This window comes from Rhinopithecus roxellana, chromosome 4, assembly GCF_007565055.1.
Source record: "Rhinopithecus roxellana isolate Shanxi Qingling chromosome 4, ASM756505v1, whole genome shotgun sequence".
Taxonomy (NCBI): Eukaryota; Metazoa; Chordata; class Mammalia; order Primates; family Cercopithecidae; genus Rhinopithecus; species Rhinopithecus roxellana.
In genome coordinates this window covers 30619042-30690603 of record NC_044552.1, presented here as the reverse complement: position 1 = coordinate 30690603, position 71562 = coordinate 30619042, and the positions used below count along the sequence as shown (strand labels likewise).

The window sequence follows — 71562 nt, the reverse complement described above, 5'->3', positions numbered from 1 at the left end:
AGATGTGGTTGGGCCATCCTACTGCTCTGTCTGCAGGCCACTGACCACCTTCACTCTAGGCCAGAATCCTCAGGCCCACTTGGGCAAGAGCGAGTAACAGGGCAGAGAGCAAGCAGCCTTGGTCCCCTGCCCGGCCCACTCCAGCCCCTCTGGCCTAATGCATCTCTAACCCCCTGGACAGCAGACCTGCTCGGCTCCTGTAGACGGCATGGCCCTGTGTCCCCCAGCCTGACCCTGTCTGTGCCTCCCTGCGTGGTGCCAGCTGCCAGGTCTTTCTGCTTAGCTGGACTCTGGCCTGACCCTCCTGACCAGCCCTTTCCAGAGGCTGGAAATACCCCCACGTGACACTCACTGGCACATGGTGTTTGGCTGAGTATTCATTGCAGCAACTGCAATCTCAAGAAAGGCGCCTGCAGCCTTCAGGACTGTCTGGAGTTTATTTGGCTGCGATGATCGAGGCTTGCCCTCTCAGCAGCAGGTGAACACTGCATAAGACCAACAGAGAACCACAAGCGAGATAGGGTGCCCAGCCCCAGTTTACCAGGCCACCTGCAAAGGCAACACAGACTTTGGTGTCCTGAGACACCTGTTAAATCCTGCCTACGGGAATTGTAATCCCAGTTGCATGATCTTAAACACATCCCTCTGATTGTAAAACAGAGATGATGATGATATTTTTTTTTTTCTGAGACGGAGTTTCATTCTTGTTGCCCAGGCTGGAGTACAATCGGCTCGCTGCAGACTCCACCTCCTGGGTTCAAGCGATTCTCCTGCCTCAGCCTCCTGAGTAGCTGGGATTACAGGCGTGTGCCACCACACCCAGCTATTTTTTTATTTTTAGTAGAGAAGGGGTTTCTCCATGTTGGTCAGGCTGGTTTCGAACTCCCAACCTCAGGTGATCCATCCGCCTCGGCCTCCCAAAGTGCTAGGATTACAAGCGTGAGCCACCGCACCCGGCCGATAATGATCTTTTTTATCCAGTTACTCCATCGGGAGCACATAGGCTAATGTATGTGAAAATGCTTTATGAGCTGAAAGTGCTTAAATGGTATTTCCTGTGAAAATTCATCATGGTGCTTTGAAAAGTTGTTTTATTTATTTATTTTAAATATTTATTTATTTATTTTGAGATAGAGTTTTGCTCTTGTTGCCCAGACTGGAGTGCAATGGCGTGATCTCGGCTCACCGCAACCTCCGCCTCCCAGGTTCAAGCAATTCTCCCAAGTAGCTGGGATTACAGGCACCTGCCACCTCTCCTGGCTAATTTTTTGTATTTTTAGTAGAGACAGGATTTCACCATGTTGGCCAGGCTGGTCTTGAACTCCTAACCTCAGGAGGTTCGCCTGCCTTGGCCTCCCAAAGTGCTGGGATTACAGGCTTGAGCTGCCTTGCGGGCCTATTTATTTACTTTAAATCAACTAGTTTGATTTTTTTTTTTTTTTTTTTTTTGAGGCGGAGTCTCGCTCTGTCGCCTGGACTGGAGTGCAGTGGCCGGATCTCAGCTCACTGCAAGCTCCACCTCCCGGGTTTACGCCATTCTCCTGCCTCAGCCTCCCGAGTAGCCGGGACTACAGACGCCCGCCACCTCGCCCGGCTAGTTTTTGTATTTTTTAGTAGAGACGGGGTTTCACCGTGTTAGCCAGGATGGTCTCGATCTCCTGACCTCGTGATCCGCCCGTCTCGGCCTCCCAAAGTGCTGGGATTACAGGCTTGAGCCACCGCGCCCGGCCGACTAGTTTGATTTAAAGTGTTTGATACCCACTAACTGCATGTGCCCAGCATTGTGCTTAATTCTTCCAGCAAGTCAAGAAATACAAGATGAGTATGGCTTGTTGCCAAGGAACTTATGCTCAATTGGAGGAAATGGAGCACTCATGTTGAAAGCCCATTTCCTTTCTGTCAATGAGAGGGAGCACTCAGACTCTTGTAAATCAGTTTCTATCACTGGGCCTAGTTTCCTCAGCTGGGAAAAGGAAATGGCGATGCCTGCCTATAATCCCAGTATCTGGGGAGGCCGAGGCAAGAGGATTGTTTGAGCCCAGAAGTTTGAGATCAGCCTGGCCCACGTGGTGAAACCCTGTCTCTACAAAAAAATACAAAAATTTACTGGGTGTGGCCACGTGCGCCTGTGGTCCCAGCTACTCGAGAGGCCAAGGTGGGAGGGTCACTTGAGCCTGGGAGGTCGAGGCTGCCCTTGTCACTAGGCCCTGGTGTGTGAGCCGGACAGGGTGCGGGTAGCCAAGACGGTCCCCTGTCAATGCAGACAACAGCAGGAGAGAATCAGAGCTGTGCAAATGGTCCTGGCTGAGCCCGAAGGAGCGCAGGACTCGGGAAGTGTTGCTTCCCCCAGTAGCAGGGCCTAGGGGCACCTGCCTGGGCTAAGTCTTCTCCACAGGGAGCAGGAGGCTCTGCAAGCCAGCCGCCCTGTCTCTCCTCCTCCTCCGGGCCTGCCACCCTCTCCACACACAGCAGGGTCTGTGGGGGTGGAGGCTTTTTCCAGACATGTATTTAAGTGAGGAGAGAAAACAAGGCGAGTCGCCTGGGATTTGCCAAGTCAGTAGGCAGGAACACAACCCAGGAGGCCAGAAATAAGACGCTGGTGAGGGTCACCCTGCTGTCCGTAGCTGGGGACGGTTTATAGCCCGTGCGGAACGCGTTATAATCACACTTTTGTTTGAGGATGGCCCTTGATCCCCGGGTGTTGCTCTCCTGGTTGGAAGGTAGCAGAGCCCTGATTGTGGGCAGTGAGTAATGGTGACTCAGGGAAATTCACAAGGACACAGGGAACACCCCCAAAGTCATCCAGGGACATGCCCTGGTTCCCCCTGCCGGTCAGGGAGCCAGAAGTTCTGGTCCCCTTTGTGAATGAGGAATTTCTAAAGTTTTCTCTGGAACTTTGGCAGAATTCTACAGGACCTTTCAGGGGAAGCATTAAGCTTTGAGAATTTTTGGGGGGGATATTACTAAAAAATTTAAGGCTTTGTATCTATTTATGAATTAGCTTCTTTTCTCTCTTTAAAAATTTTAATCTATTTATTTTTATTTATTTGTTTGTTTATTTATTTTGAGACCAGGTCATGAGACTGGCTAATTTTTTTATTTTTGGTGGAGACACGGTTTCACCATGTTGCCCAGGCTGGTCTCGAACTCCTGGCCTCAAGTGATCAACCCACCTTGGCTTCCCAAAGTGCTGGGATTATAGGCCTGAGCCACCACACCCGGCTTTCTTTTCTTTTTTAGCTCCTAATTATATTTGTCTCTTATTCTTATTGGGCATTTGTTACCTTGTATGACAAACGATTCTCCAGAAAACAAATTATGACAATAATAATAACAGCTAACATTTATTCACCCCTTATGACATGCCAGTACTGGTCTCTCCTTGTATTTTTGTGTTTCATCAAATCTACAGTTCCATCAATCATTAGACGTAGTGTTATTTGTGTACCACTAAACGATGCAGCCGATTAATCCTTGACATGCCATTGATTTTCAGACTCACGCTGATTTCAGAAATGCTAAAATGGAGATCAATTTTAATCATCTTAGAATCCATGAAATGCAGTAATTAAATCTCAGTTACCATCCTTGCCTTACGGATGGGTAAACTGAGGGACAGAGAAGTTGAGTAAATCTGTCCCAATGTTACCCAGCAAGTATGTAGTGGAGATGACAGCTGAACCCAGAGTTGGGCTCCAAAGCCTGTGCTCATAACCACTGCACTACATTGTGCCTAAGGAAGTCATATCACCGGCAAGACAGGAGGAAGGACACAAAATAACAGAGGGAAAGCTGGACCCACCCTCCACTCCCTTCTCACTATCTCCAGGGCCAGTGGTCACCAGGTCCTGTTGATGTCTCTTCCAAAAGCTTCTCCCAGATCGTGCTCCTCCTCTTGCTCCCAGCAGCTGACTCACTGGTTCTATCCTTCCTTGCGTCTGCTTGGACTATTGCAGTAGCCTCTAAGCTGCTGCCCACCTCCAGCCCCGCCCACTCCCCCAACATAGACGCTGGAGTGACAGTCATCTTTCAAATGTGAGTCTGATCTTGTTATTCTGCTTGGAAGCATCTGAGGGATCCAAATCCTAGTGCATGTTTGCTTGCACCCGTGGCAGCCTCTGTTCTAGGCAAACCCCAACATGGTCCAAAAGCCCTTGTGGAGGCCATGGTCTCACAGAGAAGCAAGACCCCACAGTGGGCAGTTATGATACAATGTGAAACACGCTTCAGTGGGGGGCATGCTGGGCCCATGGGAGGAGCCCCTGCTCTGGGACCTCAGGGACCACTTCGTAATGTCTAAGCCAAGACTGCCAGGATGCATGGGAATTTACCAGGCAAAGGACAGTGAGGATTTCCAGGCAGAAGGAAGAGCAGTGCAAAAGTCCAGAGTAAAGAGAGAGGTCGGAGCATGGAGTGTCAGCTGGGGCACGGGCCCGGCTGGGCCTGGAAGAGGACAGGCTGGGGTGGGTTGAGTGAGGCTGGCTCTTACGGTACGGGCCTCACCTTTCTCTTTCAGCCTTAGCTCCTTTCTGCTTCTCTTCCCACCAGATCCCCCTGCAGTGGGTACCTGTATCCTGAACAGTCTTCCTCCTCTTCACATGTGCTCCACAGGCACCTCACCCCTGCCCAGCAAACTCATCCACAGACCCTGCTAGAAGGTAGCCTCCCGGAGAAAACACCCCTGACCCTTGAGTTATGTCTCCGAGCTCCAAGCTGGGCAGAAGACTGAGGGGCTGGTCTCAGGTTCAACTGGGGGATTTGGGAGCATTTTGACAGAAATCAACTGAGAAAAAGCCAAAGTTCTTACAAAGGCCTATAAGACCCCACAAGTCTGCACTGCCTCCACCTCTCTGACCCCATCTTCTGCTACCTGCCTTGTTGCCAGCTTGCTTCAGCTACGCGTCTCCTGGCTGTTCCTGAAACCACCCCGACTTCCACTCCCACCTCAGGGCCTTTGTACTTGCTGTTTCCTGGTACAGCTTATTTCTCCCTCATCTACACAGTTCCCTTCTTTACCTCCACCTTCATCAGATTTTGCTCAAATACCACATTCTCAGAAAGGCCCTCCCTGAACACCCTATTTAAAGGCATGGCCCCCATCTCACACTCTTTCTGGCTTTATTTTTCTCCACAGCACTCACCAGCTTCTACAGCTTATGTGATTCACTTATTTATTTGTTTACTGTCTGACTTTCCCCACAAGAATGTGAGTTCCAAGAGGGCAGGGATTTGGGTCTGCCTGGTTCACTCTGTAGCCCCAGCACCTCACCCAGTGCCCGGCATACAGTAGGTGCTCAGTAAATATTTGTTAGTTAAATGAATGAATTCTGAGCTCTGACTGTGTGCCTGGCACGCTCTGCCCTGGACACCATGGAGGACAGGGAGCTGAGGGAACGAGGTCTCTCCCCCTCCGAGGGTGCTGGCTGAGCTGGTTCCAGCGGGCAGTGGGACAGGTCCCTGACAGCCAGGTGAGTCCGGGTGAATCACCACTAATGAGATGGGGAGGGCCACGCCAAGCGGCTTCCCACACAGGCAGCCGACAGGTCACTGCCTGTCGCCAGGAAACTCCTCAATAAGGATTGAACAGGACCCTGGGCTGGGGTGGAGGAAGTGCCCGCCTCTCCTGGAGACCCCACCCATTCCTGAGGACTGAGTCGGCTCACCTGGGCTCCCCCACCCCCCAGGCCTTGGCAAGACGCTGGTTTCTCAACCTGGCCCGAGATTTCCTTCCTAAAAGGAGTTTCGCTCGCTCAGCCCCACGCCCCTCCCGGGCAGGACCTGTTTGTCAGCCAGCCCTGTCTGGGTCCCTGAGACTACACAGGGAGGACAGCTGAATCTGGAAAAGCCTGGGATCCTCCCCGGCCCCAGCAGCCCATAGGAGGGTCGGTAGACCAGAGCTTATTCAGGGTATGGACAGACCAATGGGGCTCATTAAATCCAATAGGACAGCCTGGGGTGGCCTCCGTGACCACATTCCACCCACCCCGCCGGAGCCTGGGACCCACTAGAGTGCCCTGAGCCCAGGCCAAATGACCATCCCAGGGCAGGGCATGGCTGTCTCATCTGCACAATGGGCAAAGCCTCCTGCCCTGTGGGTGGCTGAGGGCCGGGATGAGATCATGGGTATACAGAGTGAGGAATGCAGGTGGGCAGCCAGGCCTCCACCCCGCAGCTCAGAAGATGTGGCCAATGTGGCCCATGTTTGGGGAGGAAGATGTCCAGCCCTCGGCTCACAGTGAACTTGGCCACTCCAGCACCACCTCCCTCCCTTCCTCCAGGGGGGGCACTTGAGGCCCCACCAGGCCCTCCTGCCCCAGAACCCAAATAGCTCCTTGCTGAATTGCCTCACTCCAGCCATCTCTGCATGCCTAAAGCCGCCACCTGTAGTTACTCACATCACATTCATACGTCGATAGCGTTCAACAAATGTATGTGGTCAGTCATCAGGCGTCCCAGGAGCACTCCTGGCTGCCGGGCACGGGGTGGGACCAACGACGCAAAGACAGTGGGGCAGGCCCCATCTCAAGGGGGACACAGTTTGGGGAGGGTAATCACACAAATATAACTTTCATAAAAACACCAGCAGGGTGCATGCACACACACACACACACACACACACACACACACACACACGCACGCAATCTATGACAGGCTCCCTGGGGGCTCAGAGAAAGGAGTGGTTGGCCTGGCAAGGTGAGGTGTCAGGTGGAGCCTCGTGGGAGAGCTGCAGCTTGAGCAGGGCTGTCCCTGTGCCTGGCTGACCTGCCTTTGCCATGTAATCCTCACAACAGCCCTGTGAGGCCAACAGCACAGGGTTCACCATGCCCATGTTATGGGTGACAAACTAAGGTTCGAAGAGGTGAAGTGACTTGCCCAAGGCCTCAGTGACGGTGAGTGCCAGGGGTTTATCTGGAATTCCAGTTTCCTGACCCCCATGCCGTGGTCTCTCCTGCTCCGCTGTGAGTTCCTTTCTCTCTTCATGTGTCCATTTGTACAACGAATCCAACCTGGCTACTTACTAAGTGCCAGGCAGTATCTGCAAGCTGGGGACCTTAGAGACAGTAAGGTATCACCCAGGCAGGGGAAGCCACATGCACATACCCAGACAGTGCAATCTCCCATTCAAGTCAACATTCAGCAGATGTGCGGTGGAGCACCGACCGGGAGCCACGCAGCACAGCAGGTGCTGGGGATGCAGCAGTGAACGAGACAGACAGAGCGCGGCCCTGTGGAGGCTTTCTTCTACTGGCAAGGGCAGAGAATAATCGCAGAGTGAGGGAGCACGATGCGGGATGAGGGAAGAGAGAGGGGCCCGGGCGCTCCTTCAGACGGGCTGATCAGTGAGGGCCTTCCCAGAGCAGGTCCTATTTGCTTGTAGTTGTTTTGAGATGACAGTTGAGCAGAGGAGCCCTGTGGATACCTGAGGAAATATGCCAGGCAGGAGTAATGTCAAGTGCAAAGGCCCTGAGGCAGGAATGCACTTGGAAGTGTTCTGAGGAGCACCAGGGAGCTGAGTGGGTGCAGGGGAGTGGCAGGACATTAGGTAAGGGAGGTGATGGGAGTGCGGGAGGCACAGGTCCTAAAGGCTTTGTGGGCCATAGTAAGGGCTTTGCTTTTTCCCCGCGTGAAAGAGCCACTGGACGGTTGTGAGCTCAGGACTGACCTGATGTACCCTAGGTTTTGAAAGGATCTCTCTGGCTGCTATGGAGAATAGACTACGGAGAACACACTCTATGGAGAACAGACTACGGAGAACACACTCTATGGAGAACAGACTACGGAGAACACACTCTATGGAGAACAGACTACGGAGAACACACTCTATGGAGAACAGACTACGGAGAACACACTCTATGGAGAACAGACTACGGAGAACACACTCTATGGAGAACAGACTACGGAGAACACACTCTATGGAGAACAGACTACGGAGAACACACTCTATGGAGAACAGACTCTATGGAGAACAGACTCTAAGGGGGCAAGTGACAGGGAGGCAGAGAATCCAAGAGGTGGCTACTGAGATAACCAGGTGAGAGGTGGGCCAGGGTAGTGGTGGAGTGGGGAGCTGTGGTCACATTCAGGATGTGGAGTTTTTAAAATTAATTAATTTGTTACAGGTGAAGTCTCACTCTGTTGCCCAGGCTGGAGTGCAGTGGCAGGACCGTAGCTCACTCCAGCCTTGAACTCCTGGGTTCAAGCAATCCTCCCTCAGCCTCCTGAGTAGCTGGGACCACAGGTGTGCACCACCATCCCCAACTGGGGATGTTTTGAAAGTAGCCCCATGAGGCTACTAGGACATGAGGTATGGAAGAAAGTGAGGGCTGAAGAACAATCCTGGCTCCAAGAGCAGGAGGGCAGCTCTGCCCAGGTCATGCTTGGCCTGAGGTGCCACATCTTCTACCTGGAGTGTGGCATGGGACATGGCACTCTGCAGGTTGACCAACGTGGAGTTTGGACAGTGTTGGGCCCTTCTTCCCTGCCTGGGTGCTTGGGCCTCCTCGTTTAATCTCAGATGTCATGAATTGGGCTAAACAGGGTTTCATGTGAGTTGGGCTGAGCAGGCTGTTGTCTCCCTCCCACCCTGGGTGGAACCATCAGCCAGCACATTTTTGGAAAGCGTTTTGTCCATATGCATCAGGAGTTTTAAACTTTGATGCCCTTTGACCCAGTGAATCCCTTTCAAGGAAGTTCCTCTGGGGAAGCCATCTGAAATGCAGGCAGTGCTGACGCATCAAGCCCTTCACAGGGGGTTGTTTATAATCACCAAATAAATAAATACACAGCCTGCATGTCCAACAGTAGGGAGTGTTTAAGTCAAGCAGATATAGTCTGGCACCTTGTACTGGGTTGTTGTGCTGTGCTTAAATTCACGTTTCTGAGAGTTTTAACATCAAAGAACAACACTTATGCTATGATGTCAAGTGGATACCATGGTATGCATGAGGTAGACACATAGACAAGAAAAAGAAATAGACTCATACTGATTGACTCAAGTTTGGATTACTATTTTCATTTTTCTTCTTTACAGTTTTCTGCATTGTACTAATGTTCTAAGATGGACATGCTGATTAGCTCTGGCTGACTGAAGTTTGGATTACTATTTTCATTTTCTTCTTTACAGTTTTCTGCATTGTACTAATGTTCTAAGATGGACATGCATTACCTTTCTGACTTGAAACTAATATGTAAAAAAGGGGCCAGGCATGGTGGCTCACACCTGTAATCCCAGTACTTTGGGAGGCCAAGGTGGGAGGATCGATTGAGTCCAGGAGTTCGAGACCAGCCTGGGCAACAGAGTGACACCCCTGTCTCTGCAAAAAATTAAAGAATTAGCTGGTTGCATTGGTGCACACCTGTGGTTCCAGCCACTCGGGAGGCTGAGGCGGGAGAATTGCTTGAGCCAGGGAGGTTGGGACTGCAGTGAATTATGATCGAGCCACTGCACTCCAGCCTGGGTAACAAAGTGAGATCCTGTCTCAAAAAAAAAAAAAAAAAAAAAAAAAAAGGGAGAAAATGTGCGTTCCTAGAAGCTGGAGCACAGTGTTTGCCAAGCCAGGAACTGAGAGCCAACTAACCCATCCTTTCCAGGGCTCCAGGGTCCACCTCCTCTGGGCAGGGCCGGCAGGTGCAGTCAGGATGGGGTTACGTTGATAGCTGTGGTGGGGAGAGCCAGGTCCAGAGGCCCCTCCTTCTCCCTCTCCAGCCACCCCCATCATGGGGGTGTGTCCCCCCTTGGGCCCCCTGCAGCCCTTGGAGTTTGCCCCTCTGTGTCTTCGCTGGAGGCTGATGCTTCCTGCCTTGTGTATAACCCTGTGGGTCTCTCGTGACTGCCACCAAGCATCCTGTATGCACTGGTCCTCACAGTGTAGTCCCCAGGCCCGAAGCATCAGCACCACCTGGGAACTCTTTAGAAATGCAGAGTCACAGGCCTCTCCCCAGACCTACTGAATCTGCCACTCCTCTGGAGGCGGGGCCTCTGTGTTTTCAAAAGCCCTCCAGACATAAAGTGTGAGAACTGCTGCCTTTTGGTAGGGCCCCACTGTGGCCCATGTTTTACACTAATTATTTCATTTTACAGATTGCCATGATTCCTACTTAACAGACAAGGAAACGAGCTCAGAGAGGTTAAGGAACTTGCCCGAGGTCACATAGCCAGCAGAGGCAGGGCTGGGAGTGCGAGCCCATGCCTTTACTTCGACGCTCTGCAGCTCTGCAGCTGCATGGACGCCAGTGCCTCCTGCGGTGTCTGGGTCCAGTTCCGCGCTGGGCACACAGATGGCCCTACTCACATGGGTTGGACTAGGGTTTTGGCTGCTGGGTCAGAAGACCAGGCTGATTCCCCACAAGACCCAGGCAGCCCTGACCCCCGGTAGGAGGAGGGAGCTGGGCTCCCTGTGCCTGCTGGGGCCCCTTCAGTCTTGACAGCCACCGGCGGTTTGGACCAACGAACCCGCAGAGGAGGGGCGCAGCGCCACCTGCTGGCTGGCGTCATGGGTGATGCTGGGGACAAACGCAGGGATCCACAGACACACGTCTCAGGGACACCATGGCAGGCGTGCACGTGTCTCCTCCTGCCGCACGCGGGTGCACTTGCCCACACGTGGATGTCTGAGCATGTGGGCACGTGGGGCTCTCAGCCACAAGGCCTGGTAGATAGCACTAAATTCACCCATTTACTTATTACCTCATCAAATGTTCATCCAGAGATGCCAAACCCACTGTTGCTGTTACCCGGGAGCCTACAGGCCTGGTGATGGTCAGAGCAACCACCAAGTGATGCGGACAAGGGTCCCTGGGGGATATGCTCAGTGAGGTCATGCAGGCAGCACCTGCCCATCTGGACTGGGGCTCCGTCTCACAGGGTGAGCAGGAGAGGGCTGGGAGAAGGGGGCAGAGGCTCATCACAGCAAAGCCTGGAAGAGGAGCTGGAATGGAGCACGGGGGTCCCTGGCACAGGTCTTGTGCAAGGCCATGCAGGCTGGACCCTGTCCCCACAGTGGTGGCCGGACTACGGTGCCACACCATCCTGACATGTTTATACTAAAGCTTAGTAGAAATAAGCTTAGGGACCCTTGAGGACCCAAGGGTCTCTTGGCCCCTTTGGGGCTGGCCTGGGATGTGATTTGTCCCTGTGCACTGTTCCCCTTGCCACAGCAGCTGCCCTGGGATGTATCAGGGATGGGGAGAGGCATCCCCAGTCCCAGAGAAAAACCTGTTTCTGATCTCTGAATGGACGCAGCAGATAGCAGTCACCGTTAAGTCAAGTATTCCTGCATGCCCAGCAGAAGACCTTTTTCCTTAACCTACTAGGCCATCCAAAGCAGCTCACATAGTGTGACCTATTCCCAAACACAGCTCCGTGTGCCTGTGAGGTCCCCCAGGACCCCACAGGAGACTCAGGCCTCTCTGGGGGCTGGGGGCTAGATGGATGAGCTTTGCTGGATGGTGGGCATAGCTGCGGGTCCAGAACGCAGACACAGGACGACCCTGGTTGGAGGGCTGGTGAGAGTGGGGAGGGACCCATTGGCAGAGCTGAGGGGTTGGTGGCTCCCAAACAGGAGCTGGCAGGTGGTGCTGGAAGAGGAAATGTTGGCAGCTCCCCAGTTCTGCCCTATGGGCTTAGATGGAGCCTGCGACTTTATCAATGGCCAGTCCTCACTAGCCTGGCCCCTGGCCCGGCCCCTGGCCTGTGGTTTTGCTCAGCAGTGCAGCGGTGGCGGCTTCCGAGAAGCCCCACCAAGACTTTCCTGTCAGGGCAACGCCAAGTTCCTCTTATCAAGGAAGGGGAAGTGGCGGAGTTTCTCCTAAGGCCTTTCAGTTTCTTTCTAAGAAGGTGGGTGTTCCAACCCCCAGGCCCTCAGTAGAGCCAAGTGTTAAAGGAAGAGAGATTGACCTTTGGGGGCTTTCCTCACCCCAGTTCTAATCGAAGCTCCTTTCTTGGGGCTCATAGTGGACATTCCGAAAGAGGAAATGAGACACGTGCATTCCACAGGCCCCTTCCCACGGCCCCTCCTTTCTCCCTCCTCCAAGGACACACTCCTTGATACCCGCCCCCCCTCCCCCCAACACACACACTTAGGAAGGATGGCCTGCTACCCTTGGGGGCATCCCAGGTAGAAAACTTGCTTCTTCTACCTTCAAAGCTGAACTCTTCTGAGTCCGGCTTCCTCAGGACCCTGATGAGGGACTAAAAATCTAACCCAGGGCTGGCCACGGCAGCTCACATCTATAATCCCAGCTCTTTGAGAAGCCAAGGTGGGAGGATCGCTTGAGCCCAGGAGTTCAAGACCAGCCTGGACAACAGAGTGAGACCTTGTCTCTTAAAAAAAAAAATTAAAAAATTAAAAAATTAGCTGGGCGTGGTGGTGTGTGCCTGTAGTCCTAGATACTAGGGTGTGGTGGGAGAATAGCTAGAGCCAGGCAAGTCGACACTGCAGTGAGCTGTGATCGCACCACTGCACTGCAGCCTGGGCAACAGAGCGAGACTCTGTCTCAAAACAAAACAAAAAAACAACTAACCCAAACAAAGAGCTGACAGATGACACTGGCTTAATGCAGATTCCAGTCCAGGGGATATGCCTATATTGGAGGCTCACAGCTTTCTGAGGGGCAACAAACCACGAGCGCCCAGATAATTCCAAGCACACCCTCTTCAGAAGACTTGGCTTGATGGCCAAGTGCATGTCCTGACATTCTTATAACAATAGTCACCATTGATTCTAAGCGCCTATTGTGCATCAGGTACTGGGCCAAGCATTTTACATTAATTTCCTCCTATAATCCCCACAATGGTGCCATGACAAAGATACAATCATGATCCCACAGTCAAGCAACCTGCTCGGCTCACACAGCCCATGAGCCCATTCTTCCTCGTAGGCCTCTTCTCAGAAAGGTGGGGAAGGACAAGTATCAGACCTTGACAGGAGTTGGCTGGGAAGGTCTGGTCTCCAATTTCCCACAATTGTCAAAGCCAGCTGTGCCTCTCCCAGAGGTGAAGACCCATCCATCCAGTCATGGCCATCTTGGCTGCACTAATGTGGCCATGGCTGGGGCCTTCCCCAAGTCATTAGGAACTCTTGGTGCCTTCTTTATTTTCCTCCCAGAGATGTTGTTTTAAGGTTTTTGCTTTGTTGAAGCATGTGTTATGGGGACAGTGAGGGGATTCCCCTAAACCGTGATGCTATTCTCTTCAAAAACATTTGCCTGGAGGTCCACAGCTGTGTGACTCATGCTGTTTGGTGGCAGAAAAACTCACAGCTGCAGGGGGGAGGGTTAGGGATACTTACAGGGTGGCCAGGTTTAGTAAATATAAATGCAGGATGCCCAGTTACATTTGAATTTCAGATAAACAGCAACATTTGGGACACCTTCGTGCTAAATAACTTATTTGTTATTTATCTGAAATTCAATTGTAACTGGGCATCCTGCATTTTATCTGATAACCCTAGATACTCAGCACCTGGGACAAAGCTCCAGCCTTCCCCCTGGCTTCAGCAGGGTGCTGCCAAGAGAAGGCAACACAACAACCAAACCTGGGAGAAGTCCACTGGCCTGGGGTGAAGACAGATCTGAGGGTCTCAGTGGTCTGAGGAGGGTGGAGACACTTTGCTTCCAGGTTGCCCCCTGAGCAATTGCAAAATCTCATCCTCAGCCCGGGGCTGAGTTCCACGTTCAAATTTCACAAAATGCAAGGATGCACCTGAAAGTCACCCTTCATTCTCAGGGCCTCAGTTTTCTCTTTTTTTTTTTTGAGACGGAGTCTCTCTCTGTCGCCCAGGCTGGAGTACAGTAGCATGATCTCGGATCGCTGCAAGCTCCAGCCTCCTGAGTAGCTGGGACTATAGGCACCTGCACCACACCTGGCTAATTTTTTTTTGTATTTTTAGTAGAGACGGGGTTTCACCGTGTTAGCCAGATGGTCTCCATCTCCTGACCTCGTGATCTGCCTGCCTCGGCCTCCCAAACTGCTGGGATCACAGGCGTGAACCACCGTGCCTGGTTGGGCCTCAGTTTTCTTATCTCTGTAATGGGAAGAACTTTTGGATTCTACGACGGCGAGTGACCCTCTTAGCCCTTAACTTTTCTTGCGTAGTGGAAAATCTGCTGGAAGCAAGCAAAGGTGTGAGTGAGCTAGCCAAGAAGCAAGTGTAAAGAGGAGGAGGAGGCCATCTCAGCTTGGAAATGGGCCGCCCCTCTTGCCCTACAGCACTGCACGGAGACTGGGCCATTGTACCCGGATACTGGGGGGTTTGGAGGGCTCCCCTGGGTCAGGCACACCAGTGCATGCCTGGAGTTCCTTAGAAGGGACCCCGAGCATGGCCCACAGCTGGGTCCATAACTGAGGTGCCCCAGCCATGAGCAGTGGCAAAGGCCCATGGCAACCTGAGCCACAGCAGGGAGGGGACCATCATTAGCTTCAAAAGTAGAGAAGTAAACTATTAACGGTGAAATTATTAAATGACTACCAAATGTTAACTAGACAATTGCAACTTAACACCTATGGTTTATGTAAATTACATGTAATGCATGTGGGTGCATTTGAATATATTTGACACACAGAAGCATGTGGCCTCGAGAATAAGAATGCCTGGGCCTCTAGGGCCCTTGGAAGACAGGCTGGGGATATGGAGACAGTGAATTTGCTCCAGCCCAGAAACCACAACCCTGGGTCTAATAGCAGCAGGGTGGTGGTGAGGGAATAAGCTAGAAGCTCTGGGGATAGAGATGGGGTCTGGTCTGGGAGGCAGGAAGACCCCTCTGATAGGAATGTCAGATAGATGAAAGCAGGTCCTAGAAGGTCCCTGCAGAGGTTACTGGTGAGACCAGACAGGGCCTCAGGGCCAGGCTGCAGTTCTGCACAGGGACCTGGGCCCCACCAGGAGCTGAGACCCGGGATCTCCAGGCTCGTGGTGTGGTAGGATTGCTTCTAGACCTCTGCCTGCTGGGAAGGCCGGGGTGCAAACCTGCAGCCTGCAGTGAAGGTGCCTGGGGGCTGGAGGTGCCCAAAGTCCCCATAATTGCCATCAGCTCTGTACCTCAGAGGCACCACCAGAAGATAATACCCTTTGTTTTGGACAATGGACATTTTCTCAGTCTTCTATAAAGTATACATTAGAAAGTGTCTTCAGGGCCAGGCATGGTGGCTCACACCTGTAATCCTAGCACTTTGGGAGGCCAAGGCGGGCAGATTGCCTGAGCTCAGGAATTCAAGACCAGCCTGGACAACACGGTGAAAACTTGACTCTACTAAAATACAAAAAATTAGCTGGGTGTGGAAGCGTGCGCCCTGTAGTCCCAGCTACTCAGGAGGCTGAGGCAGGAGAATTGCTTGAACCTGGGAGATGGAGGTTGCAGTGAGCCGAGATCGCGCCACTTCACTCCAGCCTGGGCAACAGAGCAAGACTCCATCTCAAAAAAAAAAAAACAAAAAACAAAAAAGAAAGTGTAGCCGGGCGCGGTGGCTCAAGCCTGTAATCCCAGGACTTTGGGCGGCCGAGGCGGGCGGATCACAAGGTCAGGAGATCGAGACCATCCTGGCTAATACGGTGAAACTCCGTCTCTACTAAAAAGTACAAAAAACTAGCCGGGCGAGGTGGCGGGCGCCTGTAGTCCCAGCTACTCGGGAGGCTGAGGCAGGAGAATGGCGTGAACCCGGGAGGAGGAGCTTGCAGTGAGCTGAGATCCGGCCACTGCACTCCAGCTTGGGCGACAGAGCGAGAGAGACTCCGTCTCAAAAAAAAAAAAGAAAAAGAAAGTGTCTTTAGGAAACATGATGTCTTCATTTACTGAGGCTGCCATAACAAAGTATCATAGACTGGGTGGCTTAAACACAGAAGTTTATTTTCTCACAGTTCCGAAAGCTGGAAGTCCAAGAGCACAGTGTCATCAGGGCTGGCTTCTGAAGCCTCCCTTTTTGGCCGGGAGCCGTCTTCTCTCTTTCTCTTCATGTGGTCTTTCCTCTGCACATGTCTCTCCTCATTTCCTCTTCTGATTGGATCAGGGCCCATCCTCATGACCTTATTTTACCTTAATTACCTCTGTAAAGAGCCTGTCTTTAAATGCAATCACATTCTGAGGTACTTGGGGTTAGGACTTCAACATAGGAGTTGTGGGGGCATACAATTCAACTTGTAACACTTATGATTTTTTTTTTTTTTTTTTTTTTTTTGAGACAGAGTCTTGCTCCCAGGCTGGAGTGCAGTGGCACCATCATAGCTCATTGCAGCCTCAAACTCCTGGGCTCAAGCCATCCTCCCACCGCAGCCTCCGGGGTAGTTGAGAGTACAGGTGCAAGCCACCACACCTGGCTGGCTTAAAAACAATGTTTTAGAGATGGGGTCTCACTATATTGCCCAGGCTGATCTCGAATTCCTGCCCTCAAGTGATCCTCCTGCCCTCAAGTGATCCTCCTACCTCAGCCTTCCAAAGTGCTGAGATTACAGGTGTGAGCCACTGCACCCAGCTGGCCCCAGCCCACTTTTGAAGTTATGATGTAAGTACAAACAGTGGGCTGGCTTTGGAAGTGCAGATTGGATACTGGTCGCAACACCATCTTATGGAAATTCTGGCACCTCCCATGCCTACTAGTTTTGATTAGAGGTAGTTTAGGGACACAGCCTGCACTCAGGATGTCCCCTCTGGACATGGCCACCACTGGTCAGCTGGACTGGGAGGGGGTCAGTGTTGTCACCGACATGGTAGGACTTTTTAGAACAGGCCCGGCAGCTCTCTCTAACCAACGAAGTATGTCTGGTCATCTTTGACTTTGAAAACTCTGTTCTCTTTAAAAACAAAGTTTCAAATTCTCTATCTGGAGCTGCTATTTATAGAATCATCTATGAGCCCTTAACAAATAAAAGATAAATTTGTGGCATTTGTGTTTTTACAAAGTAGCACATTTATTGTTGAAAAACACAGGTGAAAAAGAAGAAAACAAAATCAACAGTAATTGGACCTCCCAGAGATCAGTGTTAACATTTTGATTTCTGTATGTGTCTTCATCTCTCTCTGTGTCTTAATCTACATCTCAATCTACACTTATATAATTAAATTGACTTGAAAGATAAGATTACATGGCGGCATGTCATAACTTCTTATCAATAAGTATATCATGATCACTTCACAGGGCATGGAATCATTTTCTAAGAGGCTATTTAAGACGGTGGCCGAGTACGAGAATGGCAGAAGTTATTCAATAAATTTCCTATTGTTGAATAATGGGGTTGTTTTACCTTTTTCACAATATCAAATGAAGCTGTGATAACATCCTTTAAGCTAAATCTTTGCCATGATCATTTACTAAGGATAAATTCGTAGAAGTGAAACTTCTGAGTTAAAGACAAAGCATTATTTTAAAAGTTCAACTTTATTTACTTTTGAATAGATAATATATAGTGTATATATACACATTACAAAATATATGTGTATTATCTCTATGCATATGTACATATATACCTCTCTCTCTATATGTGTGTGTATATATATATATATAGTGTGTGTGTATATATATATGTAGAATATATATACACACACACATAGAATATATATACACACACAGACACACAGAATATATATATATATCTTCAGAGGCAGGATCTTGTTCTGTCGCCCAGACTGGAGTTCAGTGGTGCAATTGTAGCTCACTGCAATTCGAACTCCTGGGCTTCAGTGATCCCCCGCCTCAGCCTCCCAAATAGCTGGGACTATAGGCATATGCCACTATGACAGGCTGCTTTGCTTTGTTTTGTTTTAATTTTTAGTAGAAACGAGGTCTCTCTATGTTGCCCAGGCTGGAGTGCAGTGATGTGATCATAGCTCGCTGCAACCTTGAACTCCTGGGCTCCAGTGATCCTCCTGCCTCAGCCTCCCCAGCAGCTGTGACTACAGGCACACATGCCACAATATCCAGTTAATTTTTGTATTTTTTACAGAGACGAGGTCTTGCTATGTTTCCCAGGCTGGTTTCGAACTCTTGGCCTCAGGTGATCCTCCCGCTTCAGCCTCCCCAAATGCTGGGATTACAGGCGTAAGCCACTGTACCCCACTATTTTTTTTCCACAAATGGTAGTTGCTGTGGTTTGAATGTGTCCCCCAAAGTTCATGCGTTGGAAACTTAATCTCCAATGAGACAGTGTTGGGAAGTGAGGTCTAATAAGAGGTGATTAGGTCATGAGGGCAGAGCCACCATAATGCAATTATTGTGGGAGTGGGTTAGTTATTTTAAGAATGGGCTTATTATAAAAGTGAGTCTGGGGGAGGCACAGTGGCTCATGCCTGTAATCTGAGCACTTTGGGAGGCCCAGGCGGGCAGATCACAAGGTCAAGAGAGCGAGACCATCCTGGCTAACACAGTGAAACCCCACCTCTACTAAAAAATACAAAAAAATCAGCCGGGCGTGGTGGCATGTGCCTGTAATCCCAGCTACTCAGGAGGCTGAGGCAGGAGAATTGCTTGAACCTGGCAGGTGGAGGTTGCAGTGAGCTGTGATCGCACCACTGCACTCCACCCTGGGTGACAGAGCAAGACTCCGTCTGAAAAAAAAAAAAAGTGAGTCTGGCCCTCTTCTGCTCTCCTGCTGTTGCCCTCTCTTGCCCTTCCACCTTCTGCCGTGGGATGATGCAGCACAAAGGCAGTCACCAGATGCCACCATCATGCTCTTGGATTTCCCAGCCTCCAGAATTATGAGCCAAATACATGTATTTTCTTTATAAATTACCCAGCCTGTGGTATTCTGTTATAGCAACACAAAATGAACTAAGACAGCAGTATCCTTTATGCTATTCTGCACTTTGCGTTTTTCACTTAAGAAATTATCTTGTAGAGCTTTCCAGGTCGGTACTGCATAATATTTTATTATATGCATCTATCATAATATATTTAAGTAGTCCCCTATTGGCTAGACACAGTCTCTTATTGATAGTTATGTATTAGTTATATATGACTGTATAACATATTATCCAGAAGCTCAGTGGCTTAGAAATACAATAAAATGGGCCAGGCGCGGTGGCTCACACCTGTAATCCCAGCACTTTGGGAGGCTGAGGCGGGTGGATCACGAGGTCAGGAGATCGAGACCATCCTGGCTAACACGGTGAAACCCCATCTCTACTAAAATTACAAAAAATTATCCTGGCACGGTGGCAGGCGCCTGTAGTCCCAGCTACTCGGAGACTGAGGCAGGAGAATTGTGTGAACCTGGGAGGCGGAACTTGCAGTGAGCAGAGATCACACCACTGCACTCCAGCCGGGGCAACAGAGCAAGACTCCATCTCAAAAAAAAAAAAGAAATACGATATAATTATTTTCTCATACAGTTTATGCTGGTCAGAAATTTGAGAAGGATACATCTGGGCAGTGCTCACTTGGGGTCTTTAATGTGGCTGTAGTTAGATGCTAATTGAGGCTGAAGGTATCTGAAGGCTCCACTGGGACTAGAAGATCTATTTCTTTCTTTCTAAAAAAATATTTATTATTACTGTTTTTGGAGATGAGGTCTCAGTATGTTGCTCAGGCTGATCTCGAACTGGGCTCAAGCAATTCTCGCACCTCAGCCTCCTGAGTATCTGGGACCACAGGTGTGTGCCACTAGGCCTGGCTAATTTTTCATTTTTTTGTAGCAATGGGAGTCTCACCATTTTTCTCAGGCTGGTCTCAAACTCCTGGGCTCAAGCAGTCCCCTACCTCAGTCTCTCAAAGTGCTGGAATTACAGGCGTGAGCCACCATACCTGACTCAAGAAAATCTATGTCTAGAGTTACTCACTCATACAGCTGGAAAGCTGGTGCTAGCTGTAGGTAGGGGGACTCAGTTCCTCTCTATGTGGATCTCTCCACAGAGCTGCTGGAGTGTCCTCTGGAAGCTGTCCAGGAAGCTGAGGCAGAAGCTGTGAGGCCTTTTATAACCTATCCTTGGAAGCCACACCCCTTTGCTTCCACCACATTCTATTGGTTATGGCAACTACAAAGGTTTGCCCAGGTTCCAGCAGAGGGAATTGACCCTACCTCTCAAAGGAGGAAGCTAACATCACATTATATGAAGAGCATGGGAAATGGGATATATCAGTGCTTCCATCTTTAGAAAATACAATCTGCCATAGGTTATTTCCAATATTTTGCTATTACCATATGTTAGTAAGTAGATTTTAAAGACTTTCTATATGTATTGCCAAACCTCCTTTAGAAAGTTGTACTAATTTAGATTCCAACCCCTTGTGATTGAGAAAGTCAATTTCTCCATGTCCTTACTAGCACTAAGTTTATCTTTTAATTAAAAATCTCTGCCAAGTTGATATGCAAGAAATGGTATGTCATTGTTTTAAGAAAATTCTTTCTAAGAAAGCATAAGAGCTAAATTTGAGTAGCAGTATCTATATTAGTTTGCTAGTTTAGTTGCTATATTAGTTTCTGCCATAAGAAAATACCACAAACTGGGTCGCTTAAACAACAGAAATTTATTGTCTCATATTTCTGGAGGCTGCAAGTCTAAGATCAAAGTGTCACAGGTTGTTTTCTCCTGAGGCCTCTTTCCTTGACTTGCAGACGGCTGCCTTCTCACTGCTGCCTTTCCTCTGCACATGCATCCCTGATGTCTCTTCTTTTCCTTTCCTTTTCTTTTTTTTTTTTTTTTTAGATGGAGTTTCACTCTTGTTGCTCAAGCTGGAGTGCAGTGGCAGCGATCTCAGCTCACTACAACCTCCACTTCCTTGGTTCAAGCAATTCTCCTGCCTCAGCCTCCCCAGTAGCTGAGATTACAGGCGCCCGCTGCCACGCCTGGCTAATTTTTGTATTTTTAGTAGAGACAGGGTTTCACCATGTTGACCAGGCTGGTCACAAACTCCTGACCTCAGGTGATCCTTCCGCCTCAGCCTCCCAAAGTGCTGGGATTACAGGCGTGAGCCACCGCACCCAGTCTGCCTCTTCTTTTTCCTATAATGATACTAGTCATGTTGGATTAAGGCCCTCATGACCTCCTTTAATCTTAATTACCTCTTTAAAGGCCCTATCTCCATATATAATCACACTGGGGACTAGGGCATCACCATATAGATTTTGGGGGGACATAGTTCAGTCTATAGCAGCACCTTTACTGATTTGCTGAGTAATCTTGGGACAGTCACATATCTCTCTGAACCTCAGTTTTCTTATCTGTTTAATGGAGATATACAACATTTCCTCTTCCTCTTTCTCAAAGGGTTGTCATGACAAATTAGATAGAACCTGTGGAACTGAGCATGGTGGCTCATGCCTGTAATCCTAGCACTTTTCAAGGCCGAGACAGGAGGATTGCTTGAGCCCAGGAATTTGAGAACAACCTGGGCAACATGGTGCAATCTCATCTCTACAAAAAAATTTTAAAAAGTTAGCCAGGCATGGTGGCATGTTTCTGTGGTTCCAGCTACTCAGGAGACTGAGGTGGAAGGATTACTTGATCCCAGAGGGTCAAGGCTGCAGTGAGCCACGATCAGGCCACTATACTCCAGCCTGGGCTACAGAGCAAGATCCTGTCTCAAAAAAATAAAAGGAACATGTGAAAGGGTTCTGGAGAATATAATTATTAACGCATAAAATGCTTACAATTTAGGTCTCAATTCTGAGTTTGCACAACATGAGATACCCTTTGTTGACCTGAGTAGTACATTGATAGTATAGATGGATGTATCAGTTACGTAATGCTGTGTAACAAACCATCCCTAAACTTAGTAACTTAGAACAGCTGTTTATTATTTCTTGCAATTCTGTGGGTTGGCTAGATGGTTCCTCTGCTGTTTTCATTCACATAGCAACAGTCTGCTAACGGCTTGGCTGGGTTAGGTGGTCTAGACTGGCTGGGGTGCCTGGGCCTCTCTCTTCCTGTGGTCTTTCAGGCCAGGTTCCTCACGTAATTATGAAAGCACTCCAAAAGCACAAAAGCAGAAACCCAGCCTCAGAAACTGCCCAGCATCACTTTTTTTTTTTTTTTTTTTTTTGAGATGGAGTCTCACTCTGTCACCAAAGCGTACAATGGTGTGCTCATAGCTCACTGCAATCTTGGTCGCCTGGGCTCAAGTGATCCTCCCACCTCAGCCTCCAGAGTAGCTGGGACTACAGGACTATGCCTGGCTTAATTAAAAAAAAAATTTTTTTTTGGCTGGGCGTGGTGGCTCACACCTGTAATCCGGGCACTTTGGGAGGCTGAGGCGGGTGGATCACCTGAGGTCGGGAGTTCGAGACCAGCCTGACCAACATGGAGAAACCCCAATCTCTACTAAAAATACAAAATTAGCCAGGCATGGTGGTGCATGCCTGTAATCCCAGCTACTCGGGAGGCTGAGGCAGGAGAATTGCTTGAACCCAGGAGGTGGACGTTGCGGTGAGACAAGATCACACCATTGCACCCCAGCCTGGGCAAAAAGAGCGAAACTCCACAAAAAAAAAAAAAAATTTTTTTTTTTTTTTGTGGAGGCTGGGTTTTACCATTGCCCAGGCTGATCTCAAACTCTTGGCCTCAAGCGATCCCAGCTCTGCCTCCCAAAGTGCTGGGATTTCAGGCATTAGCTACCATGCCCAGCCTGCTCAGCATCACTTCGGCCACATCCTATTGGTCACAGCAAGTCACAAGGCCAACTCAGATTCAAGGGGAGGTGAAATAGATTCCACCTTGTGGTAGCGGAAGCAACAAAGTTACATTGCAAAAGAGCATGGACACAGGGAACTTGATTTTGTTTGGGGCTATTATTGTTACAATTCTCCATGGGGACCCTTTGCAAAGCCCGTATGTATCAGTCCCTATACTGAATCAGCCTACCCCACACATTCTCCCAGAGACTAGTGGACTTTGCCCTGCCCTTATTCTTTTGTGTGTGTGTGTGTGTGTGTGTGTGTGTGTGTGTGTGTGTGTGTGTGATGGAGTCTTGTTCTGTTGCCCAGGCTGGGGTGCAGTGGTGCAGTCTCGGCTCTCTGCAACCTCCTCCTCCCGGGTTCAAGCGATTCTTCTGCCTCAGCCTCCCAAGTAGCTGGGACTACAGGCGTGCACCACCACGCCCGGCTAATTTTTGTATTTTTAGTAGAGATGAGGTTTCACCATATTGGCCAGGCTGCTGTCAAACTCCTGACCTTGTGATCCACCCGCCTCAGCCTCCCAAAGTGCTATGATTACAGGCATGAGCCACCACGCCCGGCCAGACTTTGCCCTTATTCTTGGCAATGATCCAGTGTCTCCCAATTTGCATCTAAGCCCATTCTCAGCCAGTCCAGCTCCAGAACCCTGCCCACTGGCTGTGGCTCTGGTTTGGGGCTCTGTTTATACCCTCTGGCCTTGCTGATGTACCTGGGGATTTGAATTTGCATCACCCTGCTAGCCCTCCCACTCCTGACTAGCCCCTACTCTGTTTCCTGGAACTCAGCCCAGCCCAGCTCTCTCAGCTGCCTTCTGGCAGGGCCAGACCTGCTCTTCCCAAGAAGTTCATACAACACCAGTGGATTCTCTTGACCAATTTCCCAGGAAAACTGCTTAATACATCTAAAAGGGCAAAATAGTTCTTTCCACTTTGATTCACCTCAACCTAATAAGCTCCAATAATTCAGGCCTTTGAGAAATTCCACAATTTATGCTCCAAATTTCAGTCACATTTTTGTGTGTGTCTTACAGATGTTCTTTAGAACTCATGAGTTATTGCTAATATAAATCTGTGTGGTTATTATTGATAAGAGCTATAAAGGAAGAGGTAATACCAAGACGGCAGAATCTCACAGCACAGTTTATTGTGAGGGCTGCCGAAAAGTTAACATGAATCACGTTTTCCTAATTGAATTGCATTTTCTGATGTAGCAGCAGGGCTTGCTGCCTAAGGACCTTCAGAGGGCTGTAAAGCCAAGCATCATCGAAGTGTTTGGTAATGAAGGTTTCAATTTTTACGGACCAACTCTTTTGTAAGGGGCACTTTTTGGTAAATTTATTAATTTGCTAATTATTGAAATGATTCTAGCATTGTAAGTTGTATTGTTAAGTAAAAAAAAGGTACACAATTGACTAGTTACGTATCTTTTGTGTAAAAAGGTGAGAAAATTAATATAGTATAATATGATATGATATAACATAATATATAAAGTGTGTGTATCTCCTTTCTTTGGAAGTGTCTGGAAGAAACCAGTAACATTTTCTCATGGAAGAAAAAATGAGGCTGGACGCAGTGGCTCACGCCTGTGATCTCAACACTTTGGGAGGCTGAACTGGGCAGATGGGTTGAGCCCAGGAGTTTGAGACAAGCCTGGACAACATGGTGAGACTCTGTATCTACAAAAAATATAAACAATTTGCCAGGTGAGGCTGAGCTGTAGTCCCAGCTACTCAGGAGGTTGAGGTGGGAGGATCACTTGAGCCTGGGAGGTTAAGGCTGTAGTGAGCCGTGATTGTGCCACTGCACTCCAGTTTGGGTGACACAGCAAGACCCTGTCTCTCCCCAACCACTTCAAAAAATGGGTGTCTGGCAGCAGGATGGGAGGGAGATTTTCTAGTTTACCTTTTGTACTTTTTGAATTGTATACCATGTGAATGTATTGCCTATCCAAAATTAAATCACTACTGTAGGAGTGGGTACTGACTGGGAGGGGGCACAAGGGAGCCGTCCGGGGCCCTGCACATCTTCTGAGCCTTTGTCCTGGATCTTGATGGTTACGTGGGTGAACACACATGAAAAGTCATCAATCCATACACTTAAGTTCTGTGCATTTTATTTTAAATTATGCTTCACAAAAAATGATGTATTTTAATGAAATGATAAAATACAGTCAGCCCTCCATATCTGTGGGTTCCATATCCATGGATTTAACCAACCATGAATCAAAAATATTTTTTAAAATGGATGTTTGCCTCTGTACTGAATACATATAGACTTTAAAAAGAATCATTATTCTCCCAGCCTGAGGAACATGATGAAACCCCATATCTACCAAAAATACAAAAAATTAGCTGAGTGTGGTGGCAGTGTCTGTAGTCCCAGCTATTCAGGAGACTGAGGTGGGAGGATTGCTTGAGCCTGGGAGATGGAGACTGCAGTAAGCCAAGATCATGCCACAGCACTCCAACCTGGGTGAGGGTGTGAGACCCTGTCTCAAAAAAAAAAAAAAAAATCATTCTCTAAACAATATAGCCTAACAACTATTTACATACAAATATACACACACACGCACACATATATATACACACATTTTTTTTTTTTTTTTTTTTTGAGACGGAGTCTGGCTCTGTCTCCCAGGCTGGAGTGCAGTGGCCGGATCTCAGCTCACTGCAAGCTCCGCCTCCCGGGTTTACGCCATTCTCCTGCCTCAGCCTCCGAGTAGCTGGGACCACAGGCGCCCGCCACCTCGCCCGGCTAGTTTTTTGTATTTTTAGTAGAGACGGGGTTTCACCGTGTTAGCCAGGATGGTCTCGATCTCCTGACCTCGTGATCCGCCCGTCTCAGCCTCCCAAAGTGCTGGGATTACAGGCTTGAGCCACCGCGCCCGGCCACATTTTTTTTTTTTTGAAACAGAGTCTCACTCTTGTCACCCTGGCTGGAGTGCAATGGTGTGATCTCGGCTCACTGCAACCTCTGCCTCCCAGGTTCAAGTGATTCTCCTGCCTCATCCTCTTGAGTAGCTGTGATTACATGTGCCTGCCACCATACCCGGCTAATTATTATTATTATTTTTTTTGAGATGGAGTCTTGCTCTGTCACCCAGCCTGGAGTGCAGTGGCGTGATCGCAGCTCACTGCAACCTCCCCCTCTTGGGTTCAACCATCCTTCTGCCTCAGCTTCCCCAGTAGCTGGGATTACAGGAGGGCACCACCACACTGAACTTATTTTTATATTTTTGGTAGAGATAGGGTTTCGCCATGTTGGCCAGGCTGGTCTCGGACTCCTGACCTCAGGTGGTCCGCCCACCTTGGCCTCCCAAAATGCTGGGATTTACAGGCGTGAGCCACCATGCCCAGGCTATTTGCGTATTTTTTACAGTATATTAGACATTATAAGTAATCTAGAGATGATTTGAAGCAGCAGTCCCCAAACTTTTTGACACCAGGGACTGGTTTTGTGGAAGACAGTTTTTCCATGGACGGGGGCATAAAACTGTTCCACCTCAGATCATCAGGCGTTATAGTCTCAAAAAGAGTGCACAGCCGAGATCCCTCGAATGCTCAGTTTGCAGTAGGGTTTGCGCTCCTCTGAGAATCTAATGCCGCTGCTGATCTGACAGGAGGGGGAGCTCATGCGGTCATGCTAGCTTGCCAGATGCTTGCCTCCTGCTATGTGGCTCCATTCCTAACAGGTACAGGCTGGTACCGGTCCACGATCTGGGGTTTGGGGACCCTCCCGATTTAAAGTATACGGAAGGATGGGCATAGGTTACATGCAAATACGATACCATTTTATATCAGGGACTTGAGCATCCGAAGATTTTGGTATCTGCGGTGGGGAGTGGGGGTCCCAGAACCAATCTCCCATGGATAGAAAGGGATTATTGTATATTACAAATAATTATATTTATTTATTTATTTATTTATTTATTTATTTTACTTTAAGTTTCAGGATACATGTGCAGAGTGTGCAGGTTTGTTACATAGGTATGCATGTGCCATGGTGGTTTGCTGCACCCATCAACCTGTCATCTAGGTTTTAAGCCCTGTATGCATTAGCTATTCGTCCTAATGCTCTCCCTCCCCTTACCTCCACTCCCCCAAAATAATTTTAAAAATAAAGTCAGACCAGGATATATTGCCTTGCTCCACAAAAATAAATGTGTTTCTAAAAAGTTTACTCAAGCCCGTTTCTAGAAAGCGAAGCATAACTTCCAACTGGCTTCCATTGTAATGTCTAAGATGTATTCATGTACTGACTTCATTCAAGGAGTGCCAGTACTGGTGCTGGTCTGAGCACTAGGAGCCTGCTGGGGTGAACCCACCCACTCTCTGAGTCTGGCTTTGATGATGGAAAGGGAAAAGGAGAGGTGAATTGAGTCTCCTTGAAAGACTTGAGAAATTAGAGCCCAGCACCAGGCGCAGTGGCTCACACTTGTAATCCCAGCACTTTGGGAGGCCAAGGCAGGAGGATCACCTGAATTCAGGAGTTCAAGACCAGCCTGGCCAACATGGTGAGACCCCGTCTCTACAAAAATACAAACATTAGCCGGGCATGGTGGCGTGTGCCTGTAATCCCAGCTACTCGGGAGGCTGAGGCAAAGAATCACTTGAACCCAGGAGGTGGAGGTTGCAGTGAGCCAAGATTGTGCCATTGCACTCCAGCCGGGGTGACAGAGCAAAACTCCATCTCAAAAGAAAAAAAAAAAAAAAAAAAAGAGAAGGTAGAGCCCAGCAGAGAACACAGGAAGAGAAGTCAGCACTGCCTGATCGCCTCTACATCTGGGAGCTCGCTGGGCACTGTGCATGCTGGTACAACAGAAGTGACAAAGAATTCTTCTGAGAGGCAAGAGAGGAATTCAAAATTGGAAAACAGAACCATATACTAATAATCCACTCATTTGCTGAGCACTTTACCATTTTCTTTTCCTTTTCTTTCTTTCTTTTTTTACTTTTTAAGACAGAGTCTTGCTCTGTCGCCCAGGCTGGAGTGCAGTGGCATGATCTTGGCTCACTGCAACCTCTGCCTCCACAGTTCAAGTGATTCTCGTGCCTCAGACTCCTAAATAGCTGGGATTACAAGCATGCATCAGCACACCTGGCTAATTTTTGTATTTTTAGTAAAGACGAGGTTTCGCCATATTGGCCAGGCTGGTCTCAAATTTCTGGCCTCAAGTGATCTGCCCACCTCAGCCTCCCAAAGTGCTGGGATTACAGGTGTGAACCACCGCGTCCAGCCCACTTCACTATTTGCTATATCCTTTTACACCTGTTACATAATTTGACTTTGAAATCACCCTATGAACGGATGGGGTGCATGTTCATCATCCCACCTTGTGAATGAGGAAGGAAGCTGAGACCTAGAGAGCAAAGTCACAGGAGGTGACAGAGCCTGTATTCAAACCCATGTTTTACAATTCTAAGTCTGATGTGCTCATTGCTGCTTTCCAGAGAGGTCTCAGATCATCTACACTGAGCTCTGGCTTCCCTATTTACCAGCTGTGTGACTTTGGGCAAGTTGCTGAACCTCTCTGTGCCTCCCTGTTCTCATTCTGTACAATGGAGCTGGTATAAGGATTACATGAGCCAATAAAAAGAAAGCACGTGGTAAATGTTCATCAAAAATTAGCTTTTGTTTTTATTCCTAGAAAAAAAGAAAGTAAGACATGATGAGAATGGCAAAGATAAGAAATCTGAGAATCATAGAAGAGGGTGAGAAGAACAGTTCTAGCATGTCAGTGCTCAGTTCCCCCAGGCAGTAAGAGTAGGAATAGGGTGACCAGGCAGAGGCCAGGGCAGGCCAGCAGTACCAGTAGGAAGATGCCCTCACCCCCACCTTGGCCTTCAACCTGATGAAGCTCAGTGTTTCCCTAGGCCCAAATCTAGCTGGCAGCCAGCCCAGGGCAAAGATTGAGGACAGGAGTGGGGAAAAGATGTATAAGGCATCTTGGCCACCCTCGAGGGGCTCATGGTCTGGTTGTACGATCAAGACAAGGCTATGTGAGCAAAGATGGCTTCCCTCAGTCTCCCCTGAATGCCAGGTTCCCTGTCCAGTGAGGTGCTGGTGAAAATGAAACAACTAACTCTTTGTTGGGGGATGACAGGTCAGAGGGGCTGATATGCCGATTATCATGTTTGCCAATTTCCATGGTGTAAATACTCTTATTGTGGCCATCTTCAAAAAGAAGCAGGTCCTGGCATCAAGCCATGAGGGCGGGACAGGCAGTAAGGTGAGGACAAAGGTGTGGGGTCACGGTCAGAAGTTGGAGACCCGCATCCTGGTCTCTAAGAGAGTGCACAGAGATGCTACATGCCTTGGACACATCATTTTACCTCTTTGACCTCCAGGCAACCTCAAGGAAGAAAATGAAAACATACCATGTTGGAGGGTGGACAGAGCTGGTGTGAATCCAGGCCAGAGGGTATTTTTCAAGCACTTGCTATGTGCTAAGCCCTGGGATACAGAGATGAATAACAGACGGTCGTGCTGGGGAAGTGGGCAGATGTGAAAGTCCCATGACCTCATCGACACAGTGGTGGCAATGATTAGTAAGTACGAGGTGATGGCCTTGCCGTGTCTGAGTCACACAATTCATTCTGTCAGTCCCCAGATCTTTTGTTTTGTTTTGTTTGAGACAGAGTCTCACTCTGTCACTGAGGCTGGAGTGCAGTGGTGCTATCTTGGCTCACTGCAACCTCTGCCTCCCAGGTTCAAGTGATTACTCCTGCCTCAGCCTCCCAAGTAGCTGGTACTACAGGCATGCACCACCATGCCCGGCTAATTTTTATATTTTTTGGTAGTGACAGGGTTTCACCATGTTGCCCAGGATGGTCTCAAACTCCTGACCTCATGTGATCCTCCCGTCTCAGCCTCCCAAAGTGCTGGGATTACAGATGTTAGCCTGTATGTATTTCTTTTATCAGAAACTTTTAAAAGGTCATGAGCCCTATACACTCACCAGAATGTCTAAAATTATTAATTTAAAAAAAAAAACAAACTTCAAACCTGACTACACCAAATGCATGAGCAGGGGGAACTGTCATACATTGCTAGTAGGAATGCAAAATGGTACAACTGATAATGGAAAACAGCGTGGTAGTTTCTGATAAAGTTAGACACTTACTCAGTGACCCAATATTAGGTATTTACTTGAGAGAAAAGAAAATGTGTGCTCACACAAACACTGAACATGAATGTTTATAGTTCATAGAAGTATTATTCATAATTGCCCCAAACTGGAAATAACCCAAGTGTACTTCACCTGGTAAAGAGATGAACAACTGTGATATGCCCATGCAATGGAATACTACTCAGCAATGAAAAAGGAATGAACTACTGACACGGGGAACAAAATTAATGAATCTCTCAAATATATAATGCTGAGTAAAGGAAACCAGGCTCAAAAAGCTGTGGTTCCATTTAAAGGACATTTGGAAAAGGCAAAATTATCAGTCAGAAACAGATCAATGGTTACCAGAGGCAAGGAGTAGGGGTGTGTGTTGACTACAAAGGGTGGCATGGGGACACTTATGGGGGATTGTGGTGGTGGCTGTATGACTGTACTCTTCTGCCAAAACAGAAAATATACCAACAAGGGTGGATTTTACAGTTGGTAAATTACACCTCAGTAAACCTAACAATGACAACACAAAGGTTGTGCGCCCCCGCTTCCCTCTCCTGACGGCTACCTCATTTTGTTCCACAGTGAAGCCACTCCCCATACTCCCACTCAGACTAACCCCCTGGAAAAGCTTAGGTACCAGTGCCGCAGAATTGACTCTGCTGTCACCGAGCCAGCTGCCTTCAGCATCATTGGCGAGTTTTAAAATGCTGATGCAGGGGCCAGGCGCGGTGCCTCACGCCTGTAATCCCAGCACTTTGGGAGGCCGAGGTGGGCGGATCACGAAGTCAGGAGATTGACACCATCCTGGCTAACATGGTGAAACCCTATCTCTACTAAAAATACAAAAAATTATCCGGGCGTGGTGGTGGGCGCCTGTAGTCCCAGCTATTCAGGAGGCTGAGGCAGGAGAATGGCGTGAACCGAGGAGGAGGAGCTTGCAGTGAGCCGAGATGGTGCCACTGCACTCCAGCCTGGGCAACAGAGCGAGACTCCTTCTCAAAAAAATGAAAAAAGAAAAGAAAAAAAGAAAAAAAATGCTGATGCAGGCTGTGCGCAGCGGCTCATGCCTGTAATCCCAGCACTTTGGGAGACCGAGGCGGGTGGATCACCTGAGGTCAGGAATTTGAGACCAGCCTGGCCAACATGGTGAAACCCCGTCTCTACTAAAAATACAAAAATTAGCCAGCCATGGTAGTGCACGCCTGTAATCCCAGTTACTTGAACCTAGGAGGCAGAGGTTGCAGTGAGCCGAGATGGAGCCAGCCTGGGCGACAGAGCGAGAGACTCCATCTCAAAAAATAAAAATGAAAATAGGCCGGGCGCGGTGGCTCAAGCCTGTAATCCCAGCACTTTGGGAGGCCGAGACGGGAGGATCACAAGGTCAGGAGATCGAGACCATTCTGGCTAACATGGTGAAACCCCGTCTCTACTAAAAAATACAAAAAACTAGCTGGGCGAGGTGGCGGCGTCTGTAGTCCCAGCTACTCGGGAGACTGAGGCAGGAGAATGGTTGAAAACCCAGGAGGCGGAGCTTGCAGTGAGCTGAGATCCGGCCACTGCACTCCAGCCTGGGCGACAGAGCGAGACTCCGTCTCAAAAAAAAAAAAAAAAAAAAGAAAAAAATAAAGAAAATAAATAAATAAATAAATAAAATGCTGATGCTGTCCGGGCGCGGTGGCTTATGCCTATAATCCCAATATTTAGGAGGCCATGGCAGGAGGATTGCTTGAGCCCAGGAGCTTGAGGTCAGTCTGGGCAACATAGTGAGACCCCATCTCTACAAAAATTTAAAAAATTAGCTGGGCGTGGTGGCATGCGCCTGTGGTTCCAGACCTTCAGGAGGCTGAGGAAGGAGGATGGCTTAAATCCAGGAGGTCAAGGTTCTGATGGGCTCTGATCACACCACTGCAGTCCAGCCTGGGTGACAGAGCAAAACCCTGTCTCAAATAAACAAACACCCTACAAGAGGGAAGTGGCCTCAGGTTGGAGGCAGGCAAGCTGCTGAGCCTGTGGTGGGACAAAAACCTGTGACTCATCCATGCTTCCTCCTTTCAGGGCAGAGCCCAGCAATGGCTGGACCTGCTGAGAGCAGCTGAGGGTGTTCTGGCCACTGCTGGGGCCACTCCATGTGACCTGCTGACCACTGCCACCCCCTGGTGGTCTCTTATGAAAAAGCATCCTCATCCACCAGCGAGGTGGGGATGAGGGAACAGGGATGCTCCTCCCATCCCCCTTCCTCCCACCATTCACCTTTCCCTCTTGTCTTCCCATCTTTCTTCACTCTCTTTCCCTCTCCTTTCCTTCTCACTCTCCTCCCCTCTCTGCTTGTCTTATTGTTCTGCTACATGATGGAAAGAGCTTTGACCTTAGTTCACTGGGTTAAAACCTGGCTCTCGCATCTACGAGTTACATGACCAATTGAACCAATTACTAAACCTCTCTGAGTCGGTGTTCTCATCTGGAAATGGGGATAACTATGGATGGTAAAATGACATAATCCACATAAAACACCTTGCACAGAGCCTGGCCCAATAGATGTTTATTATTATTATTACTACTATCATGACTGGCACTTGATAGGGGCTCAACCATCAGTTGTGGTAGTTTGCTTTCTTTATTCTTCATCCCAGGTAACCCAGGCTGTATATTAGACTCCTGTGTACTCTTAAAAAGTACGCATGCATCATGTACGGTGGCTCACGCCTGTAATCCCAACACTTTGGGAAGTGGAGGTGGGAGCATCACTTGAGGCCAGGAGTTTGAGACCAGCCTGGGTAACATGGTGAAATCCCATCTCTACAAAAAATTAAAAAATTAGCTAGGCACAGTGGCACACACCTATAGTCCCAGCTACTTGGGAGGCTGAGGTGGGAGGATTACCTGAGCCCAGGAGATGGAGGCTGTAGTGAGCCATGTTTGTGCACTCCAGCCTGGGCAACAGAGTAAGACTCTATCTCAAAAAAAAAAAAAAAAAAAAGACCCCATGCCTCCCCCATCTCAGACCAATTAAATGGTTGGTGGTGCTTCAGTACAGGCATTGTTTTTTACATTTTTATTTATTTATTTATTTATTTATTTATTTATTTATTTATTTATTTTGAGACGGAGTCTCGCTCTGTCGCCCAGGCTGGAGTGCAGTGGCCGGATCTCAGCTCACTGCAAGCTCCGCCTCCCGGGTCCACGCCATTCTCCTGCCTCAGCCTCCCGAGTAGCTGGGACTACAGGCGCCGCCATCTCGCCCGGCTAATTTTTTGTATTTTTTAAGTGGAGACGGAGTTTCACTGTGTTAGCCAGGATGGTCTCGACCTCCTGACCTTGTGATCCGCCCGCCTCGGCCTCCCAAAGTGCTGGGATTACAGGCTTGAGCCACCGCGCCTGGCAGTTTTTTAAATTTTTAAAATTAATTTACTATGTGTTTTTTACCAGTACTCTTTAAAAGCTCCCCAGGAGACACAAATGAGCAGCCCCAGTTGAAAACCACACTATGGTACCACCAGTCTGGGGTTACGTGGGACTTTCCCAGTTTCAGCACTGGAAGTCCCATGGCCCAGGAGCCCCCTCCCCACAAGGCAAACTGAGACACTTGGTTGTCCCCTTTCTAGAAAGGAATGGACCCATATTTTCTGCATCCCAGATCGGGACACATGGCCTGAGCGCAGACGGCTGAATCAATTCTGTGAAAGCACCACTTGGGCCAGTGGGTCCTGAGGCCACAGGGTCAGTCTGTGGCAGGAGCTGGGTTCAGGGTGGGGAGAGGTGGGCAGGAGAGCAGCTGGTAGTGGCTGGCAGTGGCTCAGTCGGACAGGTCCCCGTCGTTGGGCCAGCTGGGACTGCATCCACTGGTCCGCCCGCTCCACGGCCTTCACCCAGCGGCCCTTCAGCTCCTCCGTCTCGGCCTTGAAAGTGTAGAGTTGGCCTGACTGCTGTAGCTGGAAGACCCGAGGGTCCCCCTGGGGCCCAACAGTCACCTGGTAGCCCAGCAGGGGGATGGAGGTGTGAGCCCTCATGTCCTGGGGGGAGGAGAGAGCAGTGGGCCACTGTCCCCTCTCAGTCCTACTGCCCCAGATAGCCATTGTGAAGGTAACAGCCACTCACGCACAGCTCACACCTCAAACCCCCATGGGTTGGGGGTGGGCTGGTGAAAGTCATTGAGGAAGAGGAGAGAAGAAATGGCTGCCTCTGAGGGCAAAGCAGTGGTGACCTAGAGTCAGGGCCCAATTCTGAAACTCACTAACCTTGAGACTCCAGGATACCACATCCTCATTGGGCCTCAGTTTCCCTATCTGACATACGGAGCTAGCAATATTCACCCCGACCCCCATCACACACACGCTGTGGGAAGGCCAGGGCCTGGTGGGGGACGGGCAGGTGGTGGCCTTACCTGAGGGGCAGCGTAGACATAGAGCACGAGGGGGTCATCCCGAGGGATCACACACCAGCCCCGGGGGCCACTCTTGCCCCACTTGTCCCCGATGAGCTGCAGGAAGCTGCACATCAGGCTCTGGTCAGGCGTAGCTGAGGACCCTTTCTAAAAGCAGAAGGAGGGACTGTCAGGGAGCAGAGCAGCCACAAGTGCCAGATGTTGGTCTGGGGGCTTGACAATTACTATCTCCAATCCTTATAGCAGTACTGAATGGAGAGGTCCTTGGTCCTTGAGACTCAGAGAGGTCCCATCAAGTGCCTGTGATCACACAGCTAGCTGGCCAGTGGCAGAGCTGCGGTCAAACGCCAGCCTGCCTGAACCTGTCGTGTGTGTGCCCACAAGGGGCAGGTGCCAGGAGGGTGCCTGGAGCTGCTCCAGGAAACAGAATTGGGCCCTGAGAAGGGGCTGAGCATCTCCAGGGGCAGGCTGTTGTTGCCTAGTGGTCAGGGAGTCCTGGGCCTGGAAGAATGGGGAGGACTGGAAAAGGGACAGATGCTCATGGAAAGAGGCCAACTTTTTTTTTTTTTTTGAGACAGAGTTCTGTTCTTGTTGCTCAGGCTGGAGTGCAATGGTTCAATCTTGACTCATTGCAACCTCCACCTCCTGGGTTCAAGAGATTCTCCTGCCTCAGCCTCCTGAGTAGCTGGGATTACACGCATGCACCACCATGCCCAGATGATTTTTTTTTTTTTTTGTATTTTTAATAGAGACGGGGCTTCACCATGTTGGCCAGGCTGGTCTCGAACTCCTGATCTCAGGTGATCCATCCACCTCGGCCTCCCAAAGTGCTGGGATTACAGGTATGAGCCATCCCACCTGGCCAAAAGAGGCCAACTTGAACCTGGGAGTGAATCTCAGCTGGCACAGGCTTGACCTTCTCCCACCTCCCAGAGACAGTGGGATGTCAACCTGGCCTTCATGAGGGAGGGGCAGTGGATGGTGGTACCGATGCTGGGCTGGGTAACATTGTATTTGTGGTGCTTAGCTGAGCACAGTTGTACCCCCACAAAGGAGCACCTGTGGGGGCAAGTGTGGCTCAGTGAGGCCCCCAGGGTGACAGGAAGAACATCTGTGGCTGAGATCAGACAGCTGGCTCCTAACTTGCTGTGTGATCTTGGGCAAGTCACTTCTCCAGCCCTGGGTCTCCATGGGATAAGACCGACTGGCTCCTGGAGTCCCTTCCAGTTAGAATGGAGTCTCCAATCTGTCTGACCTGGAGCCTCAGTGTTCCCATCTGTAAAATGGAATCAGTGACCAGCTCTTGTCACCCTGGGACTGTTGGGGCAGGACGTGGGGATGTGAACAGGAGCTGTCCAGAGGGGGCGTACTATTGGATGGGGACATAGAGGAAGCGCAGAAGAATGTGGACGACAGCCTGCAGCCAAAGGGTACCTCCATTTGGTGACAGGCCCCGCACTGCCTGGGCTGTGGGGAGAGACCTGGGGTCTGTGGGCAGAGAGAGGAGGAGGGAAAGGAGGGAGGGTGTGACCACGGCTGGCTTGTTCCTCAGCATTGGACAGTGTCAGCCCAGGGTGGTTGCTGGGCACACATTCCCTGAAAAGAGGACGGATGGTGAGCGTGGGGACAGTGGCCCTCACCTCCAGGATGCCCCGCCTCTTGTCCTCCTTGGCCTCGGGGAGCGCGTTTCCGTTTCCGGTGAGGAATGTGTAGCAGTGGAGGCAGACTCGGTTGGGCCTATTGTCGTTGTATTTCAGCTCGGCCCGGTAGTCGGAGCACCTGGCACACACCACCTGAGGAGGACACACACAGCGGGGCGTGGGGCTGAGACCAGGCACCGGAGGGCTGGGCTCCTGCCTTGGCGGGCAGGTGAGGGCATGAGAGCAACCAGGGACTGGGGGAGGAAAAGAAAGCTTTGAGAGAGGAATGGAGGCAGAGCGGGAATGGTGCCCGATGCTGGTGAGGCCCAACTGCCTGGAGGCTGCAGTGCATGGGGGAGCTCGGGCTCGGGGCTCTTAGGCTGAGAGTTCAAGACCCGGCCCCCACCGCGAGGGCCATAACTTCTCTCTCCTTCAGGTTCCCCCCGAGTGAGGGTAGCCGTGAACCCAAGGGCTTGCCCCAGACAGACCGCTGGCATCTGATTCACTTTTCCAAGTGCTGTCCTCTCTGCCATCTCACCTGACTCTCTCAAAGACCCCACCAGGCAAGCAGGGCCCAGCTTTTGTCCTCTCCTGACCCTGAGAGCCACACTGTTAACTGGCAGACCGGCCCTCCACAAACAGGGTGTGTCTTTCAAGACCCACAGTTTAGCTTTAAGACTCAGGTGGACTTTGTATTCCGCGCCATCATGGAGTCAAGTGTATTTTCCCTTTTTTTTTTTTGAGACAGAGTCTTGCTCCGCCGCCCAGGCTGGAGTGCAGTGGCCAGATCTCAGCTCACTGCAAGCTCCGCCTCCCGGGTTCACGCCATTCTCCTGCCTCAGCCTCCCAGTAGCTGGGACTACAGGCGCGCACCACCATGCCCAGCTAATTTTTTGCATTTTTAGTAGAGATGGGGTTTCACCGTGTTAGCCAGGATGGTCTCGATCTCCTGACCTCGTGATCTGCCCGCCTTGGCCTCCCAAAGTGCTGGGATTACAGGCTTGAGCCACCGCGCCCGGCCGAGTCAAGTGTATTTTCATCTAAAAATGATAGGCTGGTTGTTTTTACATGGGTACTCTGTGGAGCGGGGCCCACCCTCAGTTCACTACGAAGACATCCCCCCAAGGCTGACATGGATCATGCTCGGAGACCAGGTAAAAGGGGCCTGGGAAGACTCAGAGAGGAACTCTGGGTGCCTCAAGGCATGACTGCAAGGAAGACTTGGCACCTCGGGAAGCCCAGATGTGGGCTTGGAGATGGAGCGCAGGAGAAAGGGGCAGAGCGGGGAGTGTTGTTTGTCAGGCAGCCCCAGCCCTCAGGGAGCTCCTCTGTGTGCCTAGCACAGAGTGTGGCCTGGCAGGGACGTGGAGAAGAAGGCCTGGCCCTGCCCCACCCTCACAAGGATTCCCGTCTGGCAGGCAGGGAAGACAGAAACTGGCACCCGAACCACCGAAAGGATGACTCACTGGCTCAGCAGGCACGAAGGTCTGCACAGGCACGAGAAACACATGGTCAGGGCACAGCCCCACACGGGGCTTCGGCTACCTTAGGAGCATTTTATTTTTTTATTGAGAGATTTCAATGTTTAAATATAATTAGTAAATTTTTTTTCTCTAACAACTTTTAATTTTGAAAAATTTCAAACCGAAAAATTGAACAAATAATACAATGATACCACCCACTGAATTCACTAATTATTAACATTTGTGCCACATTTGCTGTCTGTCTCTATGTGTATGTATTTTATTTTTTTCTGAACCATTTGAGGATAAATTACAGTCATCATGACACCTCACCCTTATATATGTAGCTGGTGTCTCCTAAGAACAAGCCATTCTTCTACCTATCCATGGTGTCATGGTCACACTCAGGAAATTTCACATTGATACAATATTATTATTTTTATTTTTTTGAGATGGAGTTTTGCTCTTGTTGCCCAGGCTGGAGTACAGTGACGCGATCTGGGTTCACTGCAACCTCCACCTCCTGGGTTCAAGCGATTCTCCTGCCTCAACCTCCCGAGTTGCTGGGATTACAAGTGTACACCACCACATCCGGCTAATTTTTGTATTTTTAGTAGAGATGGGGCTGTTGGCCAGGCTGTTCTCGAACTCCTGGCCTCAGGTGATCCGCTCACCTCAGTCTCCCAAAGTGCTGGGATTACAGGTGTGAGCCACTGCACCCAGCTGATACAATATTATTATCTAGATATGTTACAAAATCAAATTTCTCCCAGTGGTCCCAAAAGCGACCTTGATGGCTTTATTTTACCCCAGAAAGAATCCAAGCAAGGATCATATATTTAATTTAGTTGTCAGAATATTTTCTATCTTAAGCTGGAAGGCAGCTACATGCGTGTTGTTATTCTTTGTGCCTCTTTGTAGTTCACTATTTTAAGTAATTTTTAAAGAACTACTTTCAGTCACAAGTGTGAATCAGTTCAACTCTTATTTACAGATGTGAATCACCAGGAACAGTAGCCAATCCCCACATCCTTTCTGTTTGGCTTTGGGATGTAACTCATCACTGACATCTGAATGCAGGTGTGTTCCCAGTCCTAGAAATGGACTGTGTCCTGATTGCAGTTTAACACGTTTTGGGGACACCTCCCTGACTGGCCCCAACCTGTCCAGTTAGACTCCTCCTGTCCTCTGGAGGTCATCAAAGACTGAGGTTGCAAAGGGCTTCTCTGTTTGCAGAGTAAACAGAGGGGGTTGTGATGTCAACAGAGTACAGCTCAAGTACAGCAGATGCTTAAAAAGCAAAGTGAGATCTGCCTCTGATAATGGGGCCTGGGTTGATAAGAGGAGGAACTGGAGGGACACAGTTCCTTCCTCAAGAAGCTGGTAGCTCACCCGCACTAGATGCCCTACCTGAGCTATGGAGGAGGGGGAAAGAGAAAGAGAAGGAGAGGGAAGGGAGAGAATGTTTTTTGGTCGAATCCTCACTGCCACACTGGAGGTGGGTTTCATGATCCCCATGGTGGAGGTAAGGAAGCTGAGGCCTGAACCAGTAGGCAGAGTTGGCAACAGAATCCATCAGGTGCCAGGGTGCTGAGAGTTTGCAGAGAAGAGAGGACAGTTAGCCAAAGCAGGTAGAGAAGAGAGGATGACAGGGGTAGGTGGGTGCATAGTGGGCATGGGCCTGGTGAGGTGGTGGGGTAAGGCCTGAGGGGGTGTGGGGCTGGATGCCCCTCCACTGGAACTGGAGACCATTTCCTAGCTCTGGGTCTCAGGGTCATGGAAAATGATGATAAGAAGGCAGGTAAATTCATAGGATCAGCTTCAGAGGTGCCTTGAACAAGTAATTAAATCCTCAATGGGTCTCACTTTCCCATTTATAAAATGGGAGCATAGCAGCCCCCTGAGGTGTGCTGTGAGGGCAGATGAGCTCGTGCCCAACGCCGCTGGGCTGCACTGGTTGAAGCCAGCAGATTTGGCCAGGATGGGGACAGCAGGGCCTGAGCTGGGAGGGTAGAGGCCCAGGTGGGGCAGGTAGAGGCCTAAATGGGATAGGTGGAGGCCTGGGTGACACAGGTAAAAGCCTAAGTGGGACAGGTGGAGGCCTGGGTGACACAGGTGGAGGCCTAGGTGGGACAGGTGGAGGCCTAGGTGGGGCAGGTAGAGGCCTGGGTGACACAGGTGGAGGCCTGGGTGACACAGGTGGGGGCCTAGGTGGGGCAGGTGGAGGCCTGGGTGACACAGGTAGAGGTCTAGGTGGGACAGGTAGAGGCCTAGGTGGGACAGGTAGAGGCCTAGGTGGGACAGGTGGAGGCCTAGGTGGGGCAGGTGGAGGCTGAGGTGGGACAGGCAGAGGCCTAGGTGAGGCAGGTGGAGGCCTGGGTGGGACAGGTAGAAGCCTAGGTGGGACAGGTGGAGGCTTAGGTGGGACAGGTGGAAGCTGAGGTGGGACAGGTGGAGGCCTAGGTGGGGCAGGTGGAGGCTCAAGTGGGAAAGGTGGAGGCCTGGGTAGGACAGGTGGAGGCCGAGGTGGGACAGGTGGAGGCCGAGGTGGGGCAGGTGGAGGCCTACGTGGGACAGGTAGAGGCCGAGGTGACACAGGTGGAGTCCTAGGTGGGACAGGTGAGGCCTAAGTGGATCAAGGGGAGGCCTAGGTAGGAAAGGTGGAGGCCTGGGTGGGCAGGTGGAGGCAGGAGTGCTGGCAGGAGTACTCACGTAGCCGCAGGCCCGGCAGTGGTGGCGACGGCGCGTCAGAGCGTTGAAGGGCTCCTGGCAGCGCATGCACATGGTCACCATCTTGTCCCGGACCCACTGTGGTGCTCGGAGGCCCAGCTCCTCAGATTGCAGCTGTGGGTTAAGGGGAGTTGGGCAGGAATGGGCCTTTGGTGACCCTCTTCTGCCCATCCTCCGAGGACCCGAGGACCCGTGTCCACCTGCTGTGGCAGGGATTCTGTGTGTTGGGCTTCCCTGGGGCTTTCACAGGAAGCTGACTGACCTGATCGAGGCCTTATGATAGGTTAGTTACCATTATTCCCATTGTATAAGTGAGGAAACTGAGACCCAGAGAGGTCAAATGACTCAGCAGTCACCCAGCAAGCCAGAGTTGAGCTCAAATCTGAACTCAAACCACAGATATCCTCCCCAGCCCCTACCCCACTCGCCTTCCATCTTCCCTGAGACTTTACATTTGTCAGACACTTTCAAACCCAAAACCCTGCTGCTCCCTGCAGCTGGAGCTGCAGAGATATGAAACCCTTCCCCATGACAGCTGTACAGAGAGGCTCCCAAAGGAAGCGTTGCTAATGGGGAATGCTTAGGCACTGAGTCAGGGGATGTGCTGTGAGGGCTTCCCCTGGTCCCTTCAGTCTCTCCTGGCAGGTGACATTCCCTGTCCCTCCAAGCTGGTACAAGTAGAACAGAGAGGGAACAAGCTCTGTTTGGGTTGGTGGCTCCAGCAACGGATGAAAAAGCTTTCATTTACCTCCTGCTCCTGGGTGTCTCCCTCAGGCCCCTGGGCCGCAGCCTTGAAGGTTTCATTCCGCTTCTCAATTTGGTCAATGGCTGCTTGGAAGGCCTGGGGTGCAGGGAGGAGGAGGGTTGGGGCTTGAGGTGTGGGAGGGAGGGGTTGCTCCTCTGTCCATCCATTCACACATGCAACAGACAGGGGTGAAAGCCCACTAGGTGCCAGGAGCTGTATTCTACACACACACAGGCTACCTTATCAGAGGAGAAACTACCAACCCCAGGTTACAGATGTACAAACTGAGGCTCAGAGAGGGTAAGTGACTGGCCCTGGACTGCCCAGCTGGGCAATGAGAAGCAGCAAGATAGGAACCCAGATCCGTCTCCAAACTACCACAGAGCAGCTCCTTAGGAAGAGCAGGGAGCAGCTGGGCACACGCAGGTGTGGGAGCGTGCATACACACACACGCATGCACACACAAACATATACACACACAAAGACACACACACATGCACGTACACACACACAAACACAGACACACACACACAAACACATGCACACACACGCATGCACACACACACATACACAAACACACACATGCACACACATGCATGCACACACACAAACACACACAGACATGCACACACAGATGCACACACATGCATACACACATGCACACACACACATGCATACACACACCACTCCCTGACCCTCAGCCCGAATAGGCTAGGGAGAATCCCAGGAGCTTCATCAAGATAACCCATTACTGCGAAAGAAAAAAAAAAAAAAGAAAGGAAAAAGACTCCCGGAAGCCCTGGAGCGTTCCCATACCTGCATCCAGGAAATCATTTCCTCCTGGGACCTGCTCGGAAAGTGAACACAGGTGTTGAAGAGATCAGCCCCTCCCAGTTTTCATGCCTGGCCCTGGGCTGCCACCCCAGCTCCTTTACCGGGCATGCAGCTCCAGGCTGCGCTGCTTCCCAGACACCAGGAAGGAGTGGGGGAACTCAGCATCCATCAGCTCCCGCACCTGCCGAGAGGAAGGAGGCAACCGGCTCAGACTCGCCATACCCCAGGTCCTAGGCGCAGCCCTGTAGAGAGGAGGGAGGTGGATTGTGCCCAAGGGACATTCAAATTCTAGAGACAGGGATGCAGAGCTTGTTCTCCACCTCCCTAATCCTGTTGAGCCAAGCGAATGCTCCTACAACTGGGCCTCCCTCCAAGCAAATGGACCTATGGCTCCTGGAATTTTAGCAGCAGCTAAGTTGACCCAGTGTGAGGTGGAGATGACAATTTCTGACAATAGATTCAACAAAAAAGGGGCAAAAGAAGGATTCCACCCCAGGTTTTCAGCCCCCAAGGGTAAGATGGAAGAACATCTATTTCCATCCTACCCCCAGAGTCCTGTAAGCACACTTCCTCCAGACAGTGTGGAGAGAGATTTGCAAAGAGAACCGAAGACACAGGCCGAGAGCACAAGAGCCTCTGTGTGGGGGAACTTCGTTGCCATTAAATTCCTTGAACACTTGAACACCTCTGCTGCCTCCCATGCAGTGGCCAGGTCTTTGCGCACTTCCAGGGCAGCTCACCATAACCCAGACAGCACTGAGTACAAGCACATCCTTCCCCAGCTTAGTCCTAGTCTGCAGCCTCACTCCCCAGTCTTTGCCTTAGAAGGGGCTGATGTGATTTGGATTCGATGCCCTTGGCACTGGAGAGGTGGTCATGTGGAAAGAGGTATTTGGGAAAGAGCCAAATACCTCTTTGTGTGCAAGGGATGAGGGGCTGGATCTGGGCAGAATGGGACAAACCTGTGGCTCAAAGGCCAGTTAGGAAGCAGCATCATAGATGGTCCTGGCCTGCCCAGGTGCACTGGAGAGACAAAAGAGGTTTCTAATTGGGTCAGGGAGAGGGGAAAGGGAAAAGAAGGGAGAAATCCCAGGTTTGCAGTCCAGAAATAGGAAGAAATATCATGCTTTTGACAGAAAAAAGGGAACTGGGAGCTCCTGACCTGAGGGTCTAGGCTGCCCCAGGGATGTTCATACAGAGGCTTCCAGCTCCCCCGCAGGTTTCAAGAGGAATTTCCCAAGCTCTGCTGAGGTGAGCCTCAACCACTCTCCCCAGGGCTGGGTCAATTCAATCCCCTGCTAGTCCATACTGTACCTTTGTAATAATTAGTACAGGACAGCCTTCCTCAAAACACTTTACTGACATCTGTTGGCAAACTGGCATAATACCTAGATATTGTTAGAACAAGACATTTGACTGCCATCTGCCGGACAATTCTCACTACAAATATACCATCTATGATACTGTATCAAAATCTGCTAATCTGCAGTTGGCTGCAGAAGACAACCTCTTAGATGAGGTATCCTTGTGCAGCGTACAACCTGCACAACTGTACGTGGAGCCCCTGGATATGTGTGCCCACACCCCTTCCTTCTTCCCAGGCTGGTCCTGTGTGGGATGGCAAAAATACTAAGACCAAGTCAGACCTTGGGCAGAATCAGCTACTGTGAACTAGGCCTCCCTGACACCTAGGAAGGAGGAGGCCAGGGAGTCATAGGCCCATAGGAACCATCATGATGGTCAAAGGTGAGATTTGCCTCCAAACCTCAGACTCAGAAAATAGTTCCTGCACAGAAGTAGGGTGAGTGGACAGCTCTGCACTTGCCAAGCCCATGCCATCCAGGAGAGGGTGCTCTGCGGCTGCTGGAGTATCAGACATGCTAGCCAAGACTAGTAGACTCCAGAAACCCAGCACGCACAGGGCCAGTGAGCTCTCAACACACACCCAAAGCATCTGATGCTCTCAGGCTCAGCTCTCTCTGTTTTCTCTCTATGACTGTTTTGGTTTCTATATTTCTTAGCCTTCCTATCTGTCGATCTCTATTTTTCTATGCCTGGGCCTCTGACAGTCCTTTGGCAGGGCCACCTGTCTCCATTTCTCTGTCTGTAGCTCTCCATAAACCTGCCTTTCTCAGCCTCATTCACCAAGGACTCCAGACATACAAGCCTGCACACGCCCTGGTCTATGGGACATTCTGGTCCCGTTAGGATGGAAAGCTACATGCCAGGGCCAGGGCTGCACTGGTAAAAGACTTCAGTCAGCTCAGGTGTAGGGGTGAGCAGTGAACCCATGTTCCCTCATCAGCCTTCATCATTCCCAGGCTGCACGCCACCCGCAGGCCCTGGATTGCTCTAAATGCCAAGCAATCCCAGTCAGGAGCAGGGAAGGGGCTCTTTTGCTGGGGTCTCTGGAGGCCCCAGGGGCTCTAGAGGGTAGAGCATTCTGGTTCAACTCCTGCCTGCAGCTGCCTTCTGGGGCTGAAGCAGGTAGGGGTGATGGTGGATGAGAGAGTGCCAAATGGGCCAGACCAGACCTCTGCTTCTTCCAGCCCCAGCCCTCAGGACACACCAGGACTCAGGAGCCAGCAGAGAGGGCTGGTTAGGAAGCTTCTCTGACCATGTCCTCCATGACGCCAGAAATTCCATCAGAGGTGTTAACCCTCTGGATTGAAGCCTTAATAGGCGACAGCAGAGCGTGGTGATTAGATGCAGAAGCACCAGCCTTTGTTACACCTGCGTCTTAATCCTGGCTTGGTCACTCAAACTAGCATTTGCAATATGACCTTCAAGCAAGTTACTCAAGTTAGAAAGGTTTTCTAGGGCCTTGGTTTTCTCATGTTTAAAAATGGGATTAACTACAGATACACTCACACACAGGCAGGCTGTACCAGGCTATTCACTGCAGCCTCATTTGCAGCTGCTGATAACTGAAAACAATCTAAATGTCTCTCAGCAGAAGACTGAAGAAATTCCGGTGCATCCGCACAGTGGGACGCAATGCAGCTGGGCAGAAGGATGAGGAAGCTCTCAAGTACAGGGACACCTCAGTCTCCAGCATTTGCAGTTAGTTAAAACAAGCAAAGTGCAGAAAAATGTGTAGAGTATACCACTGCTTCTGGTATAAATGAGGAAACAATCCTATTATATATTATTTGTTTGCTAGGCGAAGACCACCTCTGGAAGACCTCACGAGAAGCAAGGGTTGCCTTCAGGAAGGGGAACTAGGGAATAGAGTGGGGAGGAGACTTTCATTGTATATATTTTTTATATTATTTGACTTTAGAATGTGTATAATCTGTATTTTTTAAGTAGTAAAATTAAAATATTTTTAAAAGATAAAAAACAGGCTGGGTGTGGTGACTCACACCTGTAATCCCAGCACTTTTGGAGGCTAAGTCAGGTGGATCACTTGAGGTCAGGAGTTTGAGACCAGCCTGGGCAACGTGGTGAAACCCCATCTCTCCTACCAAAAATACAAAAATTGGCCGGCATGGTGGCTCGCACCTGTAGTCCCAGCTACTTGGGAGGCTGAGGCAGGAGAATCGCTTGAACCCAGGAGGCGGAGGTTGCAGTGAGCCGAGATTGTGCCATTGCACTCCAGCCTGGGCAACAGAGTGAGACTCCGTCTAAAAAAAAAAAAAAAAAAAAAAAAAAAAAAAAAAATTCCAGAAGATTCTAACAGCCTCTGCATCATGGGTCTGTCAGGAGGATCTGGTGGTTCCCCCATGGGGACACCCAGTCAATGGGCTCCATGACGGACTACTGGCCCTGCTCATTTGCCATAATCTCTGGATGAAGTAGATGGGGACACACATAAGCCAGCCGCTGAGCTGACACTGGAGACCTTTCCTACTCAAAACGTGGTCTGCGCTCCTACAGTATCAGCGTACACTGCCCAGGACACATCTCATTTCATTTAATTCCCACAATCCTGCAGGTGGAGTCAGTTGTCAATCCATCTTAACTGGGAGCTGGTTGGAAATGCAGGATCTCAGGCCCCCTACCACCTAGACCTCCTGACTCAGAACCTGCATTTTCACAAGATGCCCAGAGCATTCTCACACACATGAAAGTTTTCAAAGCAGTGGTATAAACAGTAGGGAAAGCAGAGAAAGGCCCAGCTGGCTCATGCACTGCCCCAAAGGGAGGGCCAGGCATGTGGGAAGCTGGGAAGGACGGAGCAGGAGGGCTAGGAGCCCAGAGGGGAGAGCTCTAGCCCCACACTCTTCCATCTCCACATTTGCCCAGGCCCTGCAGGGGTTTGGTTCTCTGATTGAGAACCTGGTTGGCCCCTCCTGTTACTCCCTGTACTTAGTCCCACCCTTGAGGTGGAGCCCAGTGGTGTTCAGGGGGCCTCTTACCTTCATCCCGGCCACATCGATGCGGGTCCTCACCTGGAACTGGGCACCCACCTGGATCACCCTGGGCACGCAGTAGAGCAGCATGTTGTTGAACTGCAGGAGACACAGGTGTGAGTGGCCTGTGACAGGGCAGGGAGGCCGCCTAGGTGGGGCTTCTCCGAGGGTGGGCTGAGCACCACTGGACCTCCCTCCCCTTTGACCACACTCTGGCCAGCTCGCAGGACGTCACAGGTGATGATGCGGGTGATGAGGAAGGGGCTGTCAAGCTCCCGATTCCCCTAGGATGGTTACTGAAGGGTCACCCTACAAGGGACCATAGCAGACCTTCAGAAAGCTACAAGGCCTTTCTCAACAGGGGCTCAGGATGGTAGGGGTTTACAAGAGGTTTTAGCTCCATCCCCCAGACCTCCAGGCAGGACCGCCTTTCCAGATCTCAGGAGATCCCCCAGCTTCTTCCATGCAAATCCAGGGCAATTCTTCCTAGTAGCTAACCTTACTCCCTTCTGCTGTGTACTCTCTAGAGCACAGATTAATACCACAGGCTTTGGAGCCAGACCAGGTTCAAACTCTGACTCTGTTGCTTCCTAGGACATGTCTGGGAAACCTGTAGGTTGGAAATCTCTGAGGCTTGGAGGCAGCAGGTGACCTGTCCAAAGTCATCTGGGTGCCAAAGCAAAAAAGGATAGAGAAGCAGTCTCTTCCCTATCCCCCTGCAGTGCCAGGTAGAGGCCAGGTAGCATGACTCAGGCCAGAGTGGCTCCACTTCTCTCCCTGGTGTGGAGAGGAGCTCCCAGCACCCTCCTACCAAGAAAAGATAGCGCTCCATGGGGTCGTTGCGGCGGAAGGAGATCTTGAAGACCGGGCCCTCACGGAGCAGGGTGTTAGAAGGGTCTACTATGTCGTCCTCGAGGCCCAGGCGCTGGTACACCTCCCACAGGTCCTGCAGCCGCTCCTGGGGGGTTGGGGTGCGTCCTCAGTCAAGTCTGGGCAGGGCTCACCTGCTTCTGGAAGGCTTGCCTTGTGGGGACGGGGATTGGGGTGTGAGAGCAAGGGCAGCAGTGGGATAGGTGTCATGGGTGGGACCAGGCTGAGACTTGCAGGGAGGGGGACAGGGCTCCAGGGGAGGGCGGGCTGCTCACCATCTCAGTGATGGCTGCATTGGAGTGCTGGGCAGCTGAGAAGATCATGTCCAGGGCTTCTGAAAGGGGCAGGGCCAGAGTTTATTCCCTGAAAATCGGGGCTGGTGGCTGGGGCAGGAGGTCCTTGAAGTTCCACAAAGGGCCCTCAGGACCTGCCATGACAGCCCCCAGGAGCAGCCCTGCCTGTGCAGCCCAGCCATGGGGTGTCTGAATGGTGGCAGCCTCCCAGGGCTGAGAGACTGGAAGCCACTGAACGTTAGTCATTAGGTGTTTGGCTTTGGTGACTCTCACTGCTCCCCAAAACAAGCCAGACCTAGAGGGTATAATGGAAGGAATATGGACTTTGGCATCATATAGGCATGGGTTCAAATTCCAGTTCTGCTACTTTCTGGCTGTGTGACCTTGAGCAAGTCACTAAACCTCTCTGGGTCTTAGTGTCCTCATCTGTGAAAAATGGCTAATGCTATGGATAATGTGTATGAAGTGCCAGCACTTGATATTGATGACTGATGGTTGTCATAACTATTTTAGCAGGAGCTCAATAAGTATATGGGAATGACTTAGGCCTCCCCAGCCCTCTGGGACCCCTGGGGGTGTCCTCACTCTGAGCATCGGCCTGGTCTGGGGCCTGGGCTGGCAGCTTCTGGATGTACTCCTTGAGCAGCAGCTCGTAGCGTGGAATTCTCTGCACTGGTTCCAGCATGTGGTGCTGCAGGGTCAGGCTGCCCGAAGCCTCGCTGCTCTTGGGGAGGGATGCGGGGAACAACAGGGAGAGGGTGAGAGAAGGGAGGTGGGTCAGGCTGTCCCTGAGGGCCAGACAAGTGGGCAGGGGCCTGTGGAAGCAGCTGAGCCTGGGAGATGCCCTAAATCACTCAAGGCAACCTGAGCCACTGCATGCTGGGAGTGGCAATGCTGACTCCAGCCCTCCTGCAGCCTCACCTGGATGCGAGTGAGAACCTCCTGGAAGAGTGGAGACTTCTCGGTCCAGGTGGCCAGCAGCTCAGCTGCTCGCTCAAAGTTCTTGACATACTCACTGTACATCTTCAGGAAGGGGGCCAGCTTCTGTATCACGTCGCCGATGCGGGGGTTGGCTGTCCTGCAGGAGGGGCACAGGGATTGCCCTCAGCCTAGAGACCTCCTCCCGACTCTAGGTAGGGCCAGGCAAGGCCAGGTTCCCTGAATCCCCCAAAGCAAGCTTTTCATGGCAATTCTGGGTGTGGGCGGGGCACAGGGGTGTCATCCTCACAAGCATGTGCCCCTCTACTCCTTAGACTATACGCCTCCTGAGGCCAAAGACTGTTCTGGTCCCAGGTTGGCCTCATCCACAAGGCCCAGCACAGTGTTGAGCCCACAGCAGGTGTTCAGTAATTGCTCAATGCTTCATTATGTAACAATAACAAGGGCCACCTGCCAAGCACTACCCAGAACATGCTGCATGTCTCATTCCATGTAATTCTCAACCCTGCAGGTGGGGACAGCCACTAGCCCATCTTAGAGGTGAGGAAGTGGAGGCTCAGAGGCGCAAGAACTTCTCCAGGATTGGCCAGCCACAGTGGCTTACACCTGTACTCCCAGCACTCTGGGAGGCCTGAGGCAGGCAGATAGCTTAAGCCCAGGAGTTCAAGACCAGCCTGGGCAGCGTGGTGAAGTCTCATTCCTTGCCCCTGATGCTAAAAAAATATATATATATAAAATATATAAAATACATAAAATGTCATAAACATAAAATGTTTTTATAAAACATTTATTTTATAAAAATAAATATAAAAAATATAAAAATATACTGAAATATATAAAATATAAATATATAAATATATATCAAAATATCAAAATACATAAATATATAATACATTAAAAAATATAAAATAATAAATATATAAAAATTTATTATATATAAAATATATTATATATAAAAATATATACATATAAAATACATAATATATAAATACATTAAATATTATATATGCATATATGAACATATAAATATATAACTATGTATATAAATATATAAATATGTATATATAAACATATAAATATGTATATATGTTTATATATAAGTATATATAAATATGCATATATAAATATATATAAAAAGATATATAATATATTATATATTAGATATATTATATATTTATGCATATAAATATATAAATATATGTTTATATATAAGTATATATAAATATGCATATATAAATATATAAAAAAGATATATAATATATTAGATATTAGATATATTATATATTTATGCATATAAATATATAAATATATCTTATATATAATATATAATATACTATATGTTATATATAATATAAATATATAATATGTTATATATTTATACATATTATAGATGTATATATATTAAATATATATTATATATTAAATATATTTATACATTTAAATATATAAATATATATTTTATATAACATATTATATAATATATTTTTATATTAAATATATTGTATGTAATGTATTAAATAATGTATATATTTATATACTTATATATAAATATATAGATATACATATTTATATATACATATTTATATATTTAATGTATTTATATAACGTATATTCTATAATATATATTTATATATTATACATGTATTATATGTAATACATGTATTATATATATATTATATATATACACACACACACAGAACTTTTCCAGGATCAGCCCATGGCAGGACTTGCTAGAGCAGAGCAGCAAGGAGCCATGGTCTGGGAGTGAGGCTTCCTGAGCCTGATTCCCGAGATGCACAAATCACGCTAGCTCTGTTCGGGCAAGTCACTTAACCTCTTTGTACCCTAATTTTCTCATTGAAAAAAATTGGAATGATGGTAGGAGATCTTATAGGGTTTTTCTTTTCTTTTCTCTTTTCATTTCTCTTTCTCTCTTTTTTTTTTTTAAAGACAGGGTCTCATTCTGTCTCACAGGCTGGAGTGCAGTGACGCGATTTTGGCTCACTGCAACCTCCGTCTCCCGGGTTCAAGTGATTCTCCTGCCTCAGCCTCCCCAGCAGCTAGGATTACAGGCACATGCCAAAGTGCCCGGCTAATTTTTTGTATTTTTAGTAGAGACAAGGTTTCACCATGTTGACCAGACTGGTCTCGAACTCCTGACCTCAAGTGATCCACCCACCTCGGCCACCCAAAGTGCTGGGATTACAGGCGTGAGCCACCACGCCCGGCCTTTTCTTTTCTTTTCTTTTTTTTTTTTTTTAAGTCAGGGGTTTATCTTTGTCACCCAGACTGGAGTGCAGTGGGACGATCATGGCTCACTGCAGCCTCAACACTCCGGGCTCTAGCAATCCTCCAACCTCAGCCTCCTGAGCAGCTGGGACTACAGGTGTCTGCTACCATGCCTGGTTAAGTTTTGTGTTTTTGGTAGAGATGGGGTTTTACCATGTTGCCCAGACTGGTCTCAAACTCTTGAGCCCAAGTGATCCACCCTCCTTGGCCTCCCAAAGTGTTGGGATTACAGGCGTGAGCCACTAAACCCGGCTATTCTTTTCTTAAAAAAAAAAAAAAAAAAGAGTTTATTATAAATGTTTTAAGCAATCTTTAGTAGCCATCTCTGAAAACAAGAGGGTTTCTTGCACAACCATGATGCCATCATCACACAGCAGGCTGATAGGAAGATTGAGTGAGTTAATAGGTGGAAAACCCAAGGCTAGTCCTGTAGGAAGCCCTCAGTTAGCACTGGCTATTTTCACTGTTCCCAAAGTCACCTGGTCACTTGACTTGGCCAGGTCCTGATCCACCCCTTTCCCCAGGAAGTAGTCTGCACACATACAGCCTCTCAGGGCGCATTCACCCAAGCCCCTCACTGTGCAGACAGACCAAGCCCCGGGGAGGAAACTGTCATGGCCACACAAGAAGGGCCTGGCCCTAGGAGGCTGAACCCAGTGCCCTGGGGGCTCTCCCCACCTCCACCTGGCCAGGGCTGTGATCTGAGACCTCAGGGGCTCCCAGAGGACCTCACCAGTCATCCAGGCGCCTCTGCAGCTCTGGGAGGAAGAACTGAGAATGGAACTGATAGATGGAGGAGATGTTGGAGAAGATGACCCTGACCACGTCCTCGGGGAAGGCCTTGCTCCTGCGGGCCGCCCTCAGCAGCTCCTGGAAAAACACCTGTAGCCGCCACCACTGGTCACTCACTGCAGTGACAGGGAGCCACCCACACACCAGCCTACTGCATGCTTCCACCTTCCTGATCTCCCGGCATCCTCACAGCAACCCCAGGAAGAGAAGGCAGGGGAGGTTGTGTTCTGGCCATTTTACAGATAGGCAAAGCCTAGAGATGCAGGGACTTGGCCAAAGACTGGAAGCTGATGAATGCCATAAACAGGCCCAACTTGGGTCTATGGAGGTCTTGGACTTCATCAGAATAGAGCTCCCTGCGACGATGAATAACCCTCTAGCCTTAGGAGTCCTTAAACACTATGAAAGGTAAGGTCATTGTGAGGTTGTGGGCATTGAGATGACAGATGAGGATATGTGCAGGCCTGCAAGGGTCAGCTGGTGTGTTCTTTGCTATATTCGGGGGCCAGCCTGGGCACCACGGGCAGAATAGGGAGTGCTGTTAACAAGACTTCCTGATTCTACCCCAACCCCAGTCGTTGAGGTTGAAGGGCTAAGGCTTCCTGGAAGCCTTAGCCAGGGGTCCTGACTCAGCTGTGGTGAGCGGGGTGGGAAGGCTGAGAAGCAGTCAGGTGAGGAGACCCAGGGCTGGGGCTCTGGACGGGGGTGTCCTGGCCACTGGCCTGGTCTAGCAGGTGGAGGCGCGCCACATAGGCCTGCTCTGTCTCCAGCAGCTCCTGGACGATCTTCTCTGGCTCCTGCGGATGATTGGAGGGGAGGAAAGAAGAAAAAGGGGAAAGACAGCTTTGGTCTCCTCTGATGGGGACCTCAGTTCAGTCTCCAAAGTTGCTGCAGTGAAGCACACCTCCCGGGATTCATGCCTCCCGCAGTGCATCCGGGCCGGCCCTGGGATGGCTTTCACAGAGCATGCAGCTGAGTAAGGCTGTGCCAGTCCTCAGCCTTAGCCTTAAGAGTCCTGGAAGCTTCCACCTGTGCTGTCTTAGGAGCTGTGAACACTACATCAAGGGGTCTGGCACCTCTGATAGGGAGACCTCATGGACAGGCCACATGGAGAGGAGAGGCCTGGAGAATACACGGAGAAAGAGCCCAGCCCTGCCAGCATCCCAGCTGAGCCCAGTCTTCTGGCTGTCCCTGCCCAGATGCCAGACTTGTGAGCTGAGCTGTCTTGGGCATTCCAGCCTCAGCCACCCTCTGACTGCAGCTACTTGAGAGACCCTGTTAGGAACTAAACTGTGTCCCCCAACCAAATTCCTGTGTTGAAGCCCTAACCCCCAATGTAAGTGTATTTGGAGATGAGGCCTTGAATGAGGTAACTGAGGTTAAATGGGATGATAAGAGTAGGGAACTAAACTGGTAGGATTAATGTCAGAAGAGGAAGGCACACCAGGGATGACCAAGAAATGGCCATGTAAGGACACACTGAAAAAGTGGCCGTCTTCAAGCCAAGAACAGAGACCTCCCCAGAAATCAAACCTGCTGGCACCTTGAACTTGGCCTTCCAGCCTCCAGAACTGTGAGAAAATAAATGTCTGGTGTTGAAGTCTAGGGTATTTTGTTACGGCAGCCCAAGTAGAATCATACAGACCCCCAAGTGAGGCCAGCAGAAAAACCTCCTGGCAGCATCCCAGGCAACTCACAAAATGTGAGAAATAATAAACAGTTACACTCAGCCCCTACGTTTTTTCTATTTTTTGTTTTGTTTTTTGTTCTTGAGACAGAGTCTTGCTCTGTCACCCAGGCTGAAGTGCAGTGGCATGATCTCAGCTCACTGCAATCTCCACCTCCTGGATTCAAGTGATTCTCCTGTCTCAGCCTCCTGAGTAGCTGGGATTACAGGCGCCCACCACCACGCCCGACTAATTTTTGTATTTTTAGTTGAGACAGGGTTTCCCTGTGTTGGCCAGGCTGGTCTTGAACTACTGACCTCAGGTGATCCACCCACCTCGGCCTTCCAAAGTGCTGGCACTATAGGCATGAGCTACTGTGTCCAGCCAGCTGCTTTTGAGAAGTTTGTTCAGCAGCGATTGAAAACCAGGACACATCACTATAACCACCATCCCCATTTTACAAATGAGGAAACTGGCACAAAGAGACTCAAGTGACTTGCCCAAGGACACACAGTTAGTAAGCAGAAGTGCTGGGATGTGACTCCAGGGAATTTGGGTGCACAGTATTTGCATGTCAACCCTTGAACTCTACAGATGAGAAAACTGCAAGCCACAGAAGAAATCAGACCGGCTTTAGTCTAAGGGCAGGACAATTCACACTCAGACCTCTATTTCTAGGTTGAGATTGTTGTCTCCTCCAGTGGGTAAACTGAGGTCCCACCTGAGAAGAGTAATCAGGTTCACAAGCTGGAGACTGTTCCAAGCTGTGTGGCCTTGAATAAGTTCCTTAAAACTGTCTGTGTTTCAACTTCCTTGTCCAAAAACCTCCTACATGAGGGACTCGTGAAGTGATCCAGCACGGTGCGTAGCAGGCAGTCAGTGAATCAAAGACAATTAAGCATGGGGAAATCTAGCTCCCAGCTGACCTCTGGTCACACAAGATCCCCACCTGGGGAACAACTGGCTCTGGCTAGGGAAGAATGTGGAGGAGAGGTCAGGGAGAACTCCCCACCACAGCACCCCACACCTCTACCCCAGCCCTCAGGCACCTGCATCCCCGATCCTGAGAGGGTCACAGGCTGGCAAGATTTCCTCCAGGCTCCGCTGGACAGCTTGTTCTTCAGGGAGTTCAGGTACCTCCTGCTGACTGTCCTGGGCTCAGACCCCATGGCCTCCCCAACATTCAGCTTCTCCCATGGACCTGGGGACTTGGGAGGCCTGCACTCAGGGTGGTGATGTGTGTCCTCTAGCCTGTGGCCTCTGGGTGCTGCTTCTGGAGTCCTGAGGAGAAGAGACAGACCTGAGGGTTTCCTCCCTGGAGATCAGGGAAAACAGCAGCAAGTCCCTGGTGTGGATGTGGTTGCCTGGTGCAAATCTCCAGTGCAGGGGATCCTGGGTGCCTGGCTTTCTTTGGGAACATGCTAAGTAAGACTTTCACTTCTCTCCCAACACATTCTTGGGGGTAACTCAGTGTTCAAAATGAGTCAGGGTGGACTGTATTTTATTTTCTGGGGAACTACGTACTTCCTTGTTTAAAATGAAACCACAGTGTCCAGGAATCCTTTCTGTATATAGGGGTTTTTAAGCGGTACCCCCTGGATCATCCTCACCTTTGGACCTCACCTCTGTTTTCAGTTTCCAAATCAGTAACCTATATACATCAAGGGAAGGTGGGAGCCACAGAACAATCTAAAGTGAGAGTAGGCCTGCAAAAGCTGGGGCTTTTCAACGGGATCAACACTCTCCGCATGTACAGAAACAGGAAGACCCAGCCCAGCAGCAGATTCTCTGTTCTCCCAGGGATGGACCTTCATAGGGCACCTTTATTGCCCTGTGTACTGGGTTCTGCAAGCCAGTCAAATTCTTTAGGTAACAGAGCCTACCCTTGCTGAATATACCCAGCATTGCCCTCAGTGTGGAAAGGCTCATGATGACAGCACAGGGCAGGCATCCTTATGAGAAAGACAGGCCAGGAAATGGAAGGCCAAACAAATGCGAAATCTCCAAAACTCCACGAGAAAGGTTTTCATTACCCATATTTTGCAGTCAAGGAAACTGAGGTCTCGACAGGATAAGTAACATGCGGCTCGGAAGTGGCAGAGGTGGGATTCAAATCAGGCAAGTGCTTCCTGAGCCTTCACCCTAACCTGCCCCTCCCCATTTGAGTAAAGGAGAAACAGGTCCGCAGAGTCAAAGTGACTTGCCCCAAGTGACACATTTGGGTTTGTGGCAGTGAGAGCATTGGGACCTAGCGGTGTGTGGCTACTCCAAGGCTCTTCCACCCCTCCCTGGCACCCCAGTCTCTGGTTCCTCAGCCTATGGGTCTGCAGCTCATGGGCGTTGCTGGTTCTCAGGCTTTCTGTTCTACATGTGGTTTCGAGTTCTGCATTTCTGTTCTAGTGTCCCTGGCCAGCTTCTGTTTCCTCTTAGACCCCTCAGTTTCAGATCAGCTGAGGTGCTGGAGACCTCATAAGGAAGACCAGGCCAAGGCAGTTGGCATGGGTCCCCTCACTCTGTAAGGAGTGGCTCTCACCCTCTGGGACCTAACTCCCGTCTAAGGGCTGCCTGCTCCTGCAGGAGTGTCGCCTGGGCAGAGCAGAGCATGCTGAGGGGCTCCACCCAAGTGTGCCTAGTCCATGTCAAGCATGTTGAGTGAGGTGGTGCCATCCACCCACACCCAAGGGGGTGTTGGGCCAGGAAGGCGGCTCCCAAGAGCTGTCCTTGGTGCTGAACAGGACGAGCTTGGCAAAAACCCCGGGAAAGGCAGGGGAGAATCACCCACCTCAGGAAGTTGAAGACTTCTAGGTCTACATCTATGCCATCTCCACCCTGAAGCCTACAGAAAACGTTGCCTGCCATGAGTGGCCTCAATACAGCATCCGGGTCATTCCTAGGACATCTATTGTCTTGCATCTATTGACCTTGCATCATGGTTATTGGATGAGTTCAGCATCCAAATACAGAAACGCTTCTTCATCCTCTACAGTTCCTGTAGGATGCTGTCCTGTGCCGCCCATGTCCCTCCTTCAGGAGTGAGGCCTCCCCACACCATCCCCACCAGCTGCTGGTAGTACTGGGGGCTGACGGGTAATTTATTGGCTGAGTCCCTCTCTGGGAATCACTCTCTGGAAGAGAGAGCTGCCTCACCCAGAGTGTCTTGTCCAGTTCACATGGAGATACAAATACGCAGCCCTCTGCCTCAGTTGGAACAACCAAGAGGCATCCCAGCTCCAGAGCTCCCTGGGACAGGCTGAGGCCTCTGTGGCAGGTGCACTGCAGTTCAGAATCTCCCCCTGCTCAGCCCTGCTTCCCTCACACCCACAGCTGTTGTTCCCAAAGCTCTCCCTGATAAACCACCTGTGGCAAACCTCTGTCTGAATCTATATCCAGGAAACCCTACCTGGGATAGCCCCTAACACAGTCCTGAGCTTAAGAAATGCCTGCAGAATGGATTGATGTCACATATAACACACAACACACACACACACACACACACACACACACAAACACACATGCTCCCAGGGCTACTAATGACTCCACGCATTTGGCCCAGCCTTTTCCCTCCAAATAGACAGCCCAGCATTGCCCCGGATACTTAACTGAAAGCACTTGGCATCCTCACTTCTCTGTGTCTCCATTTCCTCATCTACAAGATGGGAACAGACATACAATCTACCCCTGTTAGGCTGAATGATTAAATTAAATAAGTAGGGACATGAGCCTAGAGTAGGGAGTGCCCTATCAGTAGGCTGCCCATACATTCTGGTTTGCCTCATATGGTCCCAGCTTTACCTGTAATGCCTCCCCTGCAACCACCACATTTTATTGGCATTTACTTTCAGTTTCAATTGTGTGCTGAGTGACAAATTATATGGTTATCCTAATCATAGGGAGTGAATGCTTGGTGAATAGCTACTTTTTCTGCGAGGTGCTGGCAGGCACTGGGTGAGGTCCTGTGCCCACACACGGGCTTTGATCTGCCTGTGCTTGCTCGTAACCACGCCTGTCTGGACTCTCCCAACACATACTGGCACTCTCACACCTGCCTGGCTCCTGGTGTCCCACCAACACTCTCCCATGCTCCAAGGAATCCGTGACCGAGGAACGTGGGGCTGCCCCAGCAGGAGGAGGGTCCAGGGCAGGGCCCAGGGAGAGAGCTGCCAGAAAGGTTGGAGGGTGGCTGCCAGCCCACCATGGTGACCCTCCCACCCCAGCCGCCCATACCTGCTATTCTCCAACACAGTGACCAGGTTGGACACAGACACCAGCTTCTCCTCACTTGCCTCCTTCATCCTGCCAGTTTCCGGGGTGGATCTCAGCTACCCTTGAAGCAGAGAGAGAGGCCTCCAGCTAGCACATGCAGCCACCTTGGCCTGGGACAAATAGGCTAAATCACCTGTGAATCTGTTCTCATCTTTCTTGAGGCTCAGCAGGTCTGCTCTTGGCTTCAGAGTGAAGAAAGAGGAAGTGGTTCCAGAGCCACCCCTGCAGGGGAAAAGCCAGCGCTCCCGCAGTGGGAGGAGCCTACTCGGGCCCCACCTCTCCTTCATGGGGGCTGACCTTTCACGCCTGTAGACCCCAGTTCCAGAAGCCACCTAAGAGGTGGCAACAGGGCCCAGAGGTAGTTTCTGGAGCCCAGTCTGGGCTGGTGCAGTGGTTCGCACCTGTAATTCCACTGCTTTGGAAGGCCGAAGCAGGAGAATTGCTTGAGCCCAGGAGTTCAAGACCAACCTGGGCAACATAGTGAGACACCGTCTCTAAAAAAAAAAAAAAAAGGGCCACCTGGAGCCAGACCCTTGGCTGGTTTCTTGGCCTAGTGGTTCCAGCCAACCACACTTTCTCCCTCGGGGGTCCAGTGGCTTTTACTTGATCTCTTTCTCAGCACCTTTTCTGCATTTGCCCCTGCTCACAGCTGTAAGGAAACAGCGTCTTTTTTATTCTTTAGAGACGGAGTACAGTGGTGGGATCTCGGCTCACTGCAGCTTCTGCCTCCCGGGTTCAAGCTATTCTCCTGCCTCAACCTCCCAAGTAGCTGGGATCACAGGCGCCCACCACCATGTCTGGCTAATTTTTTGTATTTTTAGTAGAGATGGGGTTTCACCATGTTGGTCAGGCTGGTCTTGAACTCCTGACCTCAGGTGATCCTCCTGCCTCAGCCTCCCCAAGTGCTGGGATTATAGACGTGAACCACCGTGCCTGGCCAGGAAACAGCTTCTTTTATTTAAAATAATCACAAACTTGGCAAGGGTGGCAGGGAGTACTGTGATGTTCCCACCTCACCACTGGGGTTCTCTCATTTTAGTTGTTGCTGTCATCACCTCGTTACCCCAAGGGAGGGCAGTTTCCTCCCTGAAACTCAGAGGATAATAATAGCTAACATGCACTCTTTTTTGTGCTTTATGAGTATTTTCTTGTTTAATCCTATAATGACCTCAAGAGGTAGGTACTATTCCTATCCCTGTAGCAGGACGAGCCACAGACAAAACTCCTCAGACACCGGATTAAAGAAGGAAGTGGTTTATTCAGCTGGGAGCGTCAGCAGATTCGCATCTTAAGAGCCGAGTTCCCTGAAAAAGAAATTCTTGGCCTTTTTAAAGGCTTACAACTTTAAGGGGTCCACGTGAAAGGGCCGTGATAAATTGAGCAAGCATGGGAAACGTGACTGGGGGCTACATGCATCAGCTAACAGAACAAAAAGTTTTACAATGCTTTTTTCATACAGTGTCTGGAATTTACAGATAACACAAGTAGTTTAGGTCAGGGGTTGATGTTATTATTATTACTTTTTTTTAAACTCCCAGGGCCAGGTGGTGGTGCCAAGGTTGTCTAGCTATTTATCTTACTTTTGCTTTTTTCCAACTTTTTGCTTTCTCTCTCCTCCTGTCTTGTGAACTAGGCAAGGTGGGGGAAGGAGGGCAGCAGGAGTAGCAGTGGTCTCCTTTCTTATTCCCACTTTACATAGGAAGAAACAGAATCAGAGAGGTTAAGTAACTTGCCCAAGGTCACCCAGGAAGAACACAAGAGAAGCTGGATTTCCAAAGCAAAGGTGGGTGTCCTACAGTTCCAGTAAATGTTCATTGGGAGCCTGGATGACCATGTTCTTGCTGCTCCATCCCCAGGCCTCCCTGCTCCTAGGACATTGAGTTGTCTTTGCCTGTACCACCTGGTCTCCTGGCCTTTACAGAACAAATGGCCGCTGCCTCTGTTCCCCTCCTTCAAGCCCCACAGTCCATTCAGGGCCCTCCCACTGGGCTCTGGTCCAGCCAGAGCTCTCCATTGAGCCTGGTCTTTGTCCTGGAGTGCAGGGCCTGAGCCTCGGTGTTCTTGGTACGTGAAGCTCTGGCACAGCTTCGCGCTCCAGCAACTGTGAATCCCTGGGGCCTCACACGCCCAACAGCCACCCTCACCCCGAGCTTTGCCTGAGTGGTTTCTCCCACCAGATGCTGGGCTCCTGCCCCAAACCCTAAGTTCACTAATCGTCTGTTTTTATTTTTTACTTTTTATTATGGAGAATTTAGAACATATGCAAAACTAGACAGAATTGTATAATGCATCCCATGAACCCCTAATCCAGATCATATAAACCGCAACTCACAGCCAGTCCCCTGTCCCTGCTGCAGTCACATCGACTCTGCCTTCTCATGTCATTTTGAAGAAAATCCCAGATGTCAGATGACATTACCCATAAACATGTTAGTGTGTTTCTAAAAGATAAGAACTCTTTTTTTTCTGAGACTGAGTCTTGCTCTGTTGCCAGGCTGGAGTGCAGCGGCGCGATCTTGGCTCACTGCAACCTTCGCCTCCCCGGGGTTCAAGCGATTCTCTTGCCTCAGCCTCCTGAGGACTACAGGCGTGAGCCACCACACCCAGCTAATTTTTGTATTTTTAGTAAAGAAGGAGTTTCACCGTGTTGGCCAGGCTGGTCTCGAACTCCCAACCTCAGGTGATCCACCAGCCTTGGCCTCCCAAAGTAGTGGGATTACAGGTGTGAGCCACCGCGCCCAGCCAAGAACCCTTTAAATAACTAAATATACACACACATAAATGTATATGCATATATACACCTGTATAATAGTAATGTTTTATACAGACATACATGTTTTACATGTTATAGCCATGTGTATATACTTATGAATAATAATATTACCGTTATCATACCCCAAGAAATATTTAGCAGTAATTCCTCAATATAATTAAATATCCAGGAAACATTCCACGTGCCAATTCCTCATAAATGTTGAATTAAAAAAAAAATCAGGCCAGGTGCGGTGGCTCAAGCCTGTAATCCCAGCACTTTGGGAGGCCGAGACGGGCGGATCATGAGGTCAGGAGATCGAGACCATCCTGGCTAACACGGTGAAACCCGGTCTCTGCTAAAAACTACAAAAAACTAGCTGGGCGAGGTGGCGGCGCCTGTAGTCCCAGCTACTGGGGAGGCTGAGGCAAGAGAATGGCGTGAACCCAGGAGGCGGAGCTTGCAGTGAGCTGAGATCCAGCTACAGCACTCCAGCCTGGGCGACAGAGCGAGACTCCGTCTCAAAAAAAAAAAAAAAAACAAAAAGTCAGAATCCAAATAAGGTCCACACATTCCCTGAGCTGCCACACGGATGAATTCACCTTTCATCCACAGGTTTCCCTGGTTGTCTCTGTTTTCCCACACAGTATAGTGGAGGGGACACTGGGTTGTTTGTCCTATAGATCCCACAGCCAGGACTTTGCCCACTGCAGCACCATAGCCTGGATTTCCTGTCGATGGTGGTTAGGTCTAGAGGCTCGGTCAGAATCACCCTTAAATGCCACTTCCCTGGCCTGGGGGTGCCTCCCTCCCTGGTGTTCCTCTCCCAGGTTTCTTCCTCTGCCTCCCACCAGTCTGTCTGCTCACTGAGTGGCTTGCTCCCTCCAAGCGGGCATACCTTACCACGTGCACTTCCTGGTGGGTCCCCAACCCCAGCGCCCTTCCTGCATACAGGGGGGTCTCAGAAGGCGTGTGGAATGGACAGACATCACCCCCCAAGCCTCAGAGGATTATCTCACCCCTCAGCTGCCAGTGCTTTGAGCCTGAACAATGGGACCTGCCCCTCCCGTGGGGGCTGGAGGGTGGGTAGGTGGGCCTTCAGGAGGCCTCTAATATCCCAACCCTGAAGATGGCACAGGCACCATCAGAGCTGCTTCCATCCAGGAGAAAGAGGCCAAGATGTCTACACCCTCAAAACAACCTTCCCTCATCATCCAGGGCTCTGCCTCCCCTGTCCCCTGTCACTCTGACTTGGGCCCCTCACAGTCTGCCAGCCTTTCTGCCTGTGCCTGCAGGCATCACCTGAGGCTCAGCTGCGGCCTTCTGGTCTCCTCATTCACACACACCTCCCACTCAATTCAGAATTTACCCTGGAGGTCCCACTGGTGCCTTTTCCTGCCCTTCTACCCAGCGGATATGTCCAACACCTTCAGGATATCACCAGGTAGATGCCTACCTTTGCTTCCAACTCAACACACAACTCTCTAAAGCCAGCACCACTATTTCACTGAAGTCATCCCAAACTCACTTGGCAGCCATCAAGATCCTCCTGGTTGACACTCTCAGCTACTTCTTCCCTACACACACCCAATCTGCATTGGGATCCAGACCTGCCGGGTACTATGGCTGAGCTAAGCTGAGCCACAGCCCCAGAACCCCCTTCCCTGCATGGTGTGGACTACTGTTAGCCATGGATGCAGCAGGGCTGTTTTGTTCCTAAGTTGGTGCAGGGCTCCAGCCCTGTTGCAGCTCACGCATGTTGATATGGGTCTGTTTCTTCTCCACTGATCTTCTTCCTTTTCAGCTGTCCAGCTCCTGGGCCAGGTGCATGCTTAGCTACAGGACAAAGATAACCTGTGTCATCAAAGTTGATGGCTTGCAGGTGGCCACCTGTCCATCCTCCAGAGTCCCAGCTCTTCCTCACTAGTTTACTTCCTCTTTGCTCCCCCTGCCTCATTGCCAGCTTCTCCTCCCCACTGCCTGCCCTGCTTACTTTAGACTCAGAAGCATTAACTCTTTAAGCAGCTCCCACACTGTATAAGGTCAAATTCTGTATCCTGTATTGGATCCCTGCAGTTCTGACTTGGGCATCCCTCCCTCGCACTCTCTCCCTCCCACCTTCCCCCATCTGAGCTGCAGGGAACTGAGCTCTTCTATCTTCTGTGTTGTGTCACTCCCAGTCCTTCTGCTTCTCTGTAACACCTGGGACCAGTAACAGAACGTCACTTTCCTCTTCTGCCACATGGGGATAATTATACTGCCAACCTCCTGTGGTTGTTATGAAGATTAAAGGGGATAATAATATGTAGAAGAGCTTAGAGTAAGGCCTGGTACTGAGTAGACACTCGGTGACTCTTGGTTACAAGCATTCTTACTCTTGAGAGAAGCCTTTGCTATAGCTCTGCTCTGCCTTGACCAATCAGTTCCCTTTGCCTGGTGCACTGGTCCTCAACCTTTTTGGCACGAGGGACTGGTTTCTGGGGTTGCGGGGGTGGTAGGGGGGAGACAGTTTTGAGATGAAATTGTTCCACTCAGATAATCAGGAATTAGTTAGATTCTCATAAAGATGGAGCAACCTAGATCCCTTACATGCACAGTTCACAACAGGATTTGGGCTCTTATGAGAATCTAATGCCACTGCTGATGGGACATGAGGCAGAGCTCAGGTGGTAATGCTCACCTGCCACTCACCTCCCGCAGTACGGCCCAGTTCCTAAAAGGCTATGGGGCCCCTGGCTAGAGTGTCTTCAGTCTGTCAACAGCCTGTTCACTTCCTCCATGGAGCCCTCCTTGATACCTACTGCTGGAAATTCCTTTTCCTCCTCAGAGACCTGGTGTTCCTCTCTTTAATTTTGTCTTTTCTGCCCTATTCATTAAGTCGCACATTCAGTAGATAACTGTTTCTTGAGCACCTACTATGTGTCAATACTATAGTAGAGGTCGTAGATTAAACACATTCCCTGGCCCTTTAGCTCAAACTCTAATAAGGAAGATGGGCCTGTTAACCACTAAAATAGGATGTGATGAAAGCTTTGAACAAGGGAGTTATGAACATCCAAAGAAGGGTCATCAGAAGGCTTTGTGGCAGAGGTGACCTTGAAGGATGAAAGATGAAGAATGGGCTGTGTGCGGTGGCTTACACTTGTAATCCCACCACTTTGGGAGGCTGAGGCAGGCAGATCACAAGGTTAGGAGTTTGAGACCAGCCAGGCCAATATGGTGAAACCCCGTCTCTATTAAAAAAAAAAAAAAAAAAGCCAGGCGTGGTGGCAGGTGACTGTAGTCCCAACTACTCGGGAGGCTGAGGCAGGAGAATTGCTTGAGCCTGTGAAGTGGAGGTTGCAGTGAGCCGAGATCGCGCCACTGCACTCCAGCCTGGGTGACAGAGTCTCAAAAAAAAAAAAGATGAAGGATGAAGAATGAGTTAACTCTGTGTGGACAAGACAGGAAGGGGCATTCAAAGCAGAAGGAACAGCGTGTGCAAAGGGATATGGGCTTGAGAGACCATGGCTAGACTGGGAGGAACACAGGGCCTCACACACATGGGACGTGTCCAGGCCCTGGGAAATGGTGGAACCTGTGGCTGAAGGGGTCCTGGAAGCCTGGCCTACTAGGCTTTGTCTGCCAAACTGAGGTGCTTATAAGGTTAGGGGAGTGAGTATAGCGTTTTCAGCAGAGTAGCCCCTGATCCAGTCTACAGATCTCCCTCTGAGCAGGGGCAATGTCTCCATTTCAGGGCTCTTGGGGTCTTTGGCATGAATAAACTTCTTGCTTTTTTTCTCCTCTTCTCTGCTTTCAAGCCCAAGGGAAGATGGAAGAGCTCAGTTCCCTGAAGCTCAGATGGGGGAAGGTGGGAGGGAGGGTGAGGGAGGGATGCCCAAGCAGAACGGCAGGGCTGGGCGGGGCCACAGCTGGCAGAGCTCTACCCTGGGGCGCAGAGCGGCTTTGTGTGCAGACTGGAGGCGCCCAAACGACCTCTTGGGGCAACTTTGGGAAAGCAGAAGGGACATTTGGAGGCTGCCAGGGAGGAAGTGTCACAACTGAGGATCAGGAAGCTATGAGTGTATATGTGTGTATTTGTGGGGTGTGTGACACATGTGTGTATCTGGTGCGTGTGTAGGTTGTGTGTGTGTGCAGGTGCATGTATGTATGTGTGCACTGTGTGTATGAATGGTGTGTGTGTAGCAAATCTCCAGGGGTTCACAAAGTGTAGCCTTTTCAGGAGACAGTGAGGACTTCCCAGAGGAGCATTTATCCTCAGGGTGACAAGGCCTGGGAGGGGACAGGCTGGCATGTTCCCAGGCTCCCCCTTGCCCACCATCCCACCTCCAGCCTCAGTCAAGCACACAGCACCTGCCGAGGGCTTAATGGCCAGTGACAGACAGGTCTGTGAGCTGGATGATGTGGCTCCAGGGAGGATGCAGGCAGCCGGCTGAAACCTGTGCCAGAGGCTGCTGCAGCCCTTGCCACCCCTCCCAGTCTCCGCCTCACCTCCTCCTCCTGCCCACTCCTGCCCCTGCTTTTGGGAGGCCCTGGTGAGGGCACTGTCTGGGTAGTCACATGGTGGGCGGAGGTCACACCGCCAATAGGAGGAATGGGCACCAAGGGCCTCTGATGCCTGGCTTGGAGGGAGGCAGGTGAACAAAGCTGGGCTCCCTTGAAGACTCGTCTCATCTGTCCCCTCCCCCAAGCAGCCAGAATTGTTCCACTCTGTCCCTCTGCCGGAAATTCCACTCTTTGACGAGGCTTTCTTCTGGGAGGGTGCTGGCCCCTTCTGTGGAAAGCCTGCTGGCCTTCCTGCTTTCACCTTTTCCAGGAACCTCGCTATATTTTGCCTGCTATATGCCCCTGAGGTGTTCCTAAATGTTATTGTCAACCTGAGGAGTGGAATTATTCCGAGTTGGTTCAGTCCTGTGAGGAATACAGGGAGGCAAAACCCGCCTCTCTCAATACAGGCTCCTTGCAGCTCACTGCCCAGGAGGATCTGCTCTGAGAGCACAGCCCAGATAGCAAAGGGGTGTCAGGCCTGACGTGGGTGGCAGATGGGTGTCAGGCCTGACGTGGGTGGCCAGAGGACGTCAGTGAAGAACATAAACAGCTCTTTCTTCTTCAGCATGTGAACCATCTAGTTTCAAAGGTGGCATTCTCAAGGATTGGGCAGGGCTTGTGCCAGGCCCTGGCACCCACCCTGCTATTCAGGAAGGACTCAAGGTCACCAGAAGCAGAGATCAGGTGGGGCCCAGGGAAGGAAACCAAGAGTGAAATCGCAGGCGGGCTGAACCCACAGTGAATGTGCAGGCTGGCAGGAGATATGCCCCCGGGACACTGGGAGATGGTAGAGGCAAGGATTGTGTTTCTAGGGGAGGAGAGGGGGCCTGGCAGAGCCAGGGCTGGGGTCTGGGCAGGAGGCGCCAGAAGGGAGCCAGTAAAGCAAGGCCAGAGCCCAGCAGTGGTGCCAGGCTGTGCCCGAGAAGGCACCCGGAGTACAAGCACTCGGCCGTCACACAGGGGCATCACACATGGCGACAGCCTCCTTCTCTATCCAAATAGGTGTGGGCCTTTCTTGGGGCCCTGACTGCGTGGTTCTTCGCAGCAGCTCACAGAGAAACATGAGTGGCTTGGAGAGAACTGACAGGTTTCCAAGTGGAGAAAGGGAACAAATTGTTCCTGCACAGCCAGCCCGCTGCCCTCCCCACTCACAACCTTTCTCCCACGACCCATTTCCCCACCTGCACTACCTCTCTGCTATCTTCCCACACAATAGCATGACTTATTCTCTGCCTGTGATTCCAGCATGAATGCATCTTGTTACTAGGCTCCTCTTGTACCTTCTTCCAGGGAGCTGTTATGTAACAACCACACAGAAGCCCACTAACAGACCATTGCTCCCATCAAAGAGCTGCCAAGTTCCCGCCCCTCCTCCCACCAGGTCCCTTCCTTCTTTGCTCTCAGCAAATAGCCCCTGTGCTGGGACCTTGGGAAACAAGGAGAAATGAAACCTAAATCCCATCCGAGGCCTCAGTCCTCACAAGATCCAGAAGAGGCAGGACCTTGGTTCATTTGTCTCATCCAGAAGTTAGCACAGTGCCTGCCACACAGTAGGCCCTCCACACCTCTTTTCTGAGGGGGAGCAGGACGTTCCAGCATGTGGGAGGGGGTTGCGGAAGGTTCTGTTTCCTCCGCCTCTTGCCTTCCCTGAGTTTGGCTTTTGGTCTTTCCTTGGACCAGCTCCCATCAAGCCAAGCCCCGGACCTGTTCCCCACCCCCACCCAGGGCCTGGGCCTCTGACTTGACAAATGCATCTCAGTTTCCCACCAGCGCTGGCCTCAGGGCTCCAACGTGAGTGAGCCACCCTTCCTTCTGTCACGCTCCTATTCCCTCTGTCTGATTCCTAGGGAACAGAAGAGAAAACAAAACAAAAAAAACCCCAAACATTCCCAGTCCTCTGCAGGGCAACTCAGGAAGAAAGCACGCTGGATGACTCTAGCCTCAGTTTCCCCACTCTTTTCAAGGGTCCCTTCTTCTGGTCTACATTAGTGATACATCTTTTTTTTTTTTTTTTTTTTGAGACAGAGTCTCACTCTGTTGCCCAGGCTGGAGTGCAGTGGCGCAATCTCTGCTCACTGCAACCTCCGCCTCCCAGGTTCAGCCTCCCAAGTGGCAGTCGCCTGTAATCCTAATTTTTGCATTTTTAGTAGAGGCAGGGTTTCACCATGTTGGCCAGGCTGGTCTTGAACTCCTGACCTCAGGTGATCCACCTGCCTCAGCCTCCCAAAGTGCTGGGATTATAGGACATTAGGGATAGTCTAAATCAGGATAGTCTGATTGCTGTCTCACTGGGTGTGACTGCCACGTCCACAGCCAATGGCCTGCAAAGTCCAACTCCCTGACCTCATCTAGGTCACTCTCACCTTTCTCTTGGCTCCAGGACCTTGGCTTTCTCTCTGCCCTCCACCCCACCAAACTCCTACCTCAGGGCCTTTGCTCTTGTCCTTCCTCCTATCTAGAGCTGTCTTCCTGCAGGCACAGTGGCTCACACCTGTAATTCCAGCACCTTGAGAAGCCAAGGCAGGAAGATCACTTGAGACCAAGAGTTCGAGACCAGCCTGGGCAACATAGTGAGACATCTTTACACAAAATTTAAAAATTAACTGGGTGTGGTGGTCAGCACCTGGAGTCCAAGCTACTTAGCCAGGTAGGAGATCGATTGAGCTCAGGAGTTTGAGGCTACAGTGAGCTACGATAGTGCCATTGCACTCCAGCCTCAGTAACAGAGTGAGATTCTATCTCAAAACACCCCAAAACAAGGAACTTTCTTCCACCAGATATCTGCGTGGCTCACCCTCTGGTCACCTTCAAATCTTTGCTTAAATGTCACCATCTCACTGGCCTTTCCTTTCCTCTGGAGACTCCCTGAGCTGCAGCAGCACCACACCTTCCCAGTGTCCCTCCCCTGCTTAATTTTTCTGATGTATCACTTTCTGAGATACTGATTTATTTATTATATTTGCTGTCTGTCTCCCCACTAGAATATCAGCTCCATGAGGGCAGGCACTTTTGTCTATTTTGTTCTCTGCTATTTTGTTCTCTTGTCTATTTTGTTCCCAGCATCTGCAACAGTGCTTGGCACGTGGTAGGTGCGCGGTGAATATGGGTCAAAGAATTGCGGGAGAATTCTTGCTTTCTATCTCTCCTGAGCTCTCACAGGACACAGGCTCCAGGACACCCAGCTTCACTGTGAGTCAAAGCTCATGCTGCCTCTGGCCTCTGCTGGAACCGCAGGCCCAAGTCTCCCATACAGGATGCAGCTTCCACCTGGTACCCAGTGGGGGTTGAGGTGTGGCAAGCCACACTTCCCTTCCTGCCCTGCCCCTTTATTAGAGGTAGGAATTACAACCTAGCTAGGGAAATGAACTTAAAACTGGATGCTACATGTGACTTTTCCCTTAATCTGAAGGAAAAAGCACCTTAAATGGTGCCTTCCTAAAACGGGGAGGGCCTTCCTTGGTCTCTCTTTGAAAGTGTTATCTTCTGTGCATCTATGACTCCCCCAACCTGGGAGACATCACTCTCAGGTTGCAAGATGCCAGCCAGATGCAAGCCAGCATCCTGGCCACTGTAGCCCTTGCCTCTGAGCACGCCATTGTTTTTTGTCTGGAACAGCGGGTCCCAACCCTCCAGCACATTGGAATCATCCAGATAGTCTTACTCAAATATTTTAGTTTCAGACCTCATCCCCAGAGATTCTTAGTCAACTCTGGGCTGAGAAGTGGGTTTATTTAATATTAAAAACAATAACAACAACAACCAACCACCCAACTCCTTTGGAGATTCTAATGCTCAGCCAGGATTGGGAATCGGGTGTCCAGGCAATTCCTTGGCTGGATGGTGGCGACCTTTTGTGTACCAAGTCCCACGGAGCACCCAGAGTGAGCATGAGTACCCCAAGATGCCAAGTCTGGTTCCTCCAACTGGGGAAATTGTGGGTGTGCATGGGTATTCTTCAGTTCACCCAAAAGTTAACTGTTGACACAGACACACCCCAAACTAGCTTTCACAGTTGACACAGTCTAAGCCAGGATTTGCAAACTCAAATGACGACTAGAATCACACAGATAATGTATCAGGTTGCAGCAGGTGCATTGTTAAGACGCGGATATTATGGGTGGAGAATCCACGCCCTTCTCACGGGGCAGGTTTTTACCCTGTTATAACCTGTTGTTACCAAGAGGGGATGCAGACACTGTGGTGCCTGAGTTTGCTCTTTGCTCTCCCCAAGAGAAATCAGGATTCAGGAATTTTAAATGAAATAACCCATATTTTTTTCTTAAAAATCCTGATCTTGCGAATGGGTTGCTAACTTCATCCAAACTGCCACACATTGCAAGGCTGACCCCACAGTGGGGTATTTCATATTATCACTTTATTTCTTTATTCTTTTTTTAGATGGAGTCTCGCTCTGTCATCCAGGCTGGAGTGCAGTGGTATAATCTCAGCTCACTGAAACCTCCACCTCCCAGGCTCAAGTGATTCTCCTGCCTCAGCCTCCCAAGTAGCTAGGATTACAGGCATGCACCATCATGCCCAGCTAAGTTTTGTATTTTTAGCAAAGGCAGGGTTTCACCATGTTGGCCAGGCTGGTCTCGAACTCCTGACCTCAAGTGATCTGCCCACCTCAGCCTCCCAAAGTGCTGGGATTACAGGCGTGAGTCACCATGCCCGGCCTCATATTATCACTTGAGGACGATGTCAGTTTCTTTACATCATCCTTAACATTCAGACTAATAGGAAATGGTTATTTGCTCCAGAGTAAGACGCTGTTTAATGTATTCTCAGCTCCACCAAGAATCCCTGAATCTTCAAAATAAAGGGTTGTTGCAGTGATGAGCCAGAGTTGGCTCACACTGGCTTGTGAAATTCATTTGTGCCCAGCTCTTCCCAACTTCATGCTCAGTGACATCACATCGGCAGCTTGAAATCAGCCATGGCCAGAGTATTTATATCAGATGAATTGGTAAGTGCTATAAACCAGAACTTTTTTCCCCCCTAGATAGCCAGTTGTTAAATGCTTGCCAGCACCGCACTGCTTATAAGGATTCAGACTCTTTGCCAAAGAGTTGCGGAGAAGCAGTAAAGAGAGTCGTCCATTTTTCTGATTACATTAGGATTTACATCCTAATGTAAAGTCCCTTCCCTTTAAAACCCCCAGATGCCCACTAAAATGTGAAAATGTATTCTTTTTTTTATTTTATTTTATTTTTTGAGATGGAGTCTCGCTCTGTCGCCCAGGCTGGAGTGTAGTGGCCAGATCTCAGCTCACTGCAAGCTCCGCCTCCCAGGTTCACGCCATTCTCCTGCCTCAGCCTCCCGAGTAGCTGGGACTACAGGCGCCCGCCACCTCGCCCGGCTAGTTTTTTGTATTTTTTAGTAGAGACGGGGTTTCACCGTGTTCGCCAGGATGGTCTCGATCTCCTGACCTCGGAATCCACCCGTCGCGGCCTCCCAAAGTGCTGGGATTACAGGCTTGAGCCACCGCGCCCGGCCCGAAAATGTATTCTTAAACTTTAACAATTTTAAGAAAACATTAAAATATATTCTTCCTTAATTAAAGAATAATGTTCGCACAATAAGATGCCCAGATTTGGCTGGGCGTGGTGGCTCAAGCCTGTAATCCCAGCACTTGGGGAGGCCGAGGCAGGCAGATCACGAGGTCAGGAGATCAAGACCATCATCCTGGCCAACATGGTGAAACCCCGTCTCTACTAAAAATACAAAAATTAGCTGGGTGTGGTGGCGCATGCCCATAATCCCAGCTACTCAGGAGTCTGAGGCAGGAGAATCACTTGAACCAGGTAATCAGAAGTTCCAGTGAGCCGAGATCACACCATTGCACTCCAGCCTGGTGACAGAGAGAGACTCCATTTCACAACAAAAAAGCCCGGATTTTAAAAGTACTGTCTAACGGACTTCTACTATTACATATATCATGTAACCAACACGCTGATAAAGATGAAGAACATTTCCATTCTTCCAGAAAGTTGTTCATGCTCCTCTCGAGTCAGTCCTCCACCATGGGCAAACACTGTTCTGATTTTATCCTGATAGATTCATTTTGCCTGTTTTAGAATTTTATGTAAATGGAATCACACAGCAAGTCCTCTTTTGTGTCTAGATTTTTTTCGCTCAGAATAATGTTGTTGCCTATATCAATAGTTCATTCCTTTTTATTGCTGAATAGTCTCCCTTTGAATTAACGGTCCTGATAAAATCTTAATCCTGAAACTCACCCAAATGTTATGCAAGAGCCCAGTAAAATTTGATTTTTACTGATTGCCGCAAAAGAAGAAAACTTCTTTCCACCTCTTAGGATAAATAGACTGGGTCACAAAAGATTTACGTGGACTTGCCTTTTTCCACCAAGAGAATGACAGAGCAAAACACAAACCAGGCATTTGATCCTTTCTGACATGGGCACAGTATTGGACTCATTGCAATGTACCACATCTCCTTGGAGTTTAAAGGCCCTCACTTCCTTTCTTTGCTTTTGTAAGTTTCATCCCAAAGTCTTTGGGCCTCTCAGGCCCAAGTTGTCTTCTGTGTTTCCTCATTAAAACTTGGCAATTAGCCAAGTGTGGTGGCTCATGCCTGTAATCCCAGCACTCTGGGAGGCTGAGGCGGGTGGATCACCTAAAGTTGGGAGTTCAAGACCAGCCTAGCCAACATGGTGAAACCTGTCTCTACTAAAAATATAAAAATTAGGCAGATGTGGTGGTGGGCACCTATAATCCCATCTACTCAGGAGGCTGAGGCAGGATAATCGCTTAAACCCGAGGGGTGGAAGTTGCAGTGAGCCAAGATTGCGCCACTGCATTCCAGCCTGGGCGACAGAGCAAAACTCCATCTCAAAAATCAGTAAATAAATAAATAAAAACTCTGCAATTATTTGGCTTAGCAGTTCCTCATGCCAATACACTTCTGGTGACCTGCATGATATGCCAGAATTCCTGAGATGACTGCAGTTCTAATGTATCTTCTTTTAGCGTAATAAGGATAAGAGATTTTTTTTAATTGAATGGCTCGATCTCAGAATAATTTTCTGCTTCTTTAATTCAGAGTGTCCCTTAGAACTCCCGGGACTGGGCCAGGTGCAGTGGCTCACGCTTGTTATCCCAGCATTTTGGGAGGCTGAGGTAGGCAGATTACGAGGTCAGGAGTTTGAGACCAACCCACCCAACATGGTGAAACTCCGTCTGTACTAAAAAATTAGCCAGGCGTGGTGGTGGGCACCTGTAATCCCAGCTACTTGGGAGGCTGAGGCAGGAGAATTGC

At 50.0% G+C, this 71562-nt stretch overlaps 1 protein-coding gene across 1 annotated transcript; it reads right to left on the bottom strand.

The window, feature by feature from the left end:
• Nucleotides 1-33367: 33367 nt before the first annotated feature.
• Nucleotides 33368-57174, bottom strand: FGD2 (FYVE, RhoGEF and PH domain containing 2). The gene is given in 18 exon segments (XM_030929125.1): nucleotides 33368-33564; nucleotides 33566-33730; nucleotides 34102-34248; nucleotides 35742-35894; nucleotides 39917-40048; nucleotides 40683-40775; nucleotides 41496-41526; nucleotides 41615-41694; nucleotides 45875-45967; nucleotides 46680-46826; nucleotides 47014-47072; nucleotides 47617-47755; nucleotides 47953-48109; nucleotides 50993-51141; nucleotides 51774-51848; nucleotides 53768-53999; nucleotides 55501-56364; nucleotides 56943-57174. Coding segments are annotated over 17 exon segments (2034 nt in total). The 5' UTR covers nucleotides 55632-56364; nucleotides 56943-57174; the 3' UTR covers nucleotides 33368-33513.
• Nucleotides 57175-71562: the final 14388 nt, after the last annotated feature.